Raw genomic sequence first — 72,089 nt, 5'->3', positions numbered from 1 at the left:
TGTGAATTGCAAGCCAGGGAGCTAATTTTTCTTCTCAGCATGGGGCTTGAACTCAGGTCTTGGCAAGTCTGCCTCAGCTTCGATCACCCTATGATGGGGTGAAGCCATTGGACACACAGTTGCTCCTGTGATCCTAGAACCCCAAGTCTTTCAGGTAAAACAATGCACAGAAAAAATGTGGCGTTTTATGTTTTCTTCCTTTGCAGTGACCCTTCAAGGTCTGAATGACACTGTTGCAAAGGGTACTTCACCTTGCATTCCTGAAGGCTGACAGACTATCAGGGAAGCCATAGGCCCACGTGGCAACCCAGGCCCTCATTTCGAATCCCCGTCCTGACACTAACCAATGTCAGGAGATACTAAGAAACTGGTTCCCATCCAAAGGAATAACACTGGAATTTACTCAATGTCACAGTTGAATGAGTTCATGGTGCATGATGATCCTATAAAATTAAACAGCATCATTTCAGAAAGCTGGTTGATTTTATTTAATATTTATGAAGCATTAAAAGAATATTATTACTTACAGGAACACAATAATTTCAGACACTGTGCTTTCATTAATAGTTTAAGGATTTAAACAGTAACATTAATTACTGATATTATGATGCATAATCAATACTCAGGAACTGGTAGGAATATAGTCTAAATAACTGAATAATGTTTAGACATCTCTGGCACTCTATAAAGATATGTATTTATTAGCATACTGCCATCTGCACGTCCATCTGTTTTTATTTTGTTAACCCACGGGGCTCGTTCTCAAGTCCTGGGAACATCCTGGCAGCTCAAATTGCCCCAGGATAGCCTGTTGACACTCACCCATTCTGCTTGCTTCACAGGATTCTGGCCACACCCCCATTCTTTCATGCTTCTTTCTGACCAATGGGATACAAGAATGCTGGCCACGCACACATTCCATGCTGCCAGGTAGCACTGGGATTCCCTCTGTTAGTTTACACCACTACCAGTAGTTGAGGAAGGTAGAGGTGGCTGAGTGGTGAGGAAGAGACTCAAGGTGACGTTGGAGTATAGTAGGCATTTGATGCTCACACCTCCACCCGGCCCTTGCCCTCCCTTCATGCAGTACCAGGTTTCAAACCTCAGGTAATGGCATACTGCCAGCAGGCCTAAATCTCCGACCTGGTCTCTGCCCCTAGTCATGTGCTCTGGGCCCATGTGTCCCCAAAGCTGCTGCCATTGCTGCTGCCCCACTTGGAGCAGCTGCCAATAGATTCTCTCAGCAGCACAGGTGAGTGGCCGCCCCAACTCCAACTCAACCAGGGTCAAACACCCCAATGGGGGCACCATGACTCCCCTCATTTTTTCCTCTTCCGGCTCTGATGAGCCACCTTTCTGTCTTCAGCATTTCTGAGATAGAAACTAAATATATGCTCAGTCTGGGCTGGATCGCAGTCCTCCTGTGAAAGATATGCTCCACCAGGCCTGGTCCTCTGTAGTTGGGATGGTAGACATGTGGCACCATGCTCAGTCGTTGGTTTAGATGGATTATCCCAAACTCAGTGAACAGCAGCCGATTCTTGACCTCATGTGAAGCTCTTGGTATGGCCTCAACCAATGGACCTCATTCTACTCACAGGACAGTAGTGAGGAAACAAGGGATTTATACAGAGAGAACTCTGGAGAATGGCTAGACAGAGAGGGAGGGGCCTTCAGATATGTTTTTGGCAGTTCTGTGAGCATATGAAAGGAAGATAACAGAAAGGTTTCAAGTGGGGCCTGTTATTAATCGTACCACGGGTTTGGGATTATGAACCGAAACATGGCTCTCTTTCATTATTACCCTATCTCAATGAGGAAAGGGATCCTTCACTTTGTTAAGTTTTGCAGCTGGGGAAACCGAGGCACAGAGAAGCCAGGTGACCTACTTATGACCTCAACTTCAAAGGAAGCTTGGCCCTTTCTTCTCTACCATGCTCCCTAGGACAATGGGTGCTATTCAGTCCACTTCTTGTGGTGGGAAGTCCACTTCTTTACAGTCGTGGGTCTGGAACTCTAGGATTGGGCACTGTTCCTGAGCTCCTCAGCTCAAGGCTAGCGCTTTATCACTTGAGCCCACAGTGCCACTTCCAGTTTTTTGGTGGTTCTTTGGAGATAAGATTCTCACAGATGTTCCTGCCTGGGCTGTCTATGAACCATGATCCTCATATCTCAGTCTCCTGCTTAGGATTAGAATTCTAAGCCACTGGCACCGGATTTAACTGTAATTCTTGTTCACTCTCTCTCTCTCTCTCTCTCTCTCTCTCTCTCTCTCTCTCTCTCTCTCTCTCTGGAACTGGTTGAATGGGTGCTGTGGGAGGTGGTCAAACATCCCCAGGTGGCTGGAACCCAAGATGGCCTACTCATTCTGGTTCTGGAGTTGGGCTGTGGGTCAGGTATGGTCTCACTCAGCGTGTTGATACATCTCCATGAGGTAAGCCCTCTGTGCCCTTGTTAGACTGTGAGGGTTATTCATTGTCCAAGTAGCCTTACTGGATTTATTTTATTGTATTCTTTTCTACATCATTTTCTAGCACCTGGCCAATATTATGGTACATATTTATGAAATGAAAATATAATATCAACTTAAGAAAGTCATTTAGGGTTCTGGGAATGTTGCTTCATGATACGGTGATTGCCTAGCATGCATGAAACCCTGAGTTCAATTCCTCTGTACCAGATAAACAGAAAAACACTGGAAGTTGTGTTGTGCCTCAAGTGGTAGAGTGATAAACTTGAGCAAAAAAATAAATAAATTTGGGAATTATTCCCTAGCCTTGAGTTTAAGCCCCTTGACTAACAAAAATAAAAAACAAAACAAAACCAAAAAAACATTTAGTTAGTAAATACAAAATAAGGAACCCATACTCGGAAAATATAATTGCTACTGCCATACTGACTCCTCACACTAGTCCCTAATTCATGTACTTTACTTATATTAGGATACTGCGTTGAAAAAAAAAGTTTTGTTCATTAGGTCACAGCAATTAATGGCTTGAATGTGCTTAGATGTCAGGTGAAGATTAATTCTGGAAATTCAAAGATTCCAGGTTTTTTTTGGGGGGGAGTCTGATTGTGTTGCCTGAACTCTGGGCCTGGGCACTGTCCCTCAGCTCTTCAGCTCAAGGCTAGCACTCTACCACCTGAGCCACAGCACCACTTCCGGCTTTTTTCTTTTTGCTTATGTGGTGTTGAGGAATCAAACCCAGGGCCTCATGCATGCAAGGCAAGCACTTTACAACTGAGCCACCTTCCCAGCCCAAAGATTCCAGGTTTTTGAATGGTCACTGCTAATCACAATGAGAAGGGTAGTCTAAGTGAGATTTGGAAATATTTTGGGTCATTTATGGCATCAAAATGCCAGAGGCAAATTAACAGTTGTGACAGAAGAGAAGGCATAATTCCAGAGTTAATGAATAAAGGACAGTAACTAAGGCATACCAGAAATTGTTTTAGAGAACTGTTTTTGGTTATTAAACAAATAGTCATCAACTAGTCTTATTCCTCAATGCCTTCAGCATTCTAAATTTCTTAGGCTACATCTTAATTTCTGTGTAATAAATGTATCTCCTTCTGTGCTGTTCTTTCATACCTTATCTTCTTTGCTTTCTAAAAATGTGTCTTTCTATATTTCTCTATGAACATTTCCTGATACTAAATACACCTACACAGATGGCAGAGGATGCAAATGTAAGGGTCCCATAGCTCATGAGTCATTAATAAAACAACATGGAAAGGAGGACATATTTATTGCTACCTCAAATTTTCTGAAAAGCTGCAATGCCATCATTTGATTCAAATTTCCATTATTTGTCGACATAGTGTCATTCAGTGCACATATGCGCAAATATGAGGTGGGTGCTAGTGGTTCATGCCTGTAATCCTAGCTAATCAGGAGGTTGAGACCAGAGGATTGTGGTACAAAGCCAGCCTGGTCAGGAATGTTCATGAGACCCTTATCTTCAATTAACCACCAAAAACCCGGAAGTGGTGCTCTAGCTTAAGCAGTAGAGCGCTCAAATTGAGCTGAAGAGCTGAGGGAATGCACCCAGGATCAGAGATCAAGCCTCACAAGAACAAAAAGTGCAAATATTACCTTAAGTTTCCCCAAAAGGAAGGACAAGATCAATAATCTTCTCAAGCAGAAAAAAATAATTTCAAAATGATTCAGTGCACCTACCTTTGCTGATTTATTTATTCTATGGCTTCTTTGCTAGACATATTCTCTTCCTTTGAAAATTGTCAAATATTAGCTTTACAATAAACTTCATCTAATATTTCTTGTTTCAAAAGAGAAGTGTAGGCAATTGATGTCACTGAGCTTTCTTACTATCTTAATTCAAAGCCAAACCAGGCAGTAGAGTCTGTCAAACTCTTATCACAAATTGAACACCAAAAAACCAGAAGTGGAGTTTTGGCTCAATCAGTAGAGTACTAGCTTTGGGGGCAGGTGGGCAGGAAAGACAACTGTTCAGGGACAGGGTCCAGCCTCTGGGTTCAAGCCCCAGAACCAGCACAAATTAAACAAACAAGCAAACAAAAATCCCAGATATTTCCTTGGGAAATATCTTAAAGGTGTACTGGTCAGAGAAGAGGCTCCTTTTGTTGATCATACCCACTGGATCCTGCTTTTTTGGAATCCTCATTGCTCTGGAGAACTCAGGACCAGACAAAAAGAATTGATCAAGAGAATCATCTCAGGGATGAAATACCCATCCATAAGACACTTTAAAACCTCCATGTTTTTGTTCCTTTGCAGGAGAACACTTTTTTTTTTTTGGTCCAGTCGTGGGGCCTGAATTCTGGGCCTGGGTGCTGTCCCTCAGCTCTTCAGCTCAAGGCTAGCACTCTACTACTTGAGCCACAGCGCCACTTCCAGCTTTTTTCTTTTTGCTTATGTGGTGCTGAGGAATCGAACCCAGGGCCTCATGCATGCAAGGCAAGCACTCTACCACTGAGCCACCTTCCCAGCCCCAAGGAGAACACTTTTAAAACAACATTATTTCCTTTTGTTCTATGCTGGCCTTCAAATGGTACTTTATTTCCTTTTGTAATACTCTCAACTAGAAGTTTACAGAAAACGTTTTTTTTTTTTTGGTCCGGTCGTGGGGCCTGAACTCTGGGCCTGGGCACTGTCCCTCAGCTCTTCAGCTCAAGGCTAGTGCTCTACCACTTGAGCCACAGCGCCACTTCCGGTTTTTTTCTTTTTGCTTATGTGGTGCTGGAGAATCGAACCCAGGGCCTCAGGCATGCAAGGCAAGCACTCTACCACTGAGCCATTCCCAGCCCCTACAGAAAACTTTTATATGAGTAAAGAGCACACTCTGAAAAGCCAGGGATAGAATTTCCTTCAAGCCTTGGGATACTTTTCTTGTACAGTAAAAAGGAAAGCACAAGGTAATTTGAACTTTGTTATTCCTCTATGTTCAATTCCTCTCCTGGGGTCAGTTTCCACATCCAGTAACAGTTACTTCCAGTAACAATTGATTGTGCTGCTTGAGGTATAATGAATGTTTTCTGGCTTCACTGAAATAATACTAAGACACTTTGGACCTGAGGTAACACATGTTTCAGAGACAACTTAATAAAGAGAAAATATGAAATTTATTTTGCTTATACGTACATTATACATGAGTACATTGAGCTGAAACTTCGTAAGTTCTCTGTGAATTAAGGGAATTTTAAATGGGAAGAAGGCTTTCAGAACATTCTTTTTGTGAGTGTACGTGCTGTTCATTATTTCCCAAGTGTACATGTGCTAACAGTAAGGGAAACAATAGCAATAATAGGAGAAAGAGAAGTTCTGAGTTTAAGTATAAGGGTTCACTACAGTACAGAAGACAACAAATAAGACAACATTGAAACAATAAAGCCAAGTCCAGTATGTAGATTTATGGGGTGATATACAGAAAGGAAGACTCCTACGTGGAAAATGAAGTATGAGGCCATTCTCATTCTAAGTCATGCTTGCTAATCATGCAACTTTGTAGAAAGTAGAATGGAAGAATAATCCTGTTTCCAAAGCAAGTCAGATATAAGAACATGGGTGGTGTGATGGCCACAGCCTGGCTTTCACTCCTGTGCATATAGGCTGTTTGGCCATCAACATTAGGGGTGGCATGATCCGTTTATCGAATATACTGCCCATCAAAACCAACTATGATGTAAACAATGTTTGACAAGGTGTTAAGTCCAAAGTTACAGTGGTTTAGCTTTTTTTTTGGGGGGGGGGGTCCAGTTGTGGGGCCTGAATTCTGGGCCTGGGTGCTGTCCCTCAGCTCTTCAGCTTAAGGCTAGCACTCTACCACTTTAACCACAGCGCCACTTCTGGCTTTTTTCTTTTTGATTATGTGGTGCTAAGGAATCCAACCCAGGGCCTCAGGCATGCAAGGCAAGCGCCCTACCACTGAGCCAGTTTTCCAGCGCTAGTTTTTTTCTTTAAATAGTTAATTGCTTTTTAAACTTTATCTGCTTATTTAATCTAGTTAATCAAAAGTTAATATTCGTGTTTTTTGGTGAAATTTGAAACTAGGCAATTAAAAGCACTCATTGTCCTCAAATTCAACATTTAAAATTATTAAAACTTTTTTCATATGTTTTAGTTGTCAGATATTTGAGCCACGCATGAGAGCTCATAGTTGTAATGTTAGCTATTAGGTCTTGACTGAAACAGAGAGGATTATGATTTGAGGCTAGCCCAGGGAAACATTCACAATATTGGATCTCAATCAATATCTGAACCCAATGCGTTGTGCTTCATATTTCATCTACTCAGAAAAGGTAAAAAGAAGGATTGTGGACCAAGCTGGCCTGGTCATAAACAGAAAACCCTGCCATAAAAATGGATAAAGCAGGGCTGGGAAGGTGGCTCAGTGGTAGAGCGCTTGCCTTGCATGCATGAAGCCCTGTGTTCCATTCCTCAGCACAACATAAGCAGAATAAAAAAATGCTGGAAGTGGAACTGTGGCTCAAGTGGTAGAGTGCTAGACTTGAGCTGAAGAGCTGAGGGACAGTGGCCAGGCCCAGAGTTGAGCCCCCCCCCCAAAAAAAAATAAGGCTAAAGCAGAGCTGGGTGCAGGTGGCTCATGCCTGTAATCTTAGCTACTTAGGAGGTTGAGATCTGAAGATCACAGTTCAAAGCCAGTCTAGGCAGGAAAGTCTGTGAGACTCTTTTTTCCATTAAACCACAAGAAAATCAGAAGTGGTACTGTGGCTCAAACAGTAGATCACTTGCCCTGAGCTGAAGAGTGCAAAGACAGTCTCCAGGCCCAGAGTTCAAGCCACATGACCACCAAAAACAAAAGTGACTAAAGCAAAAAGAGCAGGCGTGTGGCTCAATTTTAGAGGACCTACCTTAAGTGCATGAAGCCCTTAATTTAACTGCTAGTATAGAAAGGAGGAAAGGATATGAAGAGAAGAAGTAAGGGAGGAATTATTATATAATCAAATACTAGAATGATACGTATTAAATAAAGGGATTACAAGTATTTTATATGAAAATATACTGATTGTTTACTAAAAGGAAAATTATAAAATGTGGAATTCAGGCTGAAATCCATGTACAATTTTTGTTTTTTTGTAAAATGATACTTATGTGCCCCTTTAGTTTAAAAGTAGAAATAAGTTTAAAACAATATGAGTGGTTACAATTGAATCATTATTTCTTATCACTTTTTCTGCTATATTCACCACTTACAAAATCGAAACAATGTTGATCACTTTAATTATTAATTCATTAATTTAATCTTTCATCTTTAGTATATAGTCTATTGTGCACATCATTTAAATGTTTGAACTATTTTTGTTTGTTTGTTTTTTATCCATCATGGATCTTAAACTCTGGCCTGGGCAATGTCCCTTAGCTCTTCACCTCAAGGCTAGCATCTACCACTTGAGGAACGATGCCACTTCTGGCTTTTTCTGCTTATGTGGTACTGAGGAATTGAACCCAAAGGTTCAACATGCAAGGCAAGCACTCTAGCACTGAGCCAACTTCCCAGACCTGATTTCTATTTTCCTTCAGACATGGGACTTGAACACAGGGCATGGGTATTGTCCCAGAACTCCTTTGTTCAATGCTAGTACTCTACCATACCAGTTTAAGCCACAGTGTCATTTCTTGTTTTTTAGTGGTTAATTGGAAATAGCAGTCTCATGGGAACTTTTCTGCCCAGGTTGTCTTTAAAATACCATATTCATTTCTCAGCTTCCTGAAAAGGTAGGATTACAGGCATGAGCTCCCTGAACCCAACTGCTCATTTTTTTAAAAAATGTTATATGTTTAGTTCCCCCTCAAATACATATGAAGTGAGATGCAAATTAACTTTAAATACACCACCAATTGAGGATGTTGAGATTACAAGTGATTGCAATTTTTTTACATTTTTTTATATGTGGGGCTTGAACTCAGGGCCTGGGGGCAGTCCCTGTTCTTTTGTGCTCAAGGCTATCACTCTACCAGTTTGAGCCAGTGCCCCTTCTGGTTTCTTGCTAACCAGATTATGAGATAATGGTCTCACAGACTTTCTTACCCAGGTTGTCTTTAAACCTCAATTATCAGATCTCAGCCTCCTGTGGTGCTACGATTACAGGCATGAGCCACTGGCACCAGCTTTTTAAAAAAGGGACAACAATTCATAAGCCAGAAGCCTTGACTCATGCCTATAATACTACCTACTCCAGAGGCTGAGATCTGAAGATGATGATTTGAATCTAGCAGTGCAAAAACGTCTCTGTGAATCTTTTATCTCCCATAAAATGTTCAAGAAAATCCTGAAGTGAAGCTTTGGCTCAAGTGGTAGAGTGTACTCTTGAATATAAAAGAAGCTCAGGGATAGCACCTAGATCCTGCAATCAAACTCCATTCCTTAAACACACACACACACACAAACCAAAAAGTAAATAGAAAATATGAAGAAATCAATGACAAATTTGAATATTGTAAGGACTTTTGGGTTTAGAGGTATGACTCAGTTGGTAGGACAATAGCTATTGATTGAAACTATCAGATACCAAGGACATAAAAAAAGAATTATCTGCTCTGTATTTTCCTATTCTCATATGTTCTTATTTGGGAACACTCTTCTTTAAAAAAAAATTGTTTTAGCGGTGATATAGAGCAGGGTTACCTTTCTGTATGTCAGCTAACTAGTACATTTCCTTCCTTTTACATAATCTCATCTGTTCCCACATTCTCTTCCATACCCTCCCTCCCATCTTGACCCTCGACTTGCATGGTTCACTTTCATCAATGTCCAGTAAAGCCAGAGAGCTCTGGTGCTGCATTTTTTTCACCCACTTCCCACTAATTCTGTGCCCTTCCCCCATCTTCCTTGTATATTAGGTGAAGAATACAGACTCATCAGAAAATGAAAAGACAAATTAAGAAAAGTTCCTTTGTTTCCTTATCATTGCAATTCAATTCTCTCTCTCTCTCTCTCTCTCTCTCTCTCTCTCTCTCTCTCTCTCTCTCTCTATATATATATATATATATATATATATATATATATATATATAATATTATATAGAAAAGGTGCTTGGGTATTACAACTTTGTGATTTTCGCCAAATGCTTCCTCTTCTGTTCTTACTGTAAATGATGCCTAGAGTCCTGTACAGTATGTCATATCCCATTGTGTTTTAAACCTTTCTTCTACATATAGGGAACAGGTACCATTTGTCAATTTGATGTTCGCTTAACTTTCTTAACATGATTTATTCTAGTGTCATCCATTTCCCTGCAAATGACATTATTTTATCCTTTCTAATGGCTCTGTAAAATTTCATTGTATATAGATGGAATAATTATTGGTTCCATTCATTTATTGTGGGGCATCTGGGTTGTGTACATTTCTTGTCACTGTGAATTGAGCAGCAAGGAACATGGTTGTATATATGTCCTTGCCATTTTCTAATTTCTCCACTTCCCCACCAACATTTGTTGTCTAATTCAAGATATTTGGATAAGATGGTATCTCAGGATTACTTTGATTTATATTTTCTTTATGGCCAGGGATGATGAACCTTCCTGATACGTTTCTTTGCTATTCTTACCTCTTCTTATGAGAAGTCTCTCTTTAGCTCCTCTGCCCATTTGGTGGTTGGTTTATTAGTTTCCGGAGGGGTTGTTTCTTGAGATTTATGTATACATTAAGAATTAGCCCTTTGTCTGATGTATTGCAGGTGAATATCTTTTCCCAATTTGTTGGCTGTCTTTTTAGTTTAGTGGCTATGTCTCTAGCCTGTGTAGGTTTTTTCCTTTGATGTAGTCCCATTTTTGGGTCTCTTTCCTATCTGTTATGCCCCTGGGATTCTATTCAGGAAGTTCCTGCCAGTACCTATAAGTTCTTTTTTTTAATTATTATTTTAATGGTAAAAACTTTATTTACTTTTATAAATACATCGCAAGACAAAACTTTTCAAAAAATACTTTCCCCCCAAAAAAATTTAAAAAAATAAAGGAAAGCTTGTAATAAGTAGGCAGACTGTCTTGAGGCCTCTTTGTTTTCTTAAGGAGAGTTCTCTGCAGAGTAGGGCAGGACAATAGCCACACACCTAACACTGCCATGGGTTTGGCCTTGGGGAGAGAAAAGCCCAACCTGGACTGAGTGTCCTCTCCTGGTCACGGCCATAGTTAAGCCTTCTAGTATCTAACACTATCTAGGATTATCTAGTATGGATGCTATTATAGTTGGGCTATGCTGTATACAATATTAACTATTGAGAACGTATCTCTTTCTCTGCATATATGTGTGAATTATAAAGTATAAGTTGGACTCCAAGTTCAACAAACTAGTTATTCTCTATGTGTTCCCAGTGTCCCTATGAGGCTCTCTCAACAAGCTGTTCATCTTTCCTGTTTAGATAACATTAAACACCAATGTTTTGTTAGGTCAAGAATAAAGATGAGGGGTGAAAATAAACTTTTGCCTTTAAATAGTTTATTATCCTTAACCCCAAACTAGGAGTTAAATTAGAAAACATTTTGTTGTTGTCTCCAGAGCGATTACTCCCTTACTGGTGAGGTGTGGGGTACACTCCCAGCCTCCCCCATGCCCTGCTGGACCACAGCCAAGGCCACCCTGGGCCTTCCTTTGGGGACCATCCTTGAAAAGCTGCCTAATGGAGGGAAGTCAGAAAGATCTGCATTTACAAGTTTCCCAGAATGTGCTAGAACTTTTTTGGTCAGTTTTATAGAACTTTCTTGGTCTGTTATATTCCACCTCAATCTCTCCAGTATTTTCCAAGCAGATCAAGTCACTTGCAGATAATGAAGAATCTTTGTGGCCCAGGGGTCCATGGCTTGGAACCAAAGATAGTTCCAAGAGGGCCAGGGGTCTCATGTATGGTAGAGATGTTCAGGTGACTGGAGTTTCTGACTTTCCTGTTCTCCATGAGGCCTGAGCAGGGCGGAGGGCAACGAGGAGGTGTCTTCTACAATAGCCACTGAAGTGAGAGAGGCAGAAGGTCAGCTGTTCCAATTGGCAGATGTGGAGAGGATTCTACAAGGGGATCAAATCCATTGCTTTGGACAGGAGTATCAGTTATTTTTACAGAAAGCAAAACAGAAATTAATTTACTTTTCTGACCACTGAAAAGTGGAAAGATGCTCAAGTTTACCATTTAAAGGAACAACAGACATTTCAAAAATCTCTGTCTAAACTTTGGTTTTCTTAAAAAAAACACACAAAAAACCAGGTCATCACAAAAAGAAATATAAGTTGAGGCTGTAGGCAGGTGCTGTTCTGTCCGTGGCAGTCTTTTGTGCAAAGTAAGGCGTATTGGAGCTCCAATTTAACTGATGCAGTGGGGTTTACTGCCTCTGCATGCCGAGGCAGTGCACGTCATCTGTGCCCTTGCTGTCGAAGCCTGGGAGGGTCTGACCATACTTGTCCACGCACCAGCAGAAGCCCCGCTTTCTGCCTTTGGAGGGGCTACACTGCTTCTTCTTATAAAATCCTTTCTTGTTCCAGCTGGGGATGTGCACACCCCTGGGACTCAGCACACTGAGGAACTTCAGGTGAGTCAGGGTGTTTTCCATCTCTCTAAGGCAGGGACCATATTCTGTCTCCCGTTTGGACTCCGAGGAGAAGGTCTGGGTGTCCATGCTCTGGGACTCATAGTCAACTTTGTAGCGCTGGTTGTCCTTCGCATGACCTTTCTTGATGGTGTCCAGCTTTGCGTGAATGGAATGGAACTTGGAGTCAGGCACCCTATGTGCGCTGGGCAGGGCATGGCTCTCCACGCTCCCTGTGCCTCGGTCCTTCTCCGACTCACTAGCATTTTCTGAGGCGGAGGGCGCCAGCAGCAGGTAGGCCTCAGTCGGCCGGGATGCTGGCGTTGGCAGAGAACCAGCGGCCATCCAGCAGCGCCTGCAGTGGGCATGGCTCACCCAGTGGCAGCTGGCAGCTGAGCCCCTAGCTGCAGCGTTCTGTGTAGACACCGCACGGCTGGCCCTCGCGCAGAGCACATGTCAGGCAGCAGCCATAGCCTGGCTCGCGCACCAGCTCGGCACACCCTTGCACTGGGACAGCGTGTTTGCATCACAGGGCTCGCAGCGTACAATGGGACCCTCGTAACCGGCGGCCCGAGGAACAGGGTCTGGGCAGTGAGCAGAGCTGCCCAGAGCGCGGGGCGCCGCTCGATGCATGGCACCTGTCGCAGCGGCTAACTGGAGTAAGTGGTTACCGGGTGAGGCACGCGGTGTGAGATTGCAGGATCTGGAGCGCAACTACTGGTGCTCGGCGTGCAGCCGCCCAGCTCACACCTCAATACCGATAAGTTCTAATATCACCCTTTTTCTGTCTTATAGTAGTCTGGCTGATTTTAATGTAGTTAATCCATTTTGAGTTGATATTAGTGCAAGCAGAGATCCACTTCTAGTTTTCTGCCTATGGATGTCCAGTTTTCCCAACACCAATAGTTGAAGAGGCTATGATGTGTGTGTATGTGGTGTGTGTGTGTGTGTGTGTGTCTGTGTGTCTGTGTGTCTGTGTGTCTGTGTGTCTGTGTGTGTTGGTCATGGGGCTTGAACTCTGGGCCTCGGAGCTACCCCCTTGCATTTCATCTCCAGGCTAGTACTTGAACCACAGTTCTACTTCCCATTTTCTTGTGGTTTATTGGAGCTAAGAGTCTCATGGACTTGCCTGGCCCTGCTGGCTTTCAACAACCATCCTCAGATCTCAGCCTTCTGAGTAGCTACATTAAAGGCATGAGCCACAGGCACCCAGCAAGGCTATGTTTTTTCCACATTACATTTTTTGCTCTTTTGTCGAATATCAGATGATTGTAAGTATGTAGTTTTATTTCTGGGTCTTTTCATCTTTTTTAATATATTTTTATTGTAAAAATAATGTACAAAGAGATTACAGTTACATAAGGTAGGTAAAGAGTTCATTTCCTCTCAAGCATTGTTACTTCCTCCCTTGTTTTTCCCCTACCATCCCTACCCTTCCACCTCCACAACTACTCCTTTCCATCCCACCTCCCCACTCCCTGCATAAATTGTAAAGTTCGTTTTGGAACATAGTGTCTTGATTTCATTGTTAAAATGGGTCAAACTGTATCCCTAGTTAAGCATTTGGTTTTTTTCCTTCACCCCCCAAGCTAGAGAAATGTTTATACAAGATACAGGGCACCAACATCAAAGAAACAAAAAAAAACAAACCGCATAACATAGGTTACAAGATTGGGTGGAAGAATGATGACTGTTGACTTAATTTGATAAGTATTCTATAGTTTTTAATGGTAAGGCTTATTAACTCAAAGGGGGAGCAAAAACATTCAGAATAGTGGAATGTGGCTACTACTCATTTGATGTGTGTGGATAGGTTATGATTAATCAAAATATATTTATTAATTTCCAGTGGTAGACTGCTATGCTAACTGGGAGGAGACTTTGGTAATGCCAGGGGTTTGAATACTGGTAATGAAGCAGAATATGAGGGGAGAGCATTTGCTAAGGATGTAACTTCCTAGGCTCATACTAAATACATTGAAGTAGAATGCTAAGTGCTGATCGACTGAGCACCAAATTTTATTTGTTGACTTCTTTGTTTTGTGAAGTCCAGGGATTTGAACCTAGAGCCTGGGTGCTGTCCCTTAATTTTTTATCAAGGCTAGTGCTCTACCAGTTGAACACAGCTTCATGTCCATAATTTTGGTGGTTAATTGGAGATGAGTCTTTCCAAATTTCCTCTTTGGGCTTGCTTCAAACCTGATCCTCAGGTATTAGCCTCCTGAGTAGCTAGCATTCCAGTTGTGAGCCACCAGATTCTGGCTAGAATCACATTTTAAAAGTATATTGGTGAATCAGATGTGTCTAGGTACTATTTGAGCACTTTGGTTCCAGTGGGTCATGTCAGATTTAGAATAACATCAGAATTTTTCTACTTGTAACTCGCAGCATCCAATATCTATATAATTTATTCTGATCTTCATGTCTGATCTTTTTTTCTTCCTTGTACCTTTTTTTCTTACTTCACAAGCAAGCACGTCAGTGATGTTTTCTTTTTCTGAAGCAAGTTACGTCCTTTCCCATCACTGAGGGATGTAGTTGCTGCTCTTACTGCCTGGAGTACCTGCTTCTAGTTAATTGCATGGATGATGGATCTTAGGTTAACTATCTCCTCCTCAGGGATATCTCCTCACATACCCGCTGTGAAATTGTTGCCACAAAACTACCAATGTCATGTCTCTGATTTATAAAAATTATCATGATTTCTGGTTTTCTTTTCAGCATGAAATTGATGAGGAGAGAGCCACATTCACTTGTTTCTCCAACACCTATATTAGTGCCTGGTCCTTAGTGCTCAGGAACCTTGCATGGGGATCAGCCTTCTCCAGCTCAATTTATCCTAGATTCTGGTCAGGACAGCTCTTGAAGCTGATATCTGGTGGCTAGCAGTCATTCCCTCTCATTCTTAGTGCCTTTCTGTGTTGCTGAGCCCACTTCAGAGAAAGATAAGTGCCTGACACCTATTTGCTGCTATGGAAAGATGGCTATGACACCATACAAGTTATGGGCATTGTTTTGTGAAGCTGTGTGCAGAGATGCCTCCCCACACAAGTTCTCAAAAGCAAGTGTCTCCCATGCCCAGGAGTGCATTCCACAACTCAGCATCCAAACTATCACCTACTCCTTAATGCACTCAGTGTATATTCCCATTTCCATTAAAAAAAGAAAAATCAAGATATGCCTTTGATAATTTGTCATTGAATTACTGAAACAAAGTATATAATTTGGGGGCTGGGAAGGTGGCTCAGTGGTAGAGTGCTTGCCTTGCATGCATGAGGCCCTGGGTTCGATTCCTCAGAACCACATAAGCAAAAAGAAAATAAGCCAGAAGTGGCCCTGTGGCTCAAGTGGTAGAGCGCTAGCCATGAGCTGAAGAGCTGAGGGATAGTACCCAGGCCCAGAGTTCAAGCTGACAGCTGGACCCCCCCCCCCAAAAAAGTATATAATTTTATGTATTTGTATGTCTTTGTCCATCTCTCTTGAGCCCTTGACATATTTCTATGTGTTTGCAGCTTGGGAAGGGAAAAAAGGTTTAATTCAGGATAGTCCAAAACATTTTGGGAGGGAATGCCAACTTTCCATCTGATGTTCTACAGATGTCCATCTTGGCACAGGAACTGAGTAGACTGTCATAGCATAAGAGGCTTGTCCTGATTTCTACTGACTTTCCTCTGGGGTCACAGAGTGTGATCCTACTGCATATGTGTCGCTTGGCTACACTTGAGGGACCAGGTCTCCTCTGAAAATCTAATGGCTTGGGAGTAAGAGAAACTAAAACTCAGAACTCAGCTTCCCACATCACTAGGATTACAGGCCTGAGTCTCATACACTAACTCATAACTGCCTTTTTATACATCGTGTAGCCTGTTTAATTATATTCACCTCATAGACAGATATACAAATATATGTTTATGTTTATTCATCTATTTATAATCAGTGTTATACCTAGAAACACAAAAATATGTATTCATATAATTATAATCAAAGTTATATTACCACTTTCCCCAATAATGTTTTACACTAATATTATGTGAAAAAATTACTTAAGATTGAAAAAGTTAAAAGCCCTTGTAGTATGAAAAATCATATTTGATCTTATATATCATATAATATACTATATAAAATGTAATGAATATAACATGTATTTCCATATAACTGATTTAATTGCTTCCTGATTTTGTTTGTCCATCTATGTAAGCCTTCTTTCTTCTATTGATGATTGCTTATACTTTCCTGTGTTGATATTTCTTATGTATTTTGTCAAATATATTCAGCCCTAAGTAGAATTTTTATGTTAATGGAGCCAAATTTTTCTTCAGTATTTCCCAAAGCACAATTAATATGTATACAGGCTTGAACTCACTGTTGGAAGAAATTCCCACATACCACTATAAGTATTGTAGCATATGTCCCAATTGACAGAACAGCTTTCTAGGTCATCTGATCTGGTATGTCCTAGATCTTTTGTAGCCACCTTATCACCACATTCAGGCATGGCCTGGCTTCCTTGCAACTAGGGAGTTGCATTTAACCATTCCCTTTATATCCAGTAGGCTTTCTTGTTCATCCCCCTGTCACTCTGTTTTCCCACACACAGAACACATGTGCACGGTGCTTTACATTGTAGGTTGAAAACACATTTAAGGCTCATGAATTGTATAACATAACATGAACATTGACATTTTAATAACGTTAGGAAAATAACTAGAATGATCATTTTACAACAATCAGGACCAAAAAGAAATATAAAGATTTTCTAAATAAGGGGGGAAGCAATCTCTAAATCTGGATTGTCTTCTAAGTTGCCTTCAGAAACAAATTCTGCCTCAGAGTCCTCAAAAGGATCTACTTCCTCATTAAAGGCAGTATTTTCTTCCTGAGTCTAGGAAGGGACAGATCTTATTTCTCAATTGGAAATTGGATCCCCAGCAGAAGGACAGATTGGTCTGGATATTCTGTGAGGACAGATTCCCTTTACTCAACTGAATCTAGACTTTGGACCTAACTTATTGGTTTTCCTGAACATAGACTGGGGTCATTTTCCATTAGCACATATTTACCCTGCACTCCAAGACCAAAACATTTTTTTACTGGTTTAGATGTGATCTAGGTGAATTGTGGACATCAATGGAAGACATTCTGGATCATCTTCTTCCTTGGTGGTATGTGCAGGTAGGTACACCTACATAACATGTGGAGTTCAGAACCAGTGGGATGTCCACAGGGCTCAAAACCTAGTTGGGCCTTTCTACACATTGAAAAAAGCCTCTATGTTCACATGCTTTCTGGAGTCCTGTGTTGGCTTCCAATCTCCATCAGTCACCATACACGACATCACTGATGGGTTCTTTATCTGGAGTTCAGCAGGAAGTTCTCTACAGTGACACAAACATAAGAATGGAAATAGGCACAGGAGTCTTAGAGTACACTCTAGAAGTTAAAGTGTGACTAAACTATGAGGATTTAGTAGGAGAAGCTGTAGAACTTGAGTTTGGACTGAACACTGATGAGAAGGTAGGGTGTTTCTAATGAGTGGTTATGTCCAAGTTCTTTTAAAAAAAAAGGAACAGACATTACCCGGCATAGAACATCCATAAAAGGACGTTTTGCCAAGCTGGGTAGTACAAAGGGCTTTTGGCCAAGCAGGCCCATCCCTTGAGACCTAGGTTCCATCCCTACTCACAACCTCTAAGGCATCTAAACAAGGACTATTTACTCTTTTTCTTGGTCTCACGGGCCATGCGTTGCTCCAGCTGGTCCAGAAGAATATGTAAGCAGAACAGCAAGTCTGAAGAGGGCATGTTGAGCCTGTCATACTGTGTAAGTTTTTTCAGGATGTCAAGTTTCTTGTGCTCATAAAAATCATCAGGGTATATGTCCATCCAAATAGTTAAGATGGAACAATCGATGTTGTGGGCATATTGGTGACAAGGAAAATGAGAGTTTGCTCTCTCCATCCTGAGCCTTCTACTATAGACCGTTTCTGGCAGGACTAGAATGTTGGGAAGTGGTAAGAGACTCCTGGAAGCAGAATGCTCCTCACAACCCACTTCTAGAAATTTCTAATACAATACTCCAAAATTCTCCCTGTGATGGGCAGAGAAAGTTGTTTCCCCACTGTATCTGACTTGCTACACACAACCCTCCCTGTCATCAAGAGATTGTGATCCATGGTGGCCTGGTCATAAACAGAAAACCCTGTCATAAAAATGGCTAAAGCAGCGCTGAGAGCAGGTGGCTCATGCCTGTAATCTTAGCTGTTCAGGAAGCTGAGATCTGAAGATCCCAGTTCAAAGCAAATCTAGGCAGGAAAGTGTGTGAGATTCCTATCTCATAATCCACTAGAAAACTAGAAGTGGCACTGTGGCTGAAACAGTAGAGCACTCGCCTTGAGCTGAAGAGTGCAGGGACAGTGTCCAGGCACAGAGTTCAAACCACATGACCAACAAAAACAAAAGTGACTAAAGCCAAAAGAGCAGGTGTATGGCTCACTTTGTAGAGCACCTACCTAAAATACATGAAGCCCTGAGTTTAATTGCAAGAATTGAAAGGAGGAAAGGATATGAAGGAATGGAAGGAAGAAAAGAAGGAAGGGAGGAATTTTGATATTACCAAATACTGGAAAGATGTGAAGTATTAAATAAAGGTATCACAGCTATTTTATATGAAAAGATATTGATTGTTTACTAAAAGACAAATTATAAAATGTGGAATTCAGGCTAAAATACATGTACAATTTTGTTTTTCTGTAAAGTGATACATGCCTCTTTAGTTTAAAAGTAGTAAATGAGGTTAAAAAATGGAAGAGTTGTTAGAAATGAATCATTTCTTATCACTTTTTGTGCTACATTCACCACCTACAAAATTGAAACAATGTTGATCATTTTAATTATTAATTTATTAATTTAATCTTTCATCTTTAGTGTATAGTCTATTGTGCACATCGTTTATTTGAACTCTTTTTTTGTTTGTTTTTTGTCCATCATGGGTCCTGAACTCTGGGCCTGGGCACTGTCCCTTAGCTCTTCACCTCAAAGATATCACTCTACCACTTGAACCACAGTGCCACTTCTGGCTTTTCTGCTTATGTGGTACTGAGAAATCAAACCCAAAGGCTCATACATGCAAGGCAAGCACTCTACCACTTAGCGACCTTCCCAGGTCTGAAATCTATATTTTTTCCTTCAGACATGGGGCTTGAATACAGGGCATGGGTGCTGTCCTAGAGCTTCTTTGCTCAAGGTTAGCACTCTACCATACAAGTTTAAACCATAGTGCCATTCTTGTTTTTTAGCGGTTAATTGGAAATAGCAGTCTCATGGGAACTTTTCTGCCCAGGGCTGGCTTTGAACCACCATCCTCCTTTCTCAGCCTCCTGAGAAGATAGGATTACAGGCGTGAGCCACCTGTACCCTTGTGCTCATTTTTTTTTCTTTTAACTGTTATATAAGTTTAGTTCCCCCACCCAAATACGTGCAAACTGAGATGCAAATTGGCTTTAAATTACAAATTGGCTGAAATTACAAATGATGGAAAATTGTTTTTAACGTTTTTTTAATATGAGAAGCTTGAACTGAGGGCCTGGTGGAAATCCCTGTTCTCTTGTGCTCAAGGCTATCACTCTACTAGTTTGGCCCACAGTGCTCTTTTAGTCTCTTGGTAACCAGTTAATGAGATAATAGTCTCACAGACCTTCTTACCCAGGCTGTTATTAATCTTCGATTATCAGATCTCAGCCACCTGAGTTGTTATGATTATAGGCTTGAGACACTGGTACCACTTTTTTTAAAAAGCAACAACAGATTACTTTAGGGGAGGATGGTGGAGGAGAAGCTAGAGGCTAAACAAGCTCTCACACAGAAAATAGTTGTAGTGTTCCAGTGAAGAGTCCTAGCCAGAGAATTACCAAGTGTCCCATCACAGTACAGAGAGTTTGGCCAGAGAGGGAAAATCCAGTCAAGGAAACAGATCTGAGCACTTGCCATTTGATGCAGCTGCGGTGGTGGTGGCAACCGTAGCAGCCGAGCCTCCAAAAGAACAACACAGAGTCTGGGACAATGGTGCCAGATGCAGCAGGTGACCGGATTCTACTTAAAACCAGAAAGAACTGACAAGTAGCAGATATCTTCATCCTGCAGATCACAGACCAGAGACAACCCAGGAACCAAGACTCCAGCATAAGTAGAATCCTGACATACTCACTCCTTCTCAGGGAGCAGAGGAGGGAAGGCCACCCTTCCCGCCCTCACCCCCGGAGATCTCCATATTTGATATTGAAAAGGCCCAGCTGAACAGCTAGTTCCAACTCAGGCCTTGGGGAAAAAAAAACAAAAGAGCCATTTACGAGGTCACAGGAACCTGACCTGAAATGCCAGGCTCAGCTCCTCCCTGGGAAAAGTCACCAAGCCCAGGCAGACAAAGCTCTGCCCCGAGGGGAGTGACTTTCTTCACTGGGTAAACAGAACCAGAGGCTGCCCCTCCCTACAGCAGCCTAGACAATCAAGTGAAATTCAGTAAACATAAACCCTGAGAATGGCTCCAGGCTGGGCTCTGTGAGTATCAGAAGCTACCCCTCAGGGAAAAGCTACAATTTGCTGAAAGGCCTCAACTCTACCCAGAACATAGCCGCATCACAGCATCTTCAAATTAGAGGAAACTAATTTTTGTGTAACTCATAGCAGATCTCCCTCTCATTGAACTAGCCTGGGAGGAGGATCACAAAATCCTTAGCATATTTCTGCCTGCTGAAACAAATTGACTTAAGAAACCAATCAAGTCACAGGCAAACCAAACACCACAAGCAGACTAGAGACTGCACCAGGAGACTGGTTACAGACACAGGAAGATACAGGATCTTCCCATCTAATTCTCCCCCCCCCCAAAAAAAAAAAAAACAAAAGAACTCTTTTTTGTTCCTTTTTTAATTTTTAGTTTAAAAAATTGTTTTCTATTAATCTTTTTTTCTCCCCTCCTAATTTTTATTTTAGGTGTATGTGTGTGTGAGTGTGCTTTGTTTAAATCTCTAATGACCTTTTGGTCCTTTTTTCTTTTTTTTCATTCTTTTCATTTTTTCTTCTGTTTCCTTGTTTTTTGTGTGACTTATTTGCTATTCTGCTCATCCTCAGATATATGCCCATCATCAAATATTAGACCTTACTCCCATTGTATACACACTTAATCAAGAATTTTATTACTCAATTCAAAACTTCTTAGCCTTAAATTCTGTAATAGCAGTATTATTTCTTTAGACCTATATAATTTTTGAGAATTTTTTGTTTTTAGTTTTCCATGTCTCCTTTCTATCCCTCCCCTCCTGTCATCGTATCTTTTTCTTTAATCAATATCACCTTAAACTTAGATAATTTTAAAGATTCATTTATTAAATTTAATATTTGTTTTTCCCATTTTTTCTTGTCTGTTTTTTTCTCTCTCCTACTATTCTGTCCAATCCATTTCCCTCTTTGAGATTAGAACTTGGTTAAATTCACTTTCCTTTTACCTCTCCACATTCTTCTAATCTTATATTTCCTCATATTTGTCCCTAAATATAATAATTTCTGGTTTGCCAAATTCTTCCTTGCTGTTGTTAGCCCTTTAATCCATAGTTGTTTGATGTTGAATATATTGTATCTGTTGAACTAGATTATATCTGAGTCCTTTTGCCTGTGCAACTACAGGACTTTGGTTGATGTATGCCTTGAAAAAGTATTCTAGCAGAAAATTGGTGTTACTTTCATATCAAATGGGCAGAACAAGCCAGAGAAACACAAGAAAAATCCAAGTCCTGGTATCTCAACTCCCACTCATGATAACCAGTATTCCAGAGGAGAGTTCTCCAAAAGCTCAATAAATATTACTGGGAAACATGGTGAATGAACAGATAGAAAACCTGCAAAGGACTCAGTGTGAACATGATAGGGAGAGAGAGGAAGCAAACCAAAAATCAATACAGTAATCTCATGAGCATGAGGAAGCTACTCAAGGTTGATACAGTAATGCGTGAACAGGTTGAGAACACTCAAAGAGAAATAAAGGAATTGTGTGAACAGGCTGAGAACCATCAGAGAAGTACAGGAATTGCATGAGCAGGCAGAAAACAGACAAAGAGAATGTCAGGAATTGAGTGAACAGGCTGAGAACAGTCAAAGAGAACTACAGCAATTGCATGAACATGAGGAAGCTAATTAAAGAGTAATACAGGAATTGCAAGGGAGGGACAAGAATAAACAAAGATCAATAGAGGCATTCATGGAATCCATAAACAGACAGCTGAAAGAATTCTGGGAGACCACAAAGGGAATGCTGATTTGAACCCGACAGAAGGAATGGGAGTATAGGGAAACCATAACCAAGCAACTAAGTGATTTGAGAATAAGAACTGAACACCAAATTAAGGAAGTAAAGAAGTCCATACAAGATCTAAAACAAAGCTCCCAAAAAGAATTTGAAGTCATCAAAACCAAACAATTAGAAGGAAAATGAATGAAAAACAAAGAAGAAAGTCTTGACAGTAGGTTAGACCATGCAGAAGATCGAATTTCGGTGAATGAAGACAGGCTAGATATTATAGAGAAAGAATGTACAACTATCCAAGACAAATCCAGAAATATGATAGATACATTCAGCAATTGGAAGACACCATCAGAAAGCCTAATCTGAGAACAATGGGTGTAGAGGAGCACCTAGAAACAGAAGATAATGGTCTAGGAAATTTGTTTAACAGGATCCTAGCAGAGAAATTCCCAAACATGCAAAAGGATAGGCCTATTCAGATACAAGAAACGTTTAGAACCCCAAATAGACCAGACGAGAGCAGGACATCCCACCGTCACATTATAATATGCACAAGATCAATTCGGACCAAGGGAAAGATCCTTAAAGGTGTCAAGGAAAAAAGATCAATCATCTATGAAGGGAAAACAATTAGAATAACTTCATTTTTTTCAGCAGAGAAAATTAAAGCAAGAAGAGCCTGGAATGATGCATGCCATGACCTAAAGACGAAGTATGAACCATGAATACTGTAAACAGCTAAATTCTCCTTCATAACCAAAGGTGAAATAAAAACCTTCCATCGCAAAGAAAAACTGAGAAAAAAATATCTCCACCAAACCGTTCCTACAAAAGATACTTAAAGATGTCCTACACAGACAGAACCGACAAGACCACAATGAAGGCAAAGAAACGGAACCCAAACTGAGAATCCAAAAACAATAGGAAGAACCAAGTTGCCGCAGCACCCATGAAGGTGGATAAAATGGCCGAAACTACCAAACACTTCTCAGTCCTTTCTCTCAACATTAATGGACTTAACTCTCCAATTAAGCGACATACACTGTCTAGATGGATTAAAAAGCAACATCCTTTTATCTCCTGCCTTCAGGAATCACACCTTGCTCATAAAAACAAACACACTTTGAACGTGAAATTCTGGAACAAAATCTACCAAGCAAATGGCCCCCATAAACAGACAGGAATTGCAATCATAATATCAGATAAAATAGACTTCAAATTAAAATTAGTGAGAAGAGATAAAGAAGGTCGCTACATACGAAATAAGGGATCTTTCTTTCAGGAGGATATTACAATAATAAATATATTCGCCAAACAATGGATCACAGAGATTTATCCAACAAATACTACTTTCCCCAAAATCTCAAATTGATCCAAAGACAGGAATTGTTGGGGACTTTAACAGACCACTATCCACACTAGATAGATCAACTCGAAAAAACTCAATAGAGAAAATGCAGATTTAAAGAATTGCCTAGATCACCTAGATTTAACAGACAACTACTGAATATTTCACCCAGCAGCATCACAATACACTTTTTTCTCACCACTACATGGAACATTTTCCAAAATAGACCACTTATTTTATTGTGAAAATACTGTACTGAGGGGTTGCAATTACATGGGCAAGACAATGAGTACATTTCTCATAAAACATTGTAGCATCCTCCTTTGTTTCCCCTTCCCATCCCATTCTCCCCCCGTCCCACCACCCAACCCTCATTCCCCCACCAAAGTTGTAAAGTTCTTTTTTGATATAATGATTTGTACATCTCGTTGCAATGGGTCCACCTATATGCCTATTTAAAGGATTTGTTTTTTCCTTTCCCCTCCACAAATGATAACAACATCAAATACAGTGAAAGCAGGGGTTATACAGTGGTGGAGGCACATACAACGCAACAAAGAAATGATCTTATAAATGTTTTAGAAACAATTGCATGAAAGAAAAAAAACATTTGAATAAATATCTTAGGGTTCATTTCCCTAAAATCAACTTATCTGACCTTTTCTGCTTGACTCAGACTGATACTAGTTATTAGAAATAGGGGAAGCTATGGGACCTATGTTTCTTTGGGCCTGCCTTACTTCACTTAATACCGTTTTTCCCAAATCTTTCCATTTCCTAACAAATGAGGCAATGTCATTCTTTCTGATGGAGGCATAGAATTCCATTGTGTATATATACCACATTTTCGTGATCCATTCATCTACTGAGGGGCATCTGGGTTGGTTCCATATCTTAGCTATGGTAAATAAGGCTGCAATAAACATAGTTGTGCTGGTAACTTTCTTGTAGTTTTGTTTGTGAACATTTTGTTAAATGCCCTAAAGTGGGATTGCTGGATCATAGGGGAGCTCTATGTGGAGTTTTTTGAGGAAACTCCATACTACTTTCCAAAGTGGTTGTAAAAGTTTATACTCCCACCAACAATGCATTAAGGTTCCCTTATGTCGACATGCCCTCCAGCATCTGTTATTATTAGAGTTCTTGATTCTACCCATTCTGACTGGGGTGAGGTGGTATTTCAATGCTATTTTGATTTGCATTTCTTTTATTGCTAGTGAGGTTGAATATTTCTTCATATGTCTATTGGCCATCCTTCTTTCCTCTTCAGAGAAGTTTCTCTTTAAGTCTTTAGCCTACTTATTTATTGGGCAGTTTTTTCTTTGAAGGTTTGCTGTTGGGGGGTTTAATTTTTTGAGTTGCAGGTATATTTTTGATATGAGACCCTTGTCTGTTGTATGGCTAGTGAAGACCTTCTCCCAATCCATGGGCTTTCTATTGATCTTGCTAGCTATGTCCTTTGCCATGCAGAAGCTATGCAATTTCATGCAATTCCATTTGTTCAACCCTTCTTAGATTTGTTGTGCTTCTGGGTCTCTATTAAAAAAATTTTGGCCTGTGTCTTTGGATCTATGTGGGATTTGAGGGAAAGTAGTGTTTCTTGGATAAATTTGGGAGCTCCATTGTTTGGTGAACAGATATTTATTATTGTAATATCCTCCTGAAGGAGAGATCCCTTAATGAGTATGTGGAGACCTTCTTTATCTTTTCTCACTTATTTTAATTTGAAGTCTATTTTACCTGGTATTGGGATTGCAACTCCTGCCTGGTTATGGGGGCCATTTGCTTGGTAGATTTTGTTTCAACCTTTCACATTGAAAACGTGTTTGTTTTTACAGGCAAGATGTGACTCCTGAAAGAAGCAGATAGAAGGATGTTGCTTTTTAATCCAAGTAGACAGTCTATGTCGTTTAATTGAAGAGTTAAGTCCGTTAATGTTGAGAGATACGACTGATGTATTTGGGAGTTGCTGCCATTTTATCCACCTTCTTGGGGGCTGCGGCAACTTGGTTCTGCCTATGGCTCTTGGATTCTTAGTTTGGGTACGGTTGCTTGGCCTTTCTTGTGATCTAGTTGGTTATGAAGGAGAGTTTATCTGAGTACAGTATTCTTGGTTGACATTTGTTTGTCTTTAGGGCATGGCATACATCATTCTAGGCTCTTCTGGCATTAATTGTTTCTGCTGAGGAATCTGAGGTGATTCTAATTGGTTTCCCTTTGCCGGTGATTGAGCTTTTCTCCTTGACAGCTTTAAGGAAATTTTCTTTGGTCTGAATTGAACGTGTGTAGATTATAATGTGATGGTGGCATGCCCTATCCTGGTCTCATCTATGTGGTGTTCTAAAAGCTTCTTGTATCTGAATAGGCCTATCTTTTTGCATGTTTGGAAAGTTCTCTGCTAGAATCCTGTTAAACAAGTTTCCTAGACCATTAACTTCTATCTCTACACCCATTATCCTCAGATTAGGCCTTCTGATGTTGTCTTCCAATTGTTGAATAGCTCTATCATATTTCTTGGATTAGTCTTGGATGATTGTATGTTCTTTCTCTATAATAACTAGGCTGACTTCAATCCCTGAAATTCAATCCTCAGGATGGTCTAACCTACTATCAAGTCTTTCTACTTTGTTTTTTATTTCTTTTCCTTCTAGTTGGTCGCCTTTGATGGCTTCAGATTCTTTGTTGTAGTTTTGTTTTAGATCTTGTATGGACTTCTTTGCTTCTTTAATTTGGTGTCAGTATTTATTCTCAAATCACTTATTTGATTAGTTATGGTTTCCTAGGACTCCCATTCCTTTTGTTGGGTTACGTCCAGCATTCCCTTTTGTGGCCTCCCTAACTTGTTTGAGCTCTCTGTTTATGGATTCTTTGAATGCCTTTAGTGATCTTTCTGTATTCTCATCCTGCTCTCTCAATTCCTCTATTACTCTTTGATTAGCTTATTCATATTCATGCAATTCCTGTACTTCTCTTTCAGTGTTTTCAGCCTGCTCAGGCCATTCATGACTTTCTCTTTGACTGATACCAGCCTGCTCATGCAATTCCTTCATTTCTCTTTAAGTGTTCTCAAGCTACTCTAGCAATTCCTGTATCGATCTTTGAGTAGCTTCCTCACACTCATGATATTCTTTGTTTTGCCTCCTCTCTCTCCCTATCACGCTCATACAGAGTACTTTGCAGGTTTTCAATCTTTTCATTTACCATGTTTACCAGTAGTATTTGTAGACCTTTTTGGGAACACGTTTATGGATTATTCGTTATCTTTTTTGTCCCCTGAGTATTATGAGTGGGAGTTGAGATACCTGAACTTGCCATTTTTCTTGTGTTTTTCCAGATTGCTCTGCCCATTTGGGATGAAAATAAACCAGCTTTGTGCTAGCACACTATTTTAAGGCAAGCATCAACCAAAGTCTGTAGTTGCACAGTCAAAAGTCTGCAGATACAATATAATTATATATATATATATATATATATATATATATATATATATTCAACTTCAAACAACTAAGTATTAGTGGGCCAAGAACCGTAAAGAATAAGTTGGCAAACGTAAATTATTAGGTTCAGGGAGAGATGTGGTAAAAATAGGCATAAAGAGATGTGGAAAGGCAGTGGGAGAGTTAACATAACAAATCCTAAACTCAAAGCGAGAAATAACTTGGATAGAATGATAGTAGAGAGAAAAAAAAGAAGAAATAGAAAGAAAAAAAGACAAGAAAAAACAGGAAAACAAACATTAAAATTAAGAATTGCAACACTTAAAAATTATGCAAATGAAGACATAATATTCAGAGAAGAATGTGGATAGAATAAGAGAACAGGAGGGATAGAAAGGAGATGTGGAAAAGTTAAAAATAAAAGTGCTAAAAATATTATATAGGTATTAAGAGGCAGTACTGCTATTAAGGAATTTAAGTCTAAGCAGCTTTAAACTGACTAATAAATTTCTGGATTAAGTGTGTACACAATGTGGCTAAAGTCAAATAATCAACTACGGGAATATATGAGGATGAGAACAGCAATTAAGTCATGCAAAGCATCAAAGAGAAGAAAACGTGTAAAGAACAAGAAGGAAAGAAAAAAAGGATCAAATGATCACTAGAGTTAAACAAAAAAATATTTATTTTAAAAGATAAAAAGAGAGAGTTCTGGGGCTGGGAAGGAGGCTCAGTGGTAGAGCGCTTGCCTTGCATGCCTGAGGCTCTGGGTTCGATTCCCAGCACCACATAAGCAAAAAGAAAAAAGCCGGAAGAGGCGCTGTGGCTCAAGTGGTAGAGCGCTAGCCTTGAGCTGAAGAGCTGAGGGACAGCCCCCAGGCCCAGAGTTCAGGCCCCATGACCGGACCCCCCCCAAAAAAAGAGAGAGTTCTGGGAAGATGGCAGAGGAGAATCTGGAGGTAAAACAATCATTCACATAGAAAGCAGTTTTAGAGTTCCATTGAACAGTCCTAAGCCAGAGAATCACAACAAGTGTGCCATCACAGGACAGAGAGTTAGGACAGAGAGGGAAAATTCAGACAAGGAGACAGATCTGAGCTCTTGCTGAAGCAGCGGGGGCTGCGGGGGCGGAACCCACCATAGCTGAATCACAAAAAGTCTGGGACTAAGGAGCCAGACACAGTGGGCGAGCGGATTCTACTCAACACCAGCAAGAACCAACAAGGAATGCACATCTTCACCCTGCAGTTCCCAGACCAGAGACAACACAAGAACCAAGACTTGGCATGAGTAGAAGCCTGATGTCCTCACTCCTTCTCAGGGAGTAGAGGAGGGAAGGCCACCCCTCCTCCCCCAGTACTGGAGATCTCCATCTTGGATACCGACAAAGCTCAGCGGAGCTGCTAGCTCCAACTCAGGCCTTGGAAGAAAACTAGAGTCATTTAGCAGGTCACGAGAACCTAAGCTGAACTGCCAGACTCAGCTCCACCCAGGGAAAAGTTAGCATGCTTGGGAGCCAGCCTTAGGAGTGGCTTTCTTCGCTGGGTAATCAGAGCCAGAGATTGCTCCTCCCTTTAGCAGCCCTGACAATTGAAATTCAGTAAACATAAACCCTTAGAATGGCTCCAGGCTGGGCTCTGTGAGTTTCTCACAAATTAGCCCCCCGGAAAAGCTACTGATTGCTGAAAGGCCTCAACTCTACCCAGAACCTAGCCTCATCACACCTTCTCCAAATTTGAGGAAAAAGCCATCTCCCTCTTTTGTGATACTCAAAGCAGATCTCCCTCCCATTGAACTAAACTGGGAGGAAGATCGCAAAATCCTGGGTAAAGCAGAGCATTTATCTGCCTGTTCAAACAAATTGACTTAAGAAACCAACAAAGCCACAGAACCACAAGCAGACAAGAGACTCCAACAAGAGGCTGGTTATGGACAAAAGGGAGATGCAGGATTTTTCCCAACCCTCCCCCCAAAATGAAAGAACTTTTTTTTCTCTTCTTCATTGTTTTGTACCTTTCATAAAAAAATTTTTTTCTTTTCTAAAAAAAAATTTTTAATTTTTAATTTTTTTTGAAAAAAATTGTTTTCTAGTAACTTTTTTTTCCTCTTATAATTTTTATTTTAGGAGTACATGTGTGTGTGCGTTTTTCTTTTTTTTCTTTGTTTTTAAAAAATTTCTTTTTGTTTTTGTTTAGCTCTACTGAACTTCTGATCTTTTTTTCTTTCTCTCTTTTCCTTTTCACTTTTTCTTCTCTTTCACTCTTCTTTATGTGACTTAATTTTTGTTCTGCACATCCTCAGATAAACCCGTAGTTGACTATTAGATCCTATCCCCCATTGTATACACACTTAATCCACAAATTTATTACTCAATTCAAAACCTCTGAGACTTAAATTCCTTAATAGCAGTACTACCTCTTTATACCTATATAATATTTTAAGTATTATAATTTCTAAGATTTTCACATCTCCTTTATATCCCTCCCCTTCTCTCATTATATTCACGTTCTTCTCTGAATAGCTTGTTTTCGATTCTGCATAATATTCAAAATTTTTCTTTTCTATGTTTTCTGGTCTCTTTTTTCCCTTTTTCTTTCTTCTTTTTTTCTCTTTCTCTACTTTCATACTATCCAACCTATTTCCTGCTTTGTGATTAGGACTTAGTTAACTCTCCCTGTCTCTTCCCACATCACTCTATTCCTATTTTTTACCCACATCTCTCCCTACCCATAATAATTTCTGGTTTTCCAAATTCTTCTTTGCGGTTCATAGCCAATTAATATATAGTTGTTTGATGTTTAATAGATGTATCTGTTGAACTAGATTTTATCTGCAGACTATGGACTGTGCAAATGCAGACTTTGGTTGATGCTTGCCTTAAGTTAGTGTTCTAGCACAAAACTGGTGGTATTTTCATCCCAAATGGGCAGAGTAAGCTGGAAAAACACAAGAAAAATGGCAAGTCCGGGTATCTCAATTCCCACTCATGATAATCAGGGGACAGAACGGATAATGAATAATCCAGAGGAGAATTCCCAAAAAGCTCTAAAAACACTGCTGGCAAACATGATAAATGAAAAGATAGAAAACTGACAAAGGACTCTGTATGAGCGTGATAGGGAGAGAGAGGAGGCAAACAATAGGTCAACGCAGGAAAAGATTGAAAACCTACAAAGGACTCTGTATGAGCGTGAGAGGGAGAGACAAAAGGCAATCCAAAGGTTTATACAGGAATATCATGAGCGTGAGGAAGCTACTCAAAAACTGATACAGGATTTGCATGAGCAGCTTGAGAATATTCAAAGAGAAAGGCAGGAATGGCGTGAACAGACTGACAACACTCAAAGAGAACTACAGGAATCCCACGAACGGGAGGAAGCTAAGCAAAAAGTAATAACAGGAATTGAGAGAGCAGGATGAGAATACACAAAGGCATTCATGGGATCCATTAACAAAGAGCTGAAGGAAGTCACAGAGACCACAAAGGGAATGCTGAATGGAACCCAACAGAAGGAATGGAACTCCAAGGAAACCATAACCAATCAACTAAGTGATTTGAGAATAAACACTGAACACCAAATTAAGGAAGTAAAGAAGTCCATACAAGATCTAAAACAAAGCTTCAACAAAGAATTTGAAGCCATCAAAGCTGACCAATTAGAAGGAAAAGAAATAAAAACCAAAGTAGAATGTCTTGACAGCAGATTAGACCATGTAGAAGATCGAATCTTGGGAATTGAAGACAGCCTAGATATTATAGATGAAGTACATACAACTATCCAAGTCCAAGAAATATGATAGATCTATCCAACACTTGGAAGACATGATCAGAAGCTCTAATCTAAGGATAATGGGTGAACAGGAGCACCTAGAAATAGAAGTTAATGGTCTAGGAAATTTGTTTAACAGGATCCTAACAGAGAACTTCCCAAACATGTAAAAAGATAGGCCTATTCAGATAGGAGAAGCTATTAGAACTCCAAATAGACCAGACCAGAATAGGACATTTCACTGTCACATTATAATCCACACAGGATCAATTCAGACCAAGGAAAAGATCCTTAAAGCTGTCAAGGAGAAAAGATTAATCACCTATAAAAGGAAACCAATTAGAATCTCCTCAAATTCCTCAGCAGATTCAATCAAAGCAAGAAGAGCCTGGAATGATGCATGCCATGCCCTAAAAACAAACAACTATCAACCAAGAATACTGTACCCAGCTAAACTCTCCTTCATAACTGAAAGCCAAATAAAACCCTTCCATAGCAAAGAAAAATTGAAACAATACATCTGCACCAAACCAGCCCTACAGAAGGTTCTTAAAGATGGCCTACACATAGAAAACCAAGAAGACCAGAATAGAGGCCAAGAAACTGCACCCAAACTGAGAATCCAAGAACCATAGGAAGAACACAGTTGCCACAGCCCCCAAGAATGTGGATAAAATGGCAGGAACTCCCAAATAGCTCTCTCTCCTATTTCTTAACATTAACGGACTTAGCTATTCAATTAAGAGACATAGACTGTCTAGCTGGATTAAAAACCACGATCCTACTTTCTGCTGCCTTGAGGAATTTTGCCCATAAAAACAAACACATTTTCAATATGAAAGATTAAAACAAAATCTACTAAGCAAATGGCCTCCATATACAAGCTGGAGTTGCAATCCTAATATCAGATAAAGTATACTTCAAATTAAAATTAGTTAGAAGAGATGAAGAAGGTCGCTACATATTATTAACGGATCTCTCCTTTAGGAGGATATTACAATTCTAGATATCTATTCGCCAAACAACGGAGCTGCCAAATTTTTCCAAGAAACACTACTTTCCCTCAAATCCCACATAGATCCAAAGACATACATTGTTGGGGATTTTAACACACCACTCTCCCCACTAGATAGATCAACTCGGCAAAAGCTCAACAGAGAAACCGCAGATCTAAACAGCTGCATAGATCAACTAGATTTAACAGACATCTATCGAGACATTTCACCCAGCAGCATCAGAATACTCGTTTTTCTCAGCAGCACATGGAACATTTTCTAAAATAAACCACATTTTAGGCCACAAAGCAAACTTGTCCAAATTCAGAAACATTGAAGTTATACCTTGCATTCTTTCAGACCACAAGGGAATAAAATTAGAACTCAACACCAAAAGCCACCAAAGAATGTCCGGTAACACATGGAGGTTGAACAACACTCTGCTGAATCACGAGTGGGTCATGGAAGAGATTAGAAAGGAAATTCAAATATTCATGTTATTCAACAAAAATGAGCACATAAATTACCAGCACCTCTAGGACACAGCAAAGGCAGTCCGCACAGGCAAGTTTATAGCTCTTAGTTCCTACATCAACATATTGGAGAGATCTGAAACCAACAGATACTTGGAAAAAATTATATTAAGTTTAGTAAGCCAAGCCCAAAGAAACATAGGTCCCATGGTTGCCCTTATTTGAATATCTAGTACATGTATGAGTCAAGCAGAAAAGGAACCCTAAGTTATGTATTTAAATGTTTTATTTTCTTTCATGCATTTGTTTCTAACGCATTTATAAGATTATTTCTTTGTTGCTTTGTATGTCCCTCCCCCACAGTATAACCCCTGCTTTCATTCTATTTGATGTCAGTATAATTTGTGGAGGGGAAGGGGCAAAATAAGTCGTTTAAGTAAGGACTCAGGTGGACCCATTGAAGCAATGAGAAGTGCAAGTTGTCATGTGGAAAACGAACTTTACAACTTTGGTGGGGGGGAGGATTGGGTGGGAGGGCATTGGGAGGCTGGGAAGGGATGTGAAGGGTAAACAAAGGAGGAGGCTACTATGCTTGATAGTAAATGTACTCTATCTTCCCATGTAATTGTAACCCCTCTGTACAGTATGTTCACACTAAAAAAAGAACAAAAAAAAATAATGTTAAAAAAGAAAAAAACACACAGACATATAACCCCAAAATAAAAATTATAAGAGGAAGAAAAAAAGGTTAACAGAAAACAAAAATTTTTAAAGTTAAAAATCTAAAAAACGGTTTAGAAAAAAAATTTATAAAAGGTACAAAAAAAGAGATCTTTGATTTTTTGGGGGGATGGAATGTTCATGTATCTCCCTTGTGTCCATAACCAGTCTCTTGTTGGATTATCTGGTCTGCTTGTGGTGTTTGATTTTCCTGTGGTTTGGATGGTTTCTTTAGTCAATTTGTTTGAGCAGGCAGAAAAATGCTCTGCTTTACCAAGGATTTTGTGATCCTACTCCCAGGCTAGTTCAATGGGACAGAGATCAACTTTGAGTTTCACAAAAGATGGAGATGGCTGTTTCATCTAGTTTGGAGATACTGTGATGAGGCTAGATTCTGGGTAAAGTTGAGGCCTTTCAGCAAACAGCAGCTTTTCCCTGAGTAGTTAGCTTCTGAGAAACTCACAGAGCCCAGCCTAGAGCCATTCTCAGGGTTTATGTTTACTGTATTTCAATTGATTGTCAAGGCTCCTGTAGGGAGGGGCAGCCTCTGGCTCTGTTTACCCAGTTAAGAAAGCCACTCCTGGGGCTGGCTGCCCAAGCTGGATGACTTTTCCCAGGGAGGAGCTGAGCCTGGCAGGTCAGGTCAGGTTCCTGTGACCTGCTAAATGACTCTTGTTTTCTTCCAAGGCCTGAGTTGGAGCTAGCTGCACAGCCAGGCTTTTTCAGTATCCAAGATGGAGATCTATGGTAATGGGGTGGGAGAGGGTTGGCCTTCCCTCTTCTGCTCCCTGAGAAGGAGTGAAGATGTCAGGCTTCTACTCACGCCAGAGTCTTGGTTTCTGGCTCATCTCTGGTCTGCCAACTTCAGGATGACGATGTGTGCCCCTTGTCAGGTCTTGCTGGTGTTGAGTAGAAATAGTTCACTTGCCGCGTCTGGCGCTTAAGTCCCAGATTCTCTTTGTTGCAGGTATGGCGGCTATGGCTGCCGCTGCTGCCACCACATCCGTGGACACTGGCAAGTGCTCATATCTGTATCTTTGCCTGGATTTTCCCTCTCTGGCCTAACTCTCTGTCCAGTGATGGCACACTTGGTGTGATTCTCTGGCTTAGGACTGTTTATTGGAACACTAAAATTGCTTTCTATGCAAGAGCTTGTTTAGCCTCCAGCTTCTCCTCCGCCATCTTCCCAGAACTCATCAGAAAATAACATTTAAAGGCAATTCCATGCAGGAAAGTACATGGGACATTATTGTCTGTGTGTGCCAGTCATGGGGGTTGAATTTGTTCTACTTTATTCAAGGCTGGTGTTCTATTAATCTCAGCTAATCGGTGGGATGACTACCAGCTAATTAGAGGTAAAGAGTCTCATGGAATTCTCTGTGCAGGCTGACTTCAAACTGATAATCAGATTTCTGCTTCCTGAGACATTCTGGGCTTTGCATGAGACACTTATCTCCAATGAGCCACCAAAAAGAAGAAAAACAAAAAAACAAAAATCACCTGGGGTTGAGATGTGGCTCCAATGGCAGAAATGAGACAATTATTTCTGGGACAGTGCCCACACCTTGAGATCAAGCTCCTGGACCAGAACACACAAGAATAAAATAAATAAATGAAAAGAAAGTTGGAAGAAGAAAAGGGAGAGCCGATTTCAGAGGTTAAAATGAACAAAATTGTGTTAGCTTACACTTGTTACTGTACTTACTCAAGGGTCTCACATCTGAGGATCAGTAGTCAAGGCCAGCTAAGGCAGGGAAGTCCATGAACTCTACTCTAATTAGCCAATAACAGGGTTTTTTTAGAAGCTCCGAATTGTGCTGTGGCTCACATATTAGAGGGCTAGTATTAAAAATGTACTGGGAGGGGACTGGAAGTGACTCAGTGGGAAAGTGCTTGCCTTGCATGCATGAGGCCCTGGGTTAAATTCCTCACCAACACATAAGCAGGAAAAACCAGAAGTGGCACAGTAGCACAAGTGGTATGGCTCTAGCCTCAAGCTGAAGAGCTGAGGGACAGTGCCCAGGACCAGAGTTCAGGCTCCATGACAGGCAAAAAAAAAAAAAAAAAAAAAGGAACTGGGACAATACCTAGGCTCTGATTTATAGCTCCAAGCCCAGCATACATGTGGAAATAAAAAGTAGAAATTAAAAAATGTATAAGAAAATCCAATTAAAATTTCTAAATGAGTCACGAGTTTTTGGTTTTTGTGTATAATCCTCTTTTTTTGGTCGGTTGTAAGGCTTGAACTCTGGGCCTGAGCGCTGTCCCTCAGCTCTTCAATTCAAGGCTAGTGCTCTACCACTTGAGCTACAGTGCCACTTCCTTTTGTGTGTAATCCTAAATACTAAAATAGATTAAATCTGAGGGCTATGGTCTCTAATCTTCAAATCACCAGCAAAACAAGTAAACAAGAAAACAGTAGTGAATCTGTGATGGAGTTGTAAAGCACCAGGCTTGAGTGAGAAAGCTATGAAACAGTGCCCTTGCTCAGAGATCCAGCCTCAGGATCACAAAAATGTAAATAAGAAGAGAACCTGGGGCTGGTGACATATGCGTGTAATTCTCCAGGAGGCAGAAATATGGGTATCCAGTGTAAAGGCCAATTCTAGCAAGAAAGTCCAGAAGACAGTTGCTTGTGGGCCATCCTGGGGCTAGAACTGTAGTACTCCCAGATTTTGGGCAGTTAATTGGAGGTAAGGATCTGGGACTTTCCTGCTCAGCCTGGCTTTGAACCATGATGGTCAGATTTCAGCATCCTGAAACAGGTCAGGCCTTGCATGAGTTCTGGCTCCAGCACTAGCACATTCACAAAAAATGAAATGAATGAATGCAAAGAAGACTAGAAGAGAAAGAAGAACCAATAACTGAGGCTGCAATGAGCCAATCAGCCCATCACTGGTGGCTCATAATTGTAATTCTGTTTACTCAAGAGGCTAAAATGTGTGGATAATATTTAAAGGCCAGACCAAGTAGGAAAGTCCATAAGACTTGTGTTTGTGTAAGTATGTCTGTGTGAGTCCTGTTGCTTGAACTTGTACTGTTTTGCTCAAAGCTCTACTAATCTCAGCTTTTTAGTGGTTATAATTGGAGATATCATGTACTTTCCTGCCCAGGCTGGCACTAAATTTGATTCTCATATTTCAGCCACATAAATCTGGTCTGGCTCTACATTATATTCATTTCTAATTAAACACCAAAACAGAAAAAAAATCCTGTAGTTTAGCTGTGGTTCAACTGTCAGAACTGGGAAAATTTCTGGGACAACACCCAGACCCTGAGTTCAAGCTGGAGGACAAACACAGAAGAAATAAAAAGAGGATAGAGGTACAAAAGAAAGAGTCAGTGACAGAGGTTGAAATGAATCAAACATTGGTTTCTCACACATGTTGTACAAGGTACTCAGGAGAATTAAATCTAAGATTCACTGTTCATGGTCAGCCCAGGCAGGAGAGTCCATGAGACTCATATATCTAATTTGCCACCAAAAATAAGCTACAGTTTGTATTTTGGCTCATTCGGTTGAGTGGTAGCCTCAAATAGAAACTTTGGCACAAAACTTAGGCCCTGAGTTGAAGTCCTAGACATACATTTCAAAACAAACAAACAAAACAATACCCCCCACGACTTAAAAAATGATGGGAAAAGGAAAACTAAGGTTTAAGTTGGTTCATGTGTACATTCCTATCCATTCTAGGTTCAAAGCTGGACTGGGCAGGAAAGTACATGAAACTGTTAACCCCAACTACCCAGCCAAAAGCTGGAAGTGCAGATATGACTGTAGATGTAAAGCACTGTATTTGGTGCAAAAGCTAATTTAAAAAAACTGCTGACCCAGAGTTCAATTCTTAGTGCTAAAAATTGTAGGAGAAGTGAAAAAAGGCCATTGTAAATTCAAATATAAGCCTGGTGTTTGTTGATCATGGCTGTAGTTGATCCCTGCCTACAAAAATCTTGAGATCAAGTTTCAAGGCCAACCCAAAAAGCAAAGTCCAAGAGACTTTGTGTGTGCATGTGTGTGTATGTGTGAATGTTTGTGTGTGTGTGTGTGTGTTTCTGTAGTATCCTTTGCCTAGTGCCCTAGAATTCCCAGCTTTTGGGTGGTGAATTGGAGATAAGAGTGTCATGGACTTTCCTGCCCAGGCTGGCTTTGAAACATGGTCCTCAGATTTCAGCTACCTTATTTAGCTAGAAGTTGAGCTGTGGCTTAAGTGGCAAACTGGGCAAATATTTTCTGGAACTGCACATAGACCCTGAGTTCAAGCCCCAGCACATGCACAGAAGAAAGAAAGAAGAGTACAAGTAACCAAGGAAGAGCGAGTGACAAAGGCTTAAATCAGTCAAGCATCAGTGACTCATACATGTTTTACTATCTATTCAAGAGCCTGAAATCTGAGGATGATGGTTCATGGCCAGCCTAGGGAGGAGAGTCCATGACTCTTGTCTCTAATTAATCAACCCCCCAAAAAAGTGCCAAAAAGTTATGATGTTTCTCATGTAATAGATGATATCCTTGAATAAAAACTTTTAGGACAGAATATGAGCCCCAATTTGTAGACCCAGAAACAGCACAGACATGCAAAAATAAAAAGTAAACAAAAGAAGGAAGTGGCAAGCACATATTAAAGTTTTAAAATGACACAATAATGGCATTTGCAGGGAAATGGATGGAGCTAGAAGGAATCATGTTGAGCGAGGTAAGCCAAGAACGAAGAGACAAACGGTACATGGTCTCCCTCATAAGTGGATGCTAAATCCAAAAGGTTAGGTGATACGACAAAACTAACAGGACTTAAGAAACAAAGAACTCCCGCTCATCTGGTTGAACCACTACTAAATATCCTCATGCTGCTGATCACAAATATGGTATATAACATGTGAACACTGTTATATATTACAGACTGTGGTAGACAATTTGCTCCAGGGAAGTTAGAATGAACTTGTGACTTTGAAATTATGTAATCATTTAATCACAATCAAAAAAAAAAAAATAACCTCGGGGAAGGGAGGGAGGGAGGGGATGGTAGGGGGAAAACAATGGAGGGGGTAACAATGTTCAAGAGGAAGTGTACTCATAACCTCACTCATGTAACTGTAACCCTCTGTATAGTAGCTTTACAATAAAAAAAAAAATAAAAAATAAAAAAAAATGACACAAGGGTTATTGGTCGTGTGGATAACCCTAACGACACAAGAGCCTGACATCTGAGGATTGTGATATCAAGTCAGCCTGGGTAGGAACGTGCTTGAGATGCTTATCCCAGCTACCTAGCACAAAGCCCTGAGCTGGAGCTGAGGTGGAAAAGCAACAGCCTTCAGTTAAAAAGCTAAGAAACAGTCCCCAGAGCCAGAGGTCAAGCTGGAGGGCCACTAAAAATTACAAATAACAAACAATGAATACAAAGGAGAGCGGAAGAAGAGAGACTGAAATCTGAGGATGCACAATTCAAAGTTAATGCATGGAAGAAAATCCATGAGACATTCTGGTATATGTGCATCTGTGTGCCATCTTGCAGCTTGTGTGTGTCTCCTTGAACTTGTGATGGTTTGTTCAAGGACAGAGCTCTACCACTCCAAGATTTTCAGTGGTTAATTGGAGGTCATGGTCTCATGGACTTTCCTTCTCAGCCTGGCTTTATTCATGGTAGGCTTTCCTCAGACTCTTATCTCCAATTAATTGTCAAAAAGAAAAAAAAGCCTGGGAATTGAGCTATGGCTTAAGTGGCAGGATTGGGCAATCAGTTTCTGGGACAGCAACCAGTCCCTGAGTTCAAGCCCCATGACAATCACAGAAGGATTAAAGAAAGAGAGGCTAGAAGTGCAGAAGGAAGATCCAATGACAGAGGTTTAAATAAATCAAGCATTGGTAGCTCACCGATGTTCTATCAGCTACTCAGGAGGATGAAATCTGAGGATCACCATTGAAGCCAGCCCAGGTAGGAGAATCCATGAGACCCTTATGTCTCCTTCATCACCAAAAATATGACACTAGCTGTGCTCTGGTTCATGTGGTATACAAAAACAAAGAAAAAAGAGCACAAATTATGAAAGATGAGATAAAGAGAAAATTATCATTTCAAAATGAGCCATGGGTTGTTGGTTTATTTGTGTATTCCTAGCTACTGTGGAAGTTGAAATATGAGGATCACAACTCAAAGCCAGCCTGGGTAGGAAAGTGTTTGAAATTCTTTTTTTTAATTTTATTTTATTTTATTTGTGAACATACTGTACAGAGGGGTTATAATTACATGAGCAGGATAATGCATACATTTCTTACCAAGCATTGCAGCCTCCTCCTTTGTTTACCCTTCACATCCCTTTCCAATGTTTGAAATTCTTATCTTCAACTACCCAGCAAAAGCTGGAAATGAAGGCGTGATAGTAGTTGTAAAGTACTGAAATATGGCAAAAATCTGGGAAACGGATTCCTGGTAAATAATTCAGCCCAAAGTAGACCAAAAACAAAAATGAAAGAAGAGAAGAAATGACCATTTGAGATTTAAAAATAAGCCTGGCGCTGGTGGTTTATGCTTATAATTTTAGCTTTCAGGAGGCTGAAGTTTGAAGATAGTATTTAAAGGCCAGTCCAAACAGGAAAGGCCATGGGGCTTTTTTTCTTCGTGCCAACCTAGCATTTGAATTTCTGTAGGAGCTCTACCATTCCCAGCATCTTGGTAGTTGATGAAAAGAATCTCATGAACTTTCCTGTTCAGGCTGGCTCCAAACTGTGATACTCAGATTTCAGCTTCCTTAGTCTTTGTGGGCTTTACATGAGACTCATCTCCAAAAGGAGATTGAGTTGTGGCGATTGAGCTGTGGCTCTAGTGGCAGAAATGAGAAAATAATTTCTGAAACAGCACCCAGACCTTGATATTAACTTCAGGCCCAACACACAAACAAAGAATAAAATAAATGTGGAGGAGGGTGGGCGAAGAAAGAGCCACTTTCAGAGTTTAAAATGAGCCAAGCATAGGTGGCAAACACCTGTGATGGTAGCTACTCAGGAGGCTCAAATCTGAGGCTCACAGCTGAAAGCCAGCCCAGATAAGAGAATTCATATACTCAACTCTAAGTAGCTACTTAAACCAAACAACATCAAAAAATAGCCACAAGTTGTGCGGTGGCTCATGTCTTAATTTGCTAGTCTTGAGCAAACCCCTCGGGGATAGCACCTGGGCTGATTTGTAGACCCAGGACCAGCATACACAAGGAAATAAAAACACAAAAAAAGGTGTAAGAATGGCAGGAAATATGGCTTAGTGATAGAGTGCTTGCTTGCATGTTTGAATTCCTGGGTCTCTTTCCTCAGTACCTCATGAATAGAAAAGGCTGGAAGTGGCATTGTGGCTCAAGTAATAGAGTCCTCATCTTCAGTAAAAGAAGCTCAGGAACAGTGCCCAAGCCCTGATTTCAAGCCTCAAGGCTAGGGAAAAAAAGATGTGAGAAAATCCAATTAAAGTTTCAAAATTATCCATGAATTTTTGGTTGGTGCGTTTAATCCTAGTGATTCAGAAGGCTGAAATCTAAAGGTTGTTGTTCATAGCCAACCTGGACAGGTAAGTGCCTAAGTCTCCAACTAATCAAAAAAAGCCAGAAATGAGGATATTCTTGTAGTTGGAAAGCACCATCCCTGAGGAAAAACCTATGAAACAGTGCCCTAGCTCAGAGATCCAGCCTCAGGATCACAATAAGAAAATTAAATGATTGAAGTAGAGAACCTTGGATTGTTGGCTCATGTCTGTAATTCTAGAAAAGCAGGAGGCTGAAATATAAGATCCAGTATAAAGGCAAACCCAGTCAAGAAATTCCAGGAAACCATGGGACCTATGTTTCTTTTGGCCTGGCTTACTTCACTGAATATATTTTTTTCTGTCTTTCGATTTCCTAGCAAATGGGACAATGTCATTCTTTCTGATGGAGGCATAGAATTCCATTGTGTACTGAGTCAAGCAGAAAAAGTCAGATAAGGTGATGTTAGGGAAATGAACCCTAAGATATGTATTCAAATGTTTTTTTTTTCTTTCATGCAATTGTTTCTAACACATTTATAAGATTTTTTCTTTGTTGCTTTATATGTCCGTCCCCCACAGTATAACCCCTGCTTTCACTGTATTTGATGTCGGTATAATTTATGGAGGGGAAGGGGAAATACAAATCGTTTAAACAGGGATACACGTGGACCCATTGCAACCATGAGATGTACAAGTCGTTATGTCGAAAACGAACTTCCCAACTTTGGTGGGGGAGGAGAGGGACGATTGGGTGGGGGAGCAGGGGGAGTATGGGAAGCGATGGAAAGAGGAAACAAAGGAGGAGGCTACAATTCTTGATAAGAAATATACACATTATCTTGCCCATGTAATTGTAACCCCTATGTACAGTATTTTCACAATAAAAAAAGGAAAAAAAAGAAATTCCAGAAGACTGTTTTGTGTGTGGTAGCCACACTGGAGATAGGATTTTTTTGATTGAATGGAAATAAGAGTTTCATGGACTTTTTTGCTCAGGCTGCTTTAAAACTATGATGGGCATATTTCAGCCTCGTGTATCAGGCCAGGCCTTGCATGAGTTCAAGCTCCAGGACCAACAAACACAAAAATAAAGAAATAAATGAAAAGAAGGGTATAAGAAGAGAAGAAAGAGGCAATACCAGAGGTTTCAATGAACCAATCATTGGTGGCTCATATCTGTGATTCTAGCTACTCAGGCTGAAATTTGAGGATACTGTTTAAAGCTCAGCTCAGTTATATGAGTTCATAAGATCTCTCTCTCTGTATCTCTCTCTTTGTGTGTGTGTCTCTCTCTGTCTCTCTCTCTCTCTGTGCCAATCCTTGTGTTTGAACTTGCACTCTTTTCTTAAATGACCTACTTACTTTCAGATGTTTAGTGATTAATTGGAGAAAAGAGTGTTAAGGACTTTCCTCAATTTTCACCTTCCCGAATCTGGCCTACTTCTACATGAGTCTCCTGTCTCGAATTAACTTCCCCCAAGAGCCAAATGTTATGGTTAGTCCCATATATGCTCTGAGACAGCATCTGAGCTACAATTTCTACTCCTAGGAAAAGCAAAAATAAAGAAAATAAGAAGGTGGAAGCAAGCACATATTAAAGTTTTAAAATGACCCAAAAGTTGCTGGTCATGTGTGTCATCCTTACTATACAAGAGGCTGACTTCTGAGGATTGCAATGTCAAATCAGCCTGGGCAGGAATGTGCTTGAGACTCATCTTCATCTACAGAGCACAAAACCTTGAGCTGTGGCTGAGGTTGTAAAAGAATCAGCCTTGAGTGTAAAAGGTAAGATATAGGCCCCAGAGTTAAAGGCCAAGCCACAAGACAATTAAAATTTTCGAAGAATAGAAGATGAAGAGAGGCTGAAATCTGAGGATCATGGTTCAAGGCTAGCCCATGCAAGAAAGTCCAGGAGGCTTTCTCTGTGTGTGCATCAGTGTGCTGTCCTATGGCTTGAGCTTGTGCTGTTTTGTTCAAGGATAGAGCTCCACCACTCCCATCTTTTCTTTGATTAATGAGACCTAAGATTCTCATGGACTTTCCTGCCTTGGTTGGTTTTGAACCATGATCCTCAGATTTCAGGAAACGGATCCATGCTGGGCTTTGTATAAGGCTCTTATCTCCTATTAACTACCAAGAATTAAAAAAAAAAACTGGAGTTGAGCTGTGACTAAAGTGGCACACTGGGCAATCACTTTCTAAGACAGCACTCAGGGCCTTATTTCAAGCACCAAGACAAAACAAGTATAGCCACAAGTTATATTTTGGCTCATGTGGTAAGCCACTAGTCTTGAAGAAAAAGCTCTGGTATTGTATCCAGGCCCTGATTTGTAGCCCCAGGACTAGCACATAAACAAAAATAACAAACAAGGAAAATTTTAGAAAGAAAAATTGGAAAAAATAACATATTAACGTTTTAAAATGAACAATCGGTTTGTGGTTCTTGTGTATAATCAGATTACTTCAGGAAGCTGAAATCTGAGGACCATGGTTTGAAGCCAGACTATCCAGAAAAGCACATTAAAATCTTATGTTCAATAAGCCAGCAAAAAGCTAGGAGTGGAGCTATGGTTGAGTTGTAAAACATAATCCTTGAGTCAAAAAATTAATAAACATAAGGGCGCTGAGACTCTAGCCTGTAATCTTAGATATTCATGGGTTTGAGATATGAAAATCATGGTTCAAAACCAACCTGCGAAGGAAAGTTAATGAGAACTTATCTCCAATTAACCACCAGAAAACCTGAAGTGGCTCTGTGGCTGAAATGGTAGAGCATTTGCCTTAAGCTGAAGAGCTCAAAGACAGAACTCAGGCGGAGGGTTCAACTTCATCCTCTTTAAAAATAGGTAAGAAACAGCAATGAGGCCCAGAGATCAGGTCTACTGACTGCAATTAAAAAGCATTGAGGTTGTAGGAAAGAAAGAGCTGAGTAAAAATATTAAAATGTCAGAGGCTGGTTGCTCATGCCTGTAGATTCTAGCTACCCAGGCCACAGTTCAAAGCCAGCATTAGCAAGAAAGTCCATGAGATTTGTGTATGTAATTACCAGTACTAGGGTTTGAACTTGCCCTGTTTTACTCAAGTCTAGAGTACTACAACCCCCAGCTTTTTGGTGATTAGTTGGAAATAAGAATCTCAGACTTCATCTGGGAAGTTGGCTCAGTGGTAGGGTGCTAGCTTTGCATGCATGAGGACCTGGGTTTGATTCCTCAGAACCACATAAGCAGGAAAAGCCGAAAATGTTGCTGCAGCTCCGTTGATAGAGCACTAACCTTAAGCAGGAATGCTGATGGACAGTGCCAAAGCCTAGTTTTCAGGCCCATAACCAATGGCAAAATAGTAATAAAAAAAGCCCTCAGACTTTGCTGCTCAGACTGGCTTCAAACCAAGATCCTCAGATTTCAGCCTCCTTAGTAGTGCTGGGGTTCGCATGAGACTCTTCAAAAAGAAAGAAGCTGGAAGTTGAGCTGTGGCTCAATTGACAGAACTGAGCAAAATCTCTGAGACATTGGCCAGTCCCTAGGTGGAGAAAAAAAAAACATAAAAAATTTCAAAAATAAATAATAAATATTAATACAGAAAAAAATCATGTTTAATATGATACAAAAGAAAACTGTTTTTTTTTTAAGTGCAGCAAACAAAAACGTACTACAAAGTTTCAAAGTGACATACTGAGAGTAAGGGGAAAAGGAAAATTTTTAAAATTCATGTAAATATTAAATCCAAACTGACATGACCAAAACCTAATATGATCAGAAACTTTTCTCTCACTTGTAATTGCTTACAAAAAAGTCCCTCCAGTTTCAGCACTAGCATTGGGATTTAGGAAGGACTTCTCTATGCAGCCTTGACTGAATAGGTATCTTCCTGCTTTAGCCTCTTGAGTTAGAAATACAGGCTTTGCCTGTATTTGAAACTCAACATCAATATTCAAACTTTGAAACTCAACATCAATATTCAAATAATGGATTATGTGTAAAAGCATGAATAAACATCCACCAGAGAAGCTCTGAGCAATACAATCATAACAGTAGAAGAGCACCTACCACTTAAGGTAGGTAAAGAAGGAAGATTTAGCATTTTTTTGGAAGTGCAGGGCTTTGAACACAGGGCCTCATGCTTGCTAGGTATAAAATTCAGTGACATTAATTATATCCACACTGCTTTTTAACCATTACCTCTGCTTGTGAACTTTCTTTTCAATACTGATGGAATCCACACAATGACCTGCACCAGAAACTTTTGTTTTCTTTTGTTTTGTTTTTGGTCTGTCATGAGGCTTGACCTCTGGGTTGGGCACTGTCTCTGTGCTCTTCAGCTCAAGGCGAGTTCTCCACCGCTTGAGCTACAGCGCCACTTCCGGTTTTCTAGTGTTTTATTGGAGATAATAGTCTCACATACTTTCCTGCCCAGGCTGGCTTTCAACTGTGATCCTCAGATCTCAGCCTCCTGAGTAGTTAGGTTTACAGGTGTCAGCCATTGTCCACCAGCCCCAGAAACTTTTAATCTTCCCTTTTTCCCTTATAAACTTTAGTCAATAAATTACACATAAATAGATTATTTTGTGTCCATCCATGACAGACATATATTAATTGCAGCCTTTTGTGGATGAGTCATAATTTATGCACACCTCACATTTTATAAACCAATTCATCTGGGCCCACATTAAGCAGCTTGTTCTGAGGCGAATGGTAGGTATTTTGCTAGCCACCTCTATCCTCTGCCGTTTCCTAATCAAATTAGTCTTTGGTATCAGTTTGAGTCTGCTCAGAGTGTAGAGTCATACGGGCTGGCTTTGAACCATGATCCTCAGATCTCAGTCTCCTAAATAGCTAGGATTACAGTTGTGAGACACCTGCACCAGGCCATCATTTCTTCCAAGAACATTTCAGGGGGATGGAATAGCACTGTACCACATACATTCATTAGCAACTACCCCAGGGTGAACCAGATGCTCAGAGCAAATCCACTGACCTTGATACTGTCTTTGGTGTGCAAAAGGATAGTGTTGGATTTAATGTCTTCGTGTATGATTTTGTTTGGTGTAAGTAGTGAACTGCACTTACAACATGTGTGACAAGCCTCCTGACCTCATCCTTATATAGGCGGCCGAATTTTCAGATCCACCGCAGGAGGTATCCCCTAGTGGCCAGTTCCATGATGAGATACACATACTCTTCCTTCTTCATTACCTGGTACAACCTGATGATGTGCTTGTTCCATACCTTCTTAAAAATGTCCACCTCATTCTTTATCCAATGATGAGGACTCTCACTTCCAGAGTATTTTAAATGCCATGTCCTTGTCTGTGAGGAGGGAATGGGCCAGCTTCACTTTTCCATGGTACCTGTGTGGAAGAGCTCTTTCTTCTGGTATTGTTTGATGATCTCCTCCTTCAAGGAGCTTGAGATTGATTCTTTCTGTACTTCCATCCTTCTGCTACAATAGCCGGTAGCAAGTCTACCTAAATAAATTAAATAAAATAAATGAAAACCCAGAAAGAGTAAAAAGAAATACCAAAATCCAAATAACAGCCCGTCCCCACTACCAAAAATTCATTTAACTTTGCTTCAGTCCAGTGGTTCATTAAGCAAGAGCTCCAAGCTCTGTTAACTAACATAGGTTGGAGCACAGTGGTTTCCTATATATCCTTCATTATCTCACACAATGGAGCAATCACATCCCGGCATAGTGATGTCATAGAAGAAATGGACCAATCAGAGTCTGGGCCAATGAGGTCAGAGAAATATCGGACCAATCACAGCCTTCCAGCATTGACACTCTAGCTCTTAGACCTCAAAGACTTTTGCTAAGGAATCCATGTGGCTTGAGGTTGCTCTGGTCATTCTCGTGGCATTTCTGAAACTACTAGGACAGTGGTCAAAATCCTCTGATTTTCTAGAGGACTACTGAATCTTATAAATTGCTTCTCTGTAGACACTAGCTAATAGCCTCCATTCTTGATGGCCACCTTATCCAATGTCTTTTTCCAGCAATATCACTGCACAAAGGCCTCTGTCCTTCTCAAGGACAGCTGTGTCTTACAACTTCCTCCTGAGGGGACAAGTTCCAGGGTGGCTTTGAGCCACCACCCTCACAATTCACCTTCCTGAGTAGTTAGGATTATATGCCTGAGCCATCGGTAGGTACTTAGCTCATTTCTTACATTTGGAGGAAGTATATTTGTTAGAAAGGTGGGTTTTAGATGTGTACTTTTAACACTTTAAATTTGTTGCCCTTGCTGTCTAATAATGTTTCTAGTTTCTGATGAGAAATTAGTCTTAATATCATTGAAGATTATTTGTGTATAATGAATTGTGCCTTTGTGCTTTGGGAGGTTTTCTGTTTTTGCTTAATTAGAATGTGTCTTAATGTGGACCTGTGTAATTATGTTAATTGACTTTTTTGAGCTGATAGATTCCTGCATGGAAGGTTCATGCTTTCAATCAAAATTGGGAAGGTATTGATTTTTATTCCTTCAAATACTATGTATTTCTATTTTTCCCTCTATACATATATATATATATATTATACATTATATATTCACATTGTATATGTGAATATACATATATATATGACTACATGTTTATATTACATATACATTTATATACATATATGGTTACACATAGCTTCCACTTTTGTGATTGTTTATGGTAGGAACTTTAAATTGATCCTAGCTACTCCATCAGATTTACAGTTTGAAGTTTTCCTCTTTATTTCTTGATAAAAATATGCATTACTCGCCAAGGATATTGAAATAGATATTAAGAACAGATAGCCTCTCTCACTCTCTCTCATTTCCTGCCTTGGTTAGGTCTCTGAGCACATGTCCATTGCTTGTCGGGTTCTTCTAGTGTGCTGTGAAATTTTTCAGTGTCATTCTGCTTCAAAGGCCACCAGGCAGGCCTGCACTTGGAATAGGAGCTTCTCAAAGGCAGCCTGTATGGGTGCACCTGCCTGCCTCTGTCTTGATGTCAGAGCCCCACAGCTACTTGGGGGTGGCCTTAACAGATGCCCCTTTGCCTGGACTACTGACTGGTGACTGTGCCAGCACAAGCACAGCCTCTTTTTATTACACATCAGGGGTCTGCGGTGGAACCTGGGGGTGTTCCCTTGTTGGTGGCTATGCTTGGAGCAAGGGTGGGGGCTGCAGATGCCTCACTGTGGCCTGACTTCTGGGGCACAACAAATGCCAAGTATTTCTCTGAGCTCTTTACAGAATACATGGGCAGATTTAGGAGCAGAAGCTGAGCTCAGGGGGTCCCTAAACACAGGGTGGCCTTTAAAGCTGGGCATCACAAATGGATATTTTTGAAGGGCTGCGGACACCATCTGGAAGCTGTTGGAAATTTCGGAGGTCTGAGTACATCATGAGATTAGGTGTGGGCCTCTGAGTTTCACCCATTGTTTGCAATAGGACTGAGCCCTCCCTCCCGTATTGTCCTGGTGCCCTCTGAGTGTGTGCTGGTTTCTGGCAGTGAGAAAAGTTTAATGTGTCTTTTGTTCCCCGAGCATTACTAGGAAGTTCTATTGTTGGCAGGGATGATTCTGTCATTGGGAGGTCTGTGTGTTCTCTGAGTAAGGGAATCTACAGACCTCAGAGCACATCTTGGCTTTCTCTCTGAAAGGCCTAAGTGTTTAAGGCTTCAGATGCTTTATAGGTTTCCAGACATATCCAGGGCTTGTTCTTTTTGATCTTTTAATGACAGCTCTAATTTCCTCCCTTAGTCATGGTTTATTGACCCCTTTGACTCTGGCATAAATGAGGGAACACAGGCAGGGCTGTTGTGTTGCTAAGGAAAGCAGACAGTGCTGCCTTGTTGCTGAGAAAAAACAGGCAGGCCTGTCTTGTTATATAGTTTCATTTTATTCCCCGATGTTGGTAAATAAAACCTCCAGGTTGGACTTCAGGAGGTGCCCATGATCATTTTTCCATTCCTGTTGCCTGCTCTTACCATACTGCCTTTCTATTTAAATTTATTTTTACTTTTAATTTTTGTCAGAAACAAAGAGGCAATTAAAAAATCTATATGTAATGTTAATTTTTATTCTTGAATTACTAAAATACATGAAGAACATGTCAATTAAAGCAGCATAAAATGGCAGATGGCGTGAGCTTGATCATTGTCCCTCTACTCTGTCTCTCTTGCTCTACCATGGGGTGACCATTGAGACTAGTTAGTTACGTATCCTTGCATCTAAACCAAATGTGCACAAAGAACAGGCTATTAAAAAGAGACTTTCCCACAGCTATCCAAGTCCCTCAAACTGCTATCTTAGTAGGAGGCCAAATTTCCATTCACACTATGGAGATTCAGACGTCTACACTCAGGTTCACAGACCTGAGCCAAATCTGGCACAAAGAACAGGCTATTAAAAAGAGACTTTCCCACAGCTATGCAAGTCCCTCAAACTGCTATCTTAGTAGGACGCCAAATTTCCATTCACAGTATGGAGATTCAAATGTCTACACTCAGGTTCACAGACCTGAGCCAAGTCTGTGCTGGAACCAGGACTGAAGGTGGTAACTTATTGTTCACTAAGGGAGAAGTCTGCAATAGCTAGAAATCTGCCCTTTGCCTTTCCCACTAAGTCACAGTATCAGGTATGAGGATCAAGGAGTTACACAGCCCTTTTAGAGGTTACTAGACTTTGGGTTTTAACATTTGTAATTCCAAGTTTCTCTTCAGATCAAATATTGGGCCTGCACAACAGCAGCCCATGAGGAAGTGATGTCCAGAACTTGTGTAAGTGTCTCAGACTCTTTGAATTTGTTTTTACTGAATTGTCTTTTTTTTCTACAATCCACACCAATGGCCAAATAGGGTGTAGAAAAACAAAGCCACTTCCACCAAACCAGATTGTTGGTGTTCAAGACCTAACTTGAGTCCACTCCATTTGATGCAACACTGTTCAAAGGAACATTCATTCAGTGAGGAATAAAACATTGTACATCTGTCAGAGATACATGTTAACAGATATCCTTGACTTTTAACGTTATAGGTGGTATTTGAGCCAGATTCTGGTGGCATATACCTGTAATTCTAGCTACTCAGCATTCTATTTTGAAGCCACCCAGGTCCAGAATGTCTGTGAGACTTTTATCTCCAATTAACCACCAATAAGCCCGAAGTAGAGTTGTGGTTCAAGTGGTAGAGCAATACTCTTGGACACGAAAGCTCAGGAACAGCACTCAGGCCTTCAGTTCAAGTGCCAGGGCTAGCAAACACATACCAAAAATGTGGTATTTGCAACCAAAGAGTAAATTTTTAATTGATCTCTTTTTAGCCAATTTAATATCCGAGCTCTTGATCTGCCAGCCTCTTGGCCACTCTACTCCTGGAAAATAACAATTATTCAAGTAGAAAAGAAGGATCTAGAATGATTCTCTATTAGAGATGCTGGTGTTTGAAAAACTATGCGAAAAAGAATACTTCAGTCTCTAAAAGAATATAGCACTCACAGTGGAACCTCTGAATTTGTTAATTGATGGTCAGTATCTAGGCTTGAACTCAGAACCTGGGCTTTGTCCCTCAAGGCTAGCACTCTACCACTTGAGACATATGTCCACCTCTAATCTTTTTGGCAGTCAATTGGAGTAAGAGCCCCATGGATTTTCCTATCCGAGCTGGCATTCAATAACGATCCTCAGATCTCAGCCTCCTGAGTAGCTAGAATTACAGGCTTGAGCCTGTGATGGCTAATTGAAATTTAATGGTACCTACTACCAGAGATGGTAGTTAAGACATTTACATCCACCACAAAAGTCCAAGTTAATTTCAGCTTTGGTTTCTCCAACACACTTAAGAGAAAGATCAGTAGAGATCTATCATTAAACCTTAATAGTAGAATTCAAATACTCTTGGCTTATTTTTTTTAATTGTGAGAATACCACACAAAGGAGTTACAAATACATGGGCAAGATCTTGGTTTATTTTGAGTCCTGCTAAATCCTAGATTTCCAGGAACAAATCCCAAAATACAAGTGTTAGGAGGTCAGAGACAGGAGAGTTCCCTGAAATTGCATTAAAATTAATATTAACAATAATATCATTTGTTTAACTACCAATCTAACAAGTACACTTAATATAATTTTTCCAAGCCTTTTCATTTCCTAACAAATGGAGCAATGTCATTATTTTTGATGGAAGCATAGAATTCCATTGTGTATATATACCACATTTTCTTGATCCATTCATCTACTGAGAGGCATCAGGGTTGGTTCCATATCTTACTTATGGTAAATAATGCTGCAATAATAAACATAGTCGTGCTGGTGGTGTGGTCTTGTTTGTGATCATTTGGGTAAATGCCTAAAAGTGGGATTGCTGGGAAATAGGGGAGCTCTATGTGGAGTATTTTGAGGAACCTCCATATTGCTTTCCAAAGTGGTTGAACAAGTTTACACTCCCACCAACATTGTAGTAATGTCCAATTCTCTCTGCATCCCCTAAAGCATCTGTTGTTATTAGAGTTCTTAATTATTGCCATTCTAACTGGGGTGAGGTTGTATCTCTGTGGTTTGATTTGCATTTCTTTTATGGCTAGAGAGGTTGAGCATTTATTCATGTGTATATTGGCAATCCTTGTTTCCTCTTCAGAGAAGTTTCTTTGTAAGTTTTTAGCCCACTTATTTATTGGGCAGTTGTTTCTTTGGAGATTTGTTATTGGGGGATTTAATTTTTTGATTTGCAGGTATATTTTAGATATGAGACCCTTGTCGGTTGTATGGCTAGTGAAGATCTTTTCCCAATCTGTGGGCTTTCTATTGATCTTGCTCGCTATGTGTTTGGCCATGCAGAAGCTCTTCAATTTTGTTCAATCCCATTTGTTCAACCTTTCTTTGATTTGTTGTGTTTCTGGGTCTGTATTAAAAAAATTTCGGCCTGTGCCAAGGAGACCTAGGGTTTCTCCTATTCCATCCTGTAATGTTTTCAGATTGTCTGCTTTGACTCTGAGGTCTCTGATCCATTTGGAGTTGATTCTGGTGCAGAATGATATATAAGAATCTAGCTTTCATTTTCTACATATAGTTAACCAATTTTGTCAACACCATTTACTGAAAAGGCTGTCTTTCTTCCATTCTATTTTTTTAGCTCCGTTATCGAAGATTAGTTGGCTATAGGTCTGTGTGTTCATTTATGGGTTTTCAATTCCGTTCCATTGGTCCTGAGGTCTGTTCTTATGTAGTTACAATGCCGTTTTGATTACTATGACTTTGTAGTAGAGTTTGAAATTTGGTATTGATATTCTTCCAGCCCTGTTCTTTCTGTTGAGGATTGTTTTTGCTATTCGGGGTCTTTTACTGTACCATATGTATTTTTGGATTGCCTCTTCTAATTCCTTGAAGAATGAGGTTGGAATATTGATAGGTATTGCATTGAATTTGGAGATAGCCTTCGGAAGTATGGCCATTTTCCTGATCTTGATCTTTCAAATCCAGGAGCATGGGAGTTTTTGTCACTTTCTAAGTTCTGTTTTGATTTCCTTTTTCATGTTTTCAAAGTTTTCTTCATAGATGTCCTTCACTTCTTTGGTTATGTTAATTCATCGGTATTTTATTTTTTGTGGGGCTATTATGAATGGAGTTGTTTTCCTAATTTCAGCCTCACTTTTTTCTTTGTTGGCATACAGTAAAGCCATTGATTTTTGAGGGTTAGTTTTGAATAAGCTTGAGTAATTTGGGAGTGGGATTCTTTAAACACAAGATCATGTTATCTGCAAAGAAGGGGAGTTTTACTTCTTCTTTCCCTATTTGCATCCCGTTTATGTTTGCATCTAGTCTTATTTGTAGCTAAGCATTCTAATACTAGATTGAAGAGAAGTGGAGAGAGTGGACGACCTTGTCTCATTCCTGAGTTAAGAGGAAATAGCTTTAGTTTTTCACTATTAACTGTAATGCTGGCTGTACGTTTGTCATATACAGCCTTTATTGTATTGAGGAATGTTCCATGGATTCCTAATTTTTCCAAAACCTTCATCATAAAGGGGTATTGGATCTTGTCAAATGCTTTTTATGCATCTATTGATATAACCATGTGGTTCTTATCCCTGCTCCTGTTGATGTGATGAATTATACTAATTGATTTGCGTATATTGAACCAGCTTTGCATCCCTGAAATGAATCCTGTTTGGTCTTGGTGTATGATTTTTTTGGATGAATTGTTGAAGTTGATTGGCCAAAATTATGTTGAGAATTTTTTCATGAATGTTCATCCAAGAAATGGGTCTATGGTTCTCTTTCTTTGATAAGACACTGCCTGGTTTGTGATGAGGGTTATGATGGCTTCATAGAATGAATTCCGTAGTGAACTTTCTCTTTCAATTTCATTGAAGAGTTGGCATTGTATTCATGTGAGCTCTGCTTTGAAGACCTTGTATAATTCCGCCGTGAAACCATCTGGACCTGGCCTTTTCTTAGATGAGAGATCTCTTATTACTGTTTATATTTCAGTGCTTGATATGGGCCTGTTAAGGTGATTTAACTCATCTTGGTTTAGTTTTGGCATGTGAGTATTTGCTAGGAAAAGGTCCATTTCTGCCAATTTCTCAATCTTATTAGCATAAAGTTTTGAGAAGTATTTCCTTATAATGTTCTGAATCTTGGTTGTTTCTCTGGTGATTTTCCATTCTCATCTCTGAGTCCATTTATTTGGGTATGTTCTTTTCTTTTTCTGATAAGATTTGCTAAGGGTCTGTCAATTTGGTTAATTTTTTGGAAGAAACAACTCTTTGTTTGGTTGATTCTTTATATGGCTTTTTTGGATTCTAATTCATTTAATTCTGTTTTAATTTTAATTATTTCTCTCTGTCCATTCTCTCTGTTGGGGTTTATCCTGCTGCTCTTTTTAAAGGATGCTCAGATGTCTCATTAAATTGTTTGTTTCATATCTCTCCAATATGTTGGTGTAGGAACTAAGTGCTATAAACTTGCCTCTGAGTACTACCTTTGCTGTGTCCCAGAGGAGTTGGTAATTTGTGTGCTCATTTTTATTGAATATCATGAACATTGGAATTTCATTTCTAATATCTTCCATGATGCACTCGTGATTCAGCAGTGTGTTGTTCAGCATCCATGTGTTACACGACTTTCTTTAGTGGCTTTTGGTGTGGAGTCCTACTTTTAATCCCTTGTGGTCTGAGAGAATGCAAGGTATAACTTCAATGTTTCTGAATTTGGACAAGCTTGCTTTGTGACCTAAAATGTGGTCTATTTTGGAAAATGATCCATATGCTGACGAGAAAAACGTGTATTCTGATGCTGCTGGGCGAAATCTTCGGTAGATGTCTGTTAAATCTAGTTGATCTATGAAGTTGTTTAGATATGCATGTTCTTTGTTGAGTTTTTGCGGAGTTGATCTATCTAGTGGGGAAAGTGGTGTGTTAAAGTCCCAAACAATTAATGTGTTTGTATCAATATGGGATTTGAGGGAAAGTTGGGTTTCTTGGATAAATTTGGGTGCTCCATTTGGTGAATAGATATTTAGAATTGTAATATCCTCCTGAAGGAGAGATACATTAATTAGTATGAAGCAACCTTCTTTAACACTTCTCACTTATTTTAAATTGAATTGTATTTTATCTGATATTAGGATTGCAACTTGTGCCTGTTTATGGTGCTCGTTTGTTTGGTAGATTTTGTTCCAGCCTTTTACATTGAAAATGTGTTTGTTTTAAAGGGCAAGATGTGACTCCTGAAGGCAGCAGATAGAAGGTTCTTGCTTTTTAATCCAAATAGACAGTCTGTCTCTTAATTGGAGAGTTAAGTCCGTTAATGTTGAGAGATAGAACTGAGAAGTATTTGGGAGTTTCTGCCATTTTATCCACCTTCTTGGGGGCTGTGGCAACTGGGTTCTTTCTATGGTTCTTGGATTCTCAGTTTGGCTGTGGTTTCTTGGCCTTTTTGTGGTCTTGTTGGTTTTCTATGTGTAGGACATCTTTAAGAATCTTTTGTGGGGCTGGTTTGGTGGAGATATATTGTTTCATTTTTTATTTGCTATGGAAGGTTTTTGTTTGACCTTCCTTTATGAAGGAAAGTTTAGCTGAGTACAGTTTTCTTGGTTGATTGTTGTTTGTCTTTAAGGCATGGCATACATCATTCCTGGCTCTTCTTGCTTTGATTGTCATTGCTGAGAAATCTGTGGTGATCCTAACTGGTTTCCCTTTATTCGTGATTGATCTTTTCTCCTTGACAGTTTTAAGATTCTTTTCCTTGGTCTGAATTGATCCTGTGAAGATTATAATGTGATGCTGGGTTGTCCTGTTCTGGTCCGATCTATTTGGAGTTCTGAAAGTTTCTTGTATCTGAATAGGCCTATCTTTTTGCATGCTTGGGATGCTCTCTGCTAGGATCCTGTTAAACAAATTTCCTAGACCATTAACTTCTCTTTCTAGGTGCTTCTCTACACCCATTATCCTCAGATTAGGCCTTCTGATGGTGTCTTCCAAATGTTAAATAGATCTATCATATTTCTTGGACTTTTCTTGGATGGTTGTATGTTCTTTCTCCATAATATCAAGGCTGTCTCAATGCCTAAGACTTCGTAGGAACATAGTAGATATCATTGAATACTAGATACATGGCTCTGACACTCTCTACTAATAAGCATTTATTGACATACTACCACCTGCCTATCCATGTATGGCTATTTTGGCCACCTCTAGGGCTTGATCTCAGTGCCTGCCAAGAATTTCATCCTCGAGTAAGAAGCCAAGTGTGACACCTGTTTTCCTTTTCTGGGAGAGTGGTGGGTGTCAGACATGATGGAGAATAAGTCTACAAATCTAGATGCAATTTGATAGTATGTAAACAATGTCATATATGTTTAGGTGTCCTCACAGTCGGTAAAATACATGGTAAATAAATGAATAAAACAACAAATACAATGAATAACCACACCAAACATGATATAGACTGAACATGTATATGGAAGTTCAATCCTATCTTTAAAATATATATAAGGAGTATGACTGGGGCATGAATTCAGGCCTATGGAACAGGCCTGAATTTCTGGTCTTCAAGCATAGTGAGCTTCCCCTTCCCCCACAGTGCAAAATAGTTATCCAGTTCCTAAGTTCAAATCCCAGGCCTTTCAGATAAAAAAAATCACACATTCCAAGCCAAGGAGTTTCATTAGCATTTTTAATATTTTTTTAAAGTTCACTTTGACTTTATTTGAAACATTTTGATTTTATAACATGAGAGTTTTTCAAAAAAGGGGTTTAAACTTTTACATTTCAACATCGCACGTTGGTGTTTTTGACCATTTGCCATGAAGAGTGAGAATGAAAATGAAAATATCATTTCTCCCTAGAAGTTTGGGACAGTTGATGTTATTTTTTTTTCTATTTTTTTTTTTATTTGTCGGCCATGGGGCTTGAACTCTGGGCTTGGGTGCTGTCCCTGTGCTCAAGGCAAACACTCAAGCACTTGAGCCACAACACCACTTCCAGTTTTCTAAAGGTTTATTGGAGATAAGAGTCTCACAGACTTTCCACCCTGGCTGGCCTTCACTCGCCTTCATCAAATCTCAGCCTCCTGAGTAGCTAGGGTTACAGGCATAAGCCATCCGTGCCCGGCAGTTGATGTTATTTCTATTTAGAGTTATTTTTATAGTTATAAAATGTCTGCAATTGTGTCCTGTGATTTTTCCTCAGTGCTTACCACGAAATAGACTAGGGGAGTCCTCATACCACCAAAGATTGAGTTTCTGAATAAACACTCACTTCTGTGAGGACAGTAGGTACTTATAAGCATTTTGGGAATAAACTGGATTCTAAAATGAAAAACAAAAACATTGGTACTAAGATGTAGCTCAGTAGTGGAATAGATGCCTAAAGAGCATAAGACCCTGGAAGGAAAGTTTCCTAAGGCTCAGAATGTTAGAATTTTGAATGAACAAACTTCTTTCATTTTGTTTTTTTGTCGGTGGTGGGGCTTGAACTCTGAGATTGGGCATTATCCCTGTGCTTTTCAGCTCTTTGGGAGCACTCTACAGCTGGAGCCACATCGCCACTTCCGGTTTTCTAGTGGTTTATTGGAGGTAAGAGTCTCCCAGGGCTTGCCTTGAACTGCCATCCTCACCTCTCAGCCTCCTGAGTAACTAGGATTATAGGTGTGAGCCACTGACCCATGGTACATGTAGAAACATTTTAAGATTGATCCTAAAGAAAGAAACTTCGAACATACTTTTTGGACAAATAATTTATAATGCCATGGTTAAGGCACTAATTCAGAAGTATTTTTTCATTGGTTGGTTTCTTAGTTTATTTATATATATATACATTATTAATTTATATATGCACATATTATTAAAAACATAGCTTTGAAGTGTACCTAAGAACATATGGGCTCATGTAAAATTATACAATGCACAAGCTTGATTTTTTTTCAGTTTGTTGGTACCATAAATTAGATGGGATTTGTGTACTGTTGTTTTGTTCTCTGTTTTTGGAGGATTTCTCTCCCCTTTATCCCCTAGCCCCCTCTCCCCGCACTTGAACTCAGCTTGCTCTTTCTTGTTGTTCATAGCAGATTTTCTACCACTTCAGCCATACCTGTAGACTGGCTTTATGCCAGTTAATTGGAGATGATATCTCTCAGGCTTTGCTGCCTGGATTGGCTTTGAAAGTTCATCTTCCAGTTCTCACCTCCTGAGTAGCTGGGATTACAGGTGTGAGCTACTGGGGTGCCTAGGGATAAATTAATTTGGTTGATGTATTCTTTCTGTTTTTCTAAGCATGGGATGATCTACTATAGAATTTCAATGAATGTCCTGGGTCTGAAGTAAGATATATAATACATATGCAAATCTGTATATTTCTCATAAGATGTAATCAATTTAACACGTTATAAGTGTAATAATAGTCAATAAAATAATGAATGAATAGTACAAAAAGAAAATAAATACACTCAAAGAAAATTGCAATAAACATAAGTATGTAGATATTAATCATTATTTCAAATGTGGATGAATATTACATTAACAGGGCTGGGGATTGAATTCAGGCCTAGGGAACAGGTCTGAATTGCTTGTCTTCCAAGAGGGTGAGTTTCCCCATCCCCCCAGTGAATTAGAGTTACCCAGACTCTAAGTTCAATTCCCAGTCCTGGCAGAAAAAAGGGCATGAATTCCAAGCCAGGGAGCTTCATTAGTATTGTATGTATGTATATATGTATGTATATATGTGTATATATATATATATATATATATATATATATATATATATATCATGGGACTTGAACTCTGGCCTTGGGAGCTGTCCTTGTGCTCTTCGGCTCAAGGCGAGTGCTATAATGCTTGAGCCACAGCACCCCTTCTGGTTTTCTGGTGGTTTATTGGAGATAAGTGTCTCACAGACTTTCCTGCTCTGGCTGACTTTGTACCATGATGTTCAGATCTCAGCGTCCTGAGTAGCTAAGATTATAGGCGTGAACCATAGCCGGCGCCAGGCTATTTAAATTTTTTTTTAATTATTTATTTATTTATTTTGCCCAGCACAGGGCTTGAACTCATATCGTGGCAACTCTGCCTCAGCAAACATCATCTTAGGCTGGGATGGTGCAGCCTCTGGACCCACAGCCCATCCTGGTATACTATGCCTCGGGGCTGACAGGAAAACAAAATGAAAACAGCACCAAAAAAAAAAAAAAAAAAAGCCAGGAACCACCTGCGGATGGCAGTTTCTTGGTTTTCCTTTCTTGAATGGTGACCATCTCGGGTCCAAATAACACTGCTGCCACCTGTAGGTCACCTGGCATTGCTGAAGGCTGACAGGCTGTCAGAGAAGCCATAGACCAACCTGGACACCTAGGCCCTGAGTTTGAATCCCAGTCATGCTACTTACAAATGGCTAGAGAGCCTAAGAAATTATTGCTTGTCCATAGGAACGCCAGAGAAATATGATCAATGTCATGGTTGGATGAGTAGGTCATCAATCAGTCTAGTATAAATTTAGACCCAATAATCACAGAACATAGATTGATTTTAATTCATAGTTTATTATGCATTAAAAGAATATTATTCATTAAATGGAGTCCTCACTATACACCTGAGAATCTGTACTAACGTAGTATATGTCATTTAATTCCATATAGACATCACTGGCAGTATCAAAATATCTAAATATATATTTATCTCCTATACCAGATATATATATATATATATATATATATATATATATATATATGGTATATATACCAGATAGAAAGGTACTGCTATTTTGGCCAAACCTTTGGCTCCATCCTAGGTCCTGGGATCCATTTGGCAGCTGAATGGGCTAGAGGCTGCCATGCTGACACTCACCCATTCATGAATTGGGACTTCTAGGCCCTCAGTTCAGGTACCAGCATTGCCAAAAATTTCATCTTAGAGTAAGATTCCAAGTGAGACACCTGTTTTCCATTTCTGTGCAAGTGCTGGGTGTCAGGTATGATGTACATAATATGTGTGCAAAGCTACATGCTACGGAATAGATTAGAATAAATGTAATAAATGATATAGATACACTCACAATCCATAAAATAAATGATAATTCAATCAATCAATAAGAATATATAATGAATCACTCCAACAAACACGATACAATCTGAATATATAGATGTAAATATAAATCACATATTTAAAATGTCTATAAATGTTACATTTTTGGGGCTGGTGCTTGAATTCAGGCCTAGGGAAGAGTTGAGAAGTTCATGCATGATTCACATAGGAAATGATAGGCAAGACCTCTGGCACAACAATTATTTTAAATTAAGACTTCACGAAATGTGAAAATAATAATTACATTCAGGAAATCGAGGCATTGGGAAAGATCCAAGAATTGGTAGTCACATGGTAGATAGGATTCCAACACAGCTTGCCACATCTTCTCTATACAAATAGGTATTTATTAGCATACTAGCTTCAGCTTATGAATGGATGAATATGGTGCACAAACCCCACCCCGGAGCTCAATCTTAAGTCCTGGGTAGGACCTAGATCCTTAGTAACTCAAAAGCTATTGTGCTCATATGGACCCATTAGAAAGTTGGTCCTGCTAAGCCCAGAGTTCAACTCCCAGCAATGCCAAAAGGTTCATCCTGATGTGAGAAACCAATCCTTACAGCTGTTTTCCTGTCTTCTGAAAGTCCTGGGTCTCATCGAGGATGGAGGATGCTATATAAGCAACTCTATAGCCATGGGAATAGGTTGTCGTCCATGGCAGCACAGATATACCTGCCATCATACTCAATAAAATACACAATACATCCATGAATAAGACTCAAAATTAAAAAATAACTATGAAAGCAAGATGCATACCACACCTGTATGTAAATAGAGATCCTATGTTTAAAAAAGGTAAACTTGTTATTTTGTCCACTGCTAGGACTTCAAATCAGGCCCTGAACCAGGCCTGACATTCTAGTCTTCAGGGATGATGAGCTTCCTCTTCCCACACAGTGCAACAGAGTTACTCAGATCTGAGTTCAAATCCCAGGCCTGACAAAAGTTTCATCCTGATGTTAGAAGTCAGTCTTTACACCTGTTTTCCTCTCCTATGGAAGTCCTGTGTCTCAGATAGGATGGAGAATGAATGCATAGGCAACCTTATAACAATGGGAACAGGTCATCATCCATGTCAGCAGAATTATACCTGTCACGATACTCAGTAAAATACAAAATACCTCCAAGTATTAGACACAAAATAAGGAGAAGGAGTGCACGGAACGCAAGATGCTATCCACACATATGTGTCAATACATATCCTATGTTTCAATTATGAAATTATGCCTATCCTGGCCCTCACTGGGGCACAACTTAAGGTCCTGAAAATGACTTAGCTCCTTAGTTGCTCATGGGCCGGTGTCCTCACCTTGACTCTTTTGCCAATTGGGCCTGCTAGGCTCTCAGTTCAAATCCCAACACTGCCAAAACATGAATCCTGATGTGAGAAGCCCATTGATCCACCTGTTTTCCTGTCCTGAGTCTCAGCTAGGATGGAGAAGGAGTAGGATACTCTATAGAAATGGGCATAGATTGCCATCCAAGTCAGCACAGTTATATCTGTCATCATATGCAATAAAATACAAAATGCATCCCTGACTAAGACACACAATAAAAAGAACAACTACACTGAAAACATGATGCATTCCACGCATGTATGTAAATAAAGATCCTATGTGTAACAGAGATGGGCATATGACTTTTGCCTGAGCTGGGGCTTCAAATCAGGCCCTGGGACCAGGCCTGACCTTGTAGTCTTCAACGATAGTGAACTTCTCCTTCCCCCACAGTGCAAAAGAGCTACCTAGACCTGTTTTCACATCACAGCTCTGGCAGTAAAATGGCGTGAATTCTGAGCTAGGGTGCTTCATTCATAATTTTTCAATTTTTTAATATTTTTTGCCAGACCTGGGGCTTGAACTCAAGTTGTGGCAACTCTGCCTCAGGTACGATCATCCTAGGCTGCAGCCTCTGGACCTAGAGCCCATCCTCGGATCCTAGGACCCCAGGGTTTGTAGGAAAATATATAAAGCCGGAGGAGAAAAAGTGGCGGGAAGTTCCAACTGGCGCTTTTAGGTTTATTTTCATTTGAATGTTGACCATGGTGAGACCAAACCCGGTGGACTGCAGACTGAAGGTGACCTGATGTGGCTGAAGGCCTGCTGGCTCTTGGGGGAGCCACAGGATGACCGGGCAATGGAGGCCCTGAGGTCGAATCCTGGTCAGCCATCCTACATTGAGGCAATGGCAGGAGTTCCTGAGATACTCAATTCCGGACCTAAGAAAAGCCATGAAATACGATCAATCTCTTCCTTGAATGAGTAGTTCCTGAGGATTAGAGTAGGAAATGATAGTCAAGACTCATTGGGTATCGATTATTTTTAGTGAAGAGTTGATGAAGCGTGACCATAATCATCACAGTCATTAAATGGAGGCATTGGGGAAGATCCACGATTCGGTAGTCACAGGGAAGATTGGATTCAATCACAGGTCTCCATCTTTCCTACTCTATACAGATATGTACTTATTTGCTTACTACCTTCAGCTTATGAATGGATGACTCTTGTGCTCCCTCTGCCTTACCCCTGGGACTCGATCTCAGGTCCTGGGAATGGCCGAGCTCCTTAGTGGCTCACAGGCTGGTGTGCTTATGTGGGCCCATTCGCCTATTGGGCCTGCTAGGTGCTGAGTTCAGATCCCAGTAGTGCCAAAATATTTATCCTGTCAGAAGCCAGACGTTGCACCTGTTTTCCTGTGTGAGTCCAGGGGTTCAGCTAGGATGGAGGATGCATGGGCCACCCTGTGGACATGGGAAAAGGTTGTCATCCATGTCAGCCCAGTTACACCTGTCATATATACTCAAGAACATACATAATACATCCATGAATAGCATACAAAATAGAGAGGATAACTACACTCAATGCATGAGGCAGTCCACACACGGATGTGAATATACATCCCATATTTGAATGATGCATTGAGGACTCTTGTGGCCTCCCTGGGGCTTGATCTCAGCTCCTGGGAACAGCCCAGTGCCTTAGTGGCTCACAGGCTGGTTTGCTCATGTGGACCCATTGGGCAGTTGGGCCTCCTAGGCCCCGAGTTCGAATCACAGCACTTCCAAAAATTCACCCTGATGTGAGAAACCAATCGTTGCACCTGTTCTTCTGTGCTGTGCAAGTTCTTGGTTGCAGCTAGGATGGAAAATGCATAGGCAACTCTATACTCATGGGAATAGCGTGTCATCCAGGTCACCACAGTTATATCTGTCATCCAATACACAATACATCAATGAGTAAGACACCAGATAAAGACACTAACTAAACTGAACCCAAGATGCTGCCCATCCATGAATGGAAATAGAGATCCTCTATTTAAATTCTGAATTTATGACTACTACAACGCCCACAGGGGCTTGATCTCAGGTTCCAGAAAAGACCTAGTGGCTCACGTGTTGGTGTGCTCACCATGACTCATCCACCACTTGAGCCTGCTAGGCCTTGAGTTCAAATCCCAGCACTATCAAAAGATTCATCCTGATATGAGAAGCCAATGGTGGCACCAGTTTTCCTATGCTGTGAAAGTCCTGGGTCTCAGCTAGAATGGAATATGCTATATAGGCAACTCTATACTCATGGGAATTGGTTGCCAGCAATGTCAGCATAGTTATAACTGTTATCACACTCAGTAAAATACATATTGCATCGATGAATAAGACACAAAATCAAGAAAATGAGTACACTGAACGCAAGATGCCGCCCACCCATGTATGGAAATATAGCTCCTGTCTTTAAATTATGATTTAATGAGTATATTGACCCCCGCGGGGCACGAACTCAGGTCCTGTGAATGACCTAGCATCTTAGTGGTTCACAGTGGGTGTGCTCACCCTGACCCATTCCCCAATTCTGCCTGCTAAGCTCTGAGTTCAAACCCCAGCACAGCCAAAAGATTCATCCTGGTGTGAGAAACCAATGGATCCACAAGATTTCCTGTCCTGTGAAGGTCCTGGGCCTCATCGAGGATGGAGAATACTATATACGCAACTCTATAGCCATGGGAATAGGTTGTCATCCATGGCAACACAGATATACCTGTCACCATACTCAATAAAATACACAATACATCCATGAATAAGACTCAAAATTAAAAAAATAACTACATTGAAAGCAAGATGCTTACCACACCTGTATGTAAATAGAGATTCTATGATTAAAAAAGGTAAGCTTGTTATTTTGTCCATGCTGGGGCTTCAAATCAGGCCCTGGACCAGGCCTGACATTCTAATCTTCAGGGATGATGGGCTTCCACTTCCCCCACATTGCAACGGGGTTACCCAGACCTGAGTTCATATCCCAGGCCTGACAAAAGATTCATCCTGATGTCAGAAGCCAGTCATTGTGCCTGATTTCCTGTAATGTGGAAGCCCTGGGTCTCAGCTAGGATGGAGAATGAATGCATAGGCAACCTTATAACCATGGGAACAGGTCATCATCCATGTCAGTACAGTTATATCTGTCACCATACTCAGTAAAGTTCACAATACCATCAAGAATTAGACATAAATTAAGGAGAAGAAATGCACCGAATGCAAGATGCTGCCCACACATATATGTCAATACAGATCCTATGTTTCAAGTATGAATTTATGCCTATCCTGGCCCTCCCTGGGGCTCATTGTCAGGTCCTGGGAATGGCCTAGCTCCTCAGTTATTCACATGATGGTTTCCTCACCTTGACTCTTTCACCAATTGGGCCTGCTAGGCTCTCAGTTCAAATCCCAACATTGACAAAAGCAGAATCCTGATGTGAGAACCCAAAGGTCTACCTGTTTTCCTGTCCTGTGAATGTCCTTGGTCTCAGCTAGAATGGAGAAGACATAGGCAACTGCATGGACATGGGAATAGGTTGTCATCCATGTTAGCACAGTTATATCTGTCATCATACTCAATAAAATACAAAATGCATCCCTGGCTAAGACACACAATAAAAAGAATAACTACACTGAAAGCATGATGCATTCCACATATGTATGTAAATAGAGACCCTATGTGTAAAATAGTTGGGCATATGATTTTTGACAGTGCTGGGGCTTCAATTAAGGCCCTGGAACAAGTACTGACCTTGTAGTCTTCAAAGATGATTAGCTTACCCTTCCCCAACAGTGCAACAGAGTTACCCAGACCTGAGTTCAAATCTCAGCTCTGGCAGTAAAATGGCGCGAATTCTGCGCTAGGGTGCTTCCTTCCTTCATATATATATATTTGTTTTGTTTTGTTTTTTACCAAAGCCGGTGCTTGAACTCAAGTAGTGGCAACTCTGCCTCAGCTGCGATCATCCTATGCTGTGCCCTCTGGACCTACAACCCAGCCTTGAATCCTAGGACCCCAGGGCTTGCAGGAAAAAAGAAAGCTGTGAGGGGAAAAAAAGCGGTGGGAAGTTCCACCTGGTACTTTTATGTTCATTTTCCTTTGTACCGTGACCGTGGTGGGTCTGAACCCGGCGACCTACAGAGTTAAGGTTACCTGGAGTGGCTGAAGGCCTGCAGCTGTTGGGGAAGCCCCAGGCCATCCAGGCAAACAGGCCCAGAGGTCGAATCCCAGTCAGCCCCACCTACATTGAGGGATTGTCGTGAGATCCTGAGATACTTGTTTCTAGACCTAGGAAGTGTCGTGGAATGTGATCAATCTCATTCTTGATTGAGTAGTTCCTGCAGGATGTGAGTAGGAAATGATAGGCAAGATTCCTGGGGTATCGATTATTTTTAATGAAGAATTGATGAAGCGTGACCATAATCATCACAGTCATGAAATGGAGGCATTGGGAAAGATCCAAGAATCAGTAGTCACAAGGTAGTTTGGAAACCATCACAGGTCGCCATCTCTCCTACTCTAAACAAATATGCATACTATCTTCAGCTTATGAATAGGTGACTATTGTGCTCTCCACCTGCCCTATCCCCAGGGCTCAATCTCAGGTCCTGGGAACAGCCTAGTTCCTTAGATGGTCACATCATGGTGTCCTCACCTTAACCCTTTCTCCAATTGGGCCTGCTAGGGTCTGAGTTCAAATCCCAACACTGCCAAAAGAGGAATGCAGGTGTGAGAATCCAAACTGTCCACCTGTTTCCTGTCCTGTGATAGTTCTGGGTCTCAGCTAGGATGGAGAAGGCTTAAGCAACTCTATAGACATGGAAACAGATTGTCATCCATGCAAGCACAATTACATCTGTCATCATGCTCAATGAACAAAATGCATCCATGACTAAGACACACAATAAAAAGAATAATTGTACTGAACAAATGTATATGAATAGAGATCCTATGTTTAAAATAGATGGGCATATGATTTTTGCCAGTGCTGGGGCTTCAATTTAAGTCCTGGGAGCAGGCCTGACCTTGTAAGTCTTCAAGGATGGTAAGCTTCCCCTTCCCCCACAGTGCTATAGTGTTACCTAGACCTGAGTTGGAATCTGAGTAGCGGCAGAAAAATGGTGTGAATTCTGAACTAGAGTGCTTTATTAGGTTTTAGGGTTTTTTTGTTTTGGGGGCTTTTTTTTTGCTAACCAAAGGATTTGAACTCACTTCATGGCAACCCTGCCTCAGCTTCTATCATTTTAGGCAGTTGGTCTGCCATAGTCCCATAGTCGACCCTGAGATGCTAGGCCCTGAAGCTTTGCAGGAGTAAAAAAAAAAAAAAAAAAACCCACACAGAAAAATAGCCACAGGATGGACTTTTTACATTTTCTTCCTTTGCATGGTGACCAACCTGGGTCCAAATTACACAGCTACAAAGGGTACTTCACTTTGCATTGGCCGTGGCTAGTAGACTATCGGGTAAGCCACAGGCCCATATGTCATCATAGGCCCTGATTTAGAATCCTGGACCTGATACCTACCAATGGGGGAACATCCCACGAGACTCATTCCTATTCATGGGAATAATGATGGAATGTGAGCCAACTCATGATTGAATGAGAAGTTTCTGTGGGCATCGTTCTAGTCTAAAATTAGATGCAATGATCCTACGATGTTGATGATTGATCTTAATGAATTTTTTATTAAGCATGAAAACAATACTATTCCTTCAATGGAGGCATAATAAATACCTAAGAGTTCGTAGGAACCTAGTTGATGTCATTGAATCCTAGGTAGATGTCTCTGGAATTCTATACAAATATATATTTATTGATATATACCATCTGCCTATCCATGTATGGTTATTTTGTCCACCCCTGGGGCTCAATCTCAGGGTCTGGGAACTGACTGGCAGCTTCCTTGGCTAGAGGTGGCCGTGTTGACACACCCATTCATGAATTGGGTCTGCTAGGGCCTGAGTTCAGATCCCAGCACTGCAAACAATTGGATCATGGAGTAAGAAGTGGAGTGTGACACCTGTGTTCCTTTTCTCTGAGAGTCCTGGGTGTCAGACATGATGGAGAACACGTCTACAATTTAGATACTATGTGATGGGATGTCATCAATATAATAAATGGGCTGCGTGTCATCACAGTCAATAAACGGCAAATAAATGAATAAAAAAATACAATCAATAACCACAATATGGACTGAACATCTATAGGTAAGTACAAATCCTATATTTATAATGTATATAAACAGCATGTTTTCCATGGCTGGGGATTGAATTCAGGCCTAGGGACCAGGCCCGACTTTCTTGCCTTCAAGCATGGTGAGTTTCCCTTCATCCACAGTGCTGCAGAGTTTCCCAGATCCTGAGTTTAAAACCAAAGTAAAAAAATGGCGAGAATTGCAAGTCAGTGAGCTAAATTTTTTTTGTGTGCGGGGGCGGGGGGTGGTGGGGAGGGTTTTTTTGTTTTGTTTTGTTTTGCAAAGCAAGGTCTTGAACTCAGATCATGGCACTCTGCCTCAGCTTCTATCACACTAGGCTGCAGTGCAGCCACTGGAGCCACAGCCGATCCTGGGATCCTAGACCTCCTGGCCTTGTGCTGGGAAAAAATATGCACAGAAAAAAAGTGGCAGAGCCGGGCACCGGTGGCTCACACCTGTAATCCTAGCTACTCAGGAGACTGAGATCTGAGTATTTAGGTTCAAAGCCAGGAAAGTCCGTGATACACTTATCTCCAAGAAACCACTAGAAAACTGGAAGTGGCGCTGTGACTCAAGCGGTAGAGTGCTTGCCTTTAGCTGAAGACCACAGGCAGAGTGCCCAGGCCCAGAGTTCAAGCCCTATGACCAAACCCTCCCCCCAAAAATAAGTGTCAGGATTGCGTATTTACATTTTATTCCTTTGCACTGTGACCATTTAGGTCTGAATGACATGGCTCCAAAGGGTACTTCACCTTGCATTGCTGAAGGATGGCGGGCTATTGGAGAAGCCATAGTCTCACACAGCAATGTAGGCTTAGAGTTGAATCCCACTAATGCCACTTCCAGATGGCAGACATCCTAAGAGACTCGTTCCCATCCATAGTAATAATGTTGGAATGTTATCAATGGCACGGTTGAATGAGCTGATCATGAATAACACTTGTATAAAATTAGAAATCATGCTTTCAGTAGACTGATTTTATTTAATATGAAGCATTAAAAGAATACTATTTCTTACAGAGATGCAATAATTTCAGGACACTGATTTACTTAATAGTTTATTAAGGATGAAAACAATAACATTAATTACATGGAGGCATAATAAATACACAAGAATTGGTAGGAATGTAGTCTACATAACTGAATAATGTGTAGATAAGTCTGGCACTCTATAAAGATATATATTTATTAGGATACTACCATCTGGGTGTCACTCTGTTCTTATTTTGTAAAACCCTGGGGCCCGATCTAAGGTCCTTGGAACTGCCTGTCAGCTCAATTTGCCCCAGGATGGCGTGTTGACACTCACCCATTCATGAATTGGGCCTTGTAGGCCATAGTTCAGATGCCAGCACTCCCAAAAAATGAACTGTGGAGTAAAAGCTGATGGTGCCAAACGTTTTCCTTTTTTTTGAAAGTCCTAAGAGTCAGGTATGAAGTGGAACATATATGCAGACCTATATCCTATGGAATCAATGTTCTATGTTACCATAATAGTCAATAAAATAAATGGCCAATACATGAATAAAACAAAAAATAAAAATGAATATACTGAAAGCTATATGGAGTCAACCTATGTATATAAATATAAATCATATATTTAAAATGTACATGAATAGGATGTTTTCTAGTGCTGGGAATCAATTTCAGGTCTAAGGAACAGACTTGAATTTCATGACTTCAAGAAGGTGAGCTTCCCCTTTCCACACAGTGCAAAAGAGTTACCCAGACCATGAGGTCCGATCCCAGTCCTGACAGAAAAAATGGCAGCTGTATACTATGTGATGTCCAATTCTTAGGTATTTATTCTGCCTCCATTTAATGAATGTGATTGTTTAAACGCTTCATACAGTATTAATTAAAATTGATCAGTGTCCTATAACATAATTGTGTATAATTTTGTCCTAGAATCATTCAAGAACTGCCCATTCAATCACATAATCACAAGCCATTGGTATTTATATGGATAGGATTGAGTTTTTTAGGATCACCTGCCATTTGGAGGTGGCAGGACCAGGATGTGGGCTCCACCTCTACCCACATAAACCCAAGGATAAGGAAATCACTGGTCTGTCCAAGAACATCACCAACATCAATGATTAGGCAGGCACCAATGGTACTCAGCAGTCCTCCTTGATACTTACAAGGCTGTGATAGGAGGATCATGGTCAAATTCACCCTAGGCAGGAAAGTCCTTGAGAAACCTGTCCAACTTCAGTGCCAACAAAGCCAGAAGTAGAGCCATGTGGCTTCACTAGTGGCTTCACTAGCCTTGAGCAAAAGCAGCTCAAGGACTGTGCCCAATTCCTGAGTTCAAGGTCAGGGACTGGCAACAAACAGATATACACAACAATCTGTGCAGCCATCCAGCTAAAGCAGGTCACCCTCTTGTTCTCAACTGGACTGGACAGTTTCATGTGAAAGGGGAGCTGTCATCTTGACTCTGCCCATTCTGCCTGCATCACAGGATTCCGTCCACACCCCCATTCTTTCATGTTTCTTTCTGACCAATGGGAAACAAGAATGATGGACACGCCCACATTCCATGCTGCCCGGTAGCACCTGGATTCCCTCAGTTGGTTGACACCACTACTAGCAGTTGAGGAAGGTAGAGATGGCTGAGTGGTGAGCAAGATACTCGAGGCCACATTGGAGTAGAGTAGGAAATTGAGGTCCTAGACAGTGAGTGGGTGAATAGAGGATGTCCCAGACCTTGGAAAAGTGGCCAGCCCATCTTTCTCAGCGCTCAGATGTCTGAAACAACAGGACTCCCTGAGATAGCTGTGGGCAAGAAATTGCCACAAGAACACTGGCAGAAGAATCCTCCCAACAGATCTGCAACATTCAAGAAAACTAAGAACATGAAAAAGTGAAGGATCCCCAAGAAAAACACCACTGTGGAGTGTGATTCAAAGGAGAGTCCAGCCAAATGTGATGCTGACCATGGGCCTCCCCTGCCTTTGGACACAGCCACAGCCACCAGGGTCCAGAGTGTCAATGGTCCCGATAAGGATCTGCAGAGGTGTACTGACATGTGGTGCCCACCCTGGATCCCAGCAAAAGAAAAAAAGAGGCGCTCTGTGCCAAGATCCAACCATTGAAGCAGGAAAAGACAGACGTGCAGGATGGACGGAAGGGAGTAAGAGAGTAGAAGATAGCCCAACTGCACGCAGCAATGAAAAGGGAGCTAGAGATCCACAAGGCACCCATACAGAGGTTGGTTTGGGAAGAATGTGATTTACAATGTTCACCAGCCCACGTGCAGCAGGCGAACGATGACAGAGAAAGGGAGCATGAAGCTCTCACCAGCTGCCTGCAGACCACAGAGCAGCACATGGCAGAGCTGGAGATGGCGGCTTCTGTGGTCACTGCTCACAGAATGAGACTGAAATGTTCTTTGAACAGCTCAGTGATGTGACCCTTCAGCTTGAGGAAAGGATCAGTAGCTTCAATGACTTGGAGCAAGTGAACTCTGAGTTGCAGGAGAAGCTGGAAACACTCTTGACACAGTGGAGCAACATGAAGAGCAGAATCTGCAAGTTCCAACAAGCGCTGGCAGCGCGTGAGGTACTAAAGAGACTACTGGACAACCTGAGCTGGATGGTGACTTCAGGGAATCTTGAGAGAGACACCTTCACAGAAGACCTGAGCATTGAGAGGTCTGTGCAGAAGGAGGAGGCCCGTCGGCTGACCCAGTGGGTGAACCAACTGACAGAGGAGAAGAATCGAGGGGCAAGGCAGGTGTTTGACCTAGAGAAGGAGCTGGGGGAACTGAGAAGGAAGCTGGCAGAGACATGGCCCCCTTCGGGACCATCTCTGGTCAAGCGGCAAGTGCAAGCCCAGGCCTATTGCACACAGATGGAGTTGAAAAACCTGGAGGAACAACTTCACATCCAGATCCAGGAAAACCAAAGGCTCCGCTTCCAGAACACGGAGCAGCAGAACCAACTGTGGAGACTGGAGAAGCCACGGATCAGCAGGAGATCTGCAAGATCCCACGATGCACATGTGTGCAATGGACAGATGGAAGAACAGCTGGCCCTGATGCGGGACACTCTCCACATGATGAGCAGTGAGAAGGAGAAGCTAGCCAGCATCTTGGACTCAGAGCAGCAGGTGAAGAAACATCTGTGAGAACAGCTGAACCACACAGGAAGAAGATAGAGGAATGGAAAGAGGTCCTGAAAGAGAGAGCCAAACAGCTTGGGAGCTGCAGGAGCGGCAGGAGCAGTCCCTGGCCCAGCTGCAGGAGCTCAGAGCCACCTGTGAGCTGCACATCACCTCCAATGAGCAGCTGAGCTCTGAGACAGAGGCCCTGCAGCAGCACCTAGAGAGGCATACCCAGCTGCTGGAGCAGCTGAAGCAAGTGCAGGCCCCACCAACTGTCGGGACCAGGTGTTGCCCCCAAAGTGGCAGGACACCCTCAATTGCCTGGAAGTGACCAGAATACAGGAGGAGAGCCTGCAGGCCCAGCTGAGCTTCCTGGCTTTCCCTGGGGAAGGGAAAGTTGAGAGCCCTGGAGAAGCAAAAGGTGAGGAGGAAACTCCCCCAGACGTGACCATCGCAGAGGATGGAGACATCCCCCAAACCGAGAGGGATGTGGATCTGGGGGCGCTCTCCATGGCTGAAATCCACAGGGGGAAACTCCTGCACCAAGAGTGGCAGGCCCACTGCGGGTGCCCAGTCCACCTGGCAGCTCAGTGCCAGAGAAAGCTGGAGCCACTGGCCCCCCACCGTGAGAGCTAGCACCACAGCATATGTGATGATGGGAAGCAGGACACGAGGGCATCCGAGAAGAAAATCTGCTTTGTCCATGACCTGCCTGTTGAGGTCGACTTCCGGAGTCCAGCGGATGAGCTCCACCATCGATGTAGCCAGCTATTGGCACACATCCACACCATCGAGGACTCCCTCGTGGCGTGTAAAGAGCAGATGTTCGTCCTGGATAAGCTGTAGGAGAAAGCTGAGCACATGTGCTGGCTGTCCCAGGAAAAGATGAAGAGGAGAGAGCTGTGGGAGGCCCTGTGGTTCCTCTCAGGGGAAGGCATGGACAGCAGGCAACAGATGCCGGCACAGGCTGAGTCCCCTGCCACCACCACCGATTCAGACACCTCAGGCTCCGAGGTGGTCAAAATGAGGGAGGAGCAGAAAGGTTTTGAACATTTGTCACTTCAAAGCAGTGTGGAAACTGCCAAAGGACAGGTCAGGGCATCCTACCCCATAGAGGACTCCCCCCTGGAGCACATCCTGCTGCAGAAGCCACACATGCAGATCACCCACAGCTCACAGGCTCAGGTGAGGAGTGTTCCCTCCCTTTCTTCTGTAGACTGATGCAGATGATGACTCTCTATGTGACATACTGGCTCTCAAAAGCCTCAGCAGCCACCACAATTAGGTGGCCAGGTGGCCTTCTCTCAGGCCTCCATCTCCAGTTGATGGTAAACTGCGGGTCGGGTAGGGTAGAGGCTGCCGGGAGG

The 72,089-nt window shown here is 41.0% G+C and overlaps 1 pseudogene; it reads right to left on the bottom strand.

The window, feature by feature from the left end:
- Positions 1-11,667: 11,667 nt before the first annotated feature.
- LOC122126977 lies at positions 11,668-71,478 on the bottom strand (annotated as a pseudogene).
- Positions 71,479-72,089: the final 611 nt, after the last annotated feature.

The sequence above is a fragment of the Dipodomys spectabilis genome, unplaced genomic scaffold (genome assembly GCF_019054845.1).
Source record: "Dipodomys spectabilis isolate Male_0828 unplaced genomic scaffold, ASM1905484v1 ptg000295l, whole genome shotgun sequence".
Lineage (NCBI taxonomy): Eukaryota > Metazoa > Chordata > Mammalia > Rodentia > Heteromyidae > Dipodomys > Dipodomys spectabilis.
Note: the sequence above shows the minus strand (reverse complement) of the source record. Positions and strands in the feature narration are given on the sequence as shown.